This window comes from Sander vitreus, chromosome 1 (genome assembly GCF_031162955.1).
Source record: "Sander vitreus isolate 19-12246 chromosome 1, sanVit1, whole genome shotgun sequence".
Classification (NCBI taxonomy): Eukaryota; Metazoa; Chordata; class Actinopteri; order Perciformes; family Percidae; genus Sander; species Sander vitreus.
The window spans coordinates 24,020,513-24,081,460 of record NC_135855.1 but is presented as its reverse complement, the minus strand read 5'-3'; the positions used below and the strand labels follow the sequence as shown (position 1 = coordinate 24,081,460).

Below are 60,948 nucleotides of genomic sequence, written 5' to 3'. Positions count from 1 at the left end.
TTTTTAAAACAACGTAGTAGCACTTAATCCACTCTTCCAGGAGGAGGGAAAACTCAGGAAAAAAATTAATTTGTGTAACAGGTCTTGTAAGATCCAAGTAGACTGTGGTAACAGTCTTTAATAAAGACTAATAAGGAAATCCTTAGCTTTTATAAACTAAAGTGAATTCAGGAAACTGAAATATGAATCTCAAATGCGAGATTTTGTGTTTTGTTAGAAAATTTTATTTGATGTGAAGAGAAAGCTTTCATAACATGTAGCCAAACCCATCCACACAGCACTGACAGGTGTAGCATTTCTAGTGTACCCTTGAGCATGGTACTTCAGCTCACTTATCACAGCTTAATTCAATTGCTCCAATAAAACAATCCAGCTGCATAAACATGTTACAGAATGTGTGAAATCTAAAACAGAGTGCATCTTTAACGCTCCCTGGATAACGCTGTCTGCTACAGGGGCCAATAAATAATTTCACTCTGTAATATAATGATTTAAGAGCTCACTATTTGTCACATTGTGGCGCCATGCTGGGCCAAGGTGTCGCTTTCTTAAGTGTCCATTACTGTGAAAGTCAACTCTCCCAAATGGCAGAATGGGAGGCCCCATTTGGGGTGACTGGTTGAAGATGTGACAGCATGAATCTGTGCTAAAGGCCTGGGCTTTTACACCTGTGTGTGACACAGGGGAGGTTCAGCAGTGAGTGAGAGAGTCGGCCAGCTGTGCTCTCTTGTGGTAGCTCCAGGGATAGCCTGGAAAACGTCAAATGTAAAATTCCTTTCTGTAAGCCACTAAAGTCACTCTATCTGTTCATAATTCTCTAAACTGAAAAAAACACTTTACAACTTCTGAAACACATGTTGTGGTGACTCAGTGGTCCTGATTTAGCTGCGTTTGGGCTTTTCTTTTAATGTAACTGCAGATGTACGATCAGTTTTGAGCGCTTGCACTTAACATGCAAAACTTTACTTCTGGAGATGAGGTCACAAGATGAAAACTCCAGGCAGTAGTTATTTTGGTGGGGGGGGGGGCTCATTGCTTCGTTCTGTGCTGCGAGATGTAATTGCTCACTAAATAACCATCTCTCAGGGGTGGCCAGCCTGCCATTCAGCACAGGTCTGCACAGTGTCCTCTCCCACTCTGAGGCCAGTCCAACACGTACAGTGGCTTTCCTCTGTCTCCCAGGACAGCCCCACCAACCGTTTCATCAAGGCTGATTGCTGGAGACATTCCTCTTCCAGCGATATATTCACCTGATGTGAAGCAGGCCTGTGTCCTGAACACTATCTGATGCAGGGAAACAAGAGGAGTCTCCCTGTTGCACAAACTGGAAGGTCCAATTTGGCGAAACACCATGGTGAAAGAGCTTGACAATAACTGATAACTACATACTTGAACCTACAATTGCACACTATGAATTTACAGATTTACTGAACCATGGTGGCACATCAGTCTTGTGGGCCTCAGTTGAACTAATTCTTTACTTTGTCACTGTGAAGTGCTACAAGCATCCCTGCCAGCCAAGCTATACTTCAAGCAAACACAACACTTATTTTTCTTTACAATGAAAATGATTATTTTTGGTTCTTATGAATAACATTTGACCCCAGAGAGAAGCCTCTTCTTGTTTACCCAACACCTAAAGTCACTGTAGTGTTATTTATACAGAAATCATTTCATCAGAGAAAATAAAAAATCTTTATTTATGACCCCAACAATGACACAAGAATAGGTTCAAGCCCTTCTCCATCTGTTTGCAATCCCAGTGTAATGCTATCATCACCTGTTTCCATGGTCCCGGTCACATCTGGCTTACATTACAGAAAAAGGAAAAAAAAATCACACAAGGTGCATTTTTCTTCCCTCTTTGTGTGTGCTTTACTTCAGTATTTGGCTTATATTTCTAAAATAGGCTACAACAACAAATTAAGATCTGAGACATGGAGAAAAAACACTTATATCGAGCAGCAATTTGCTTTAAATTTCAGAACCAGACTCCCTGGGGGTCTGAACATATTAAATGCAGGAGTTTAAGTGCTCTGCAAGGTTTATTGCAATGTAAAGCTAGTTTACTAAGATAACAGAGGGTTCCATTCTCAAAGCTGGCAAGGAATGACTCCAATTTGTTTGTAGTTAAATCCATTGGCTTGTAAATAAGGCGGAATACCTTCCAATGTGTGTCTAATTTAAAGGTAGAGCTGTTCAAATAGCAGTCCCAATATATTCATGTGGACATTTGATGGTCTTATATAGTTGCATGTCTGTGGTTTAAGAGGGGGTAACATTTGCCATAAGATACCATAATCATGAGGACACACACTTCAGGGTAGTGTACTGTAAGAGACATCTTGTCCAAGGAAATGTATTTCCCTGCCTCATAACAGTCTGGAATTTGTGTATCCGTTCAGTCTCTCCCATGGACACCAGCTGTGCAGCTGGTGCTCGCTGGAAACTGCAGTTAGGCCTGTAGTCGAGAGGGATTTTTAACACAATTCTCCCATGTGCATTCAAGGAAGCAGTAATGTCATGCAATCGGGGCCATGTTATCATTGTGTGAATCCTGGAGAGTGATGTCAGAGGAAAAAGGAAACTAGCTAACTCCCAAACCAAAAGAGCAAAGGTTGGAGGCAGGTTGGCAGAGACCCAGACTGGCTTAAAGACTTTCCTTATTCTCTTTCCCTTTCTCTTTCCTTAAAAGCACAGTCACGTCGTCCAAATGGCTTGCACGGACAGGATGCTGCTTCCTGCTAACCTTATCTGGTTATGAGCTGTGATTTATCATAATGGAGTAATAGTTGTCATTTTGGGGTTAAAGATAACAGCTTTTTTAAATGGAACATCCTGTGAGATTGCTCTGCATTGATGGAATACACTGTTGTAAATGGATGAAACCGAGACAAATGGATGGATGGACAAACTAATCCATTCGCTGCATTAACACAAGCTTTTCATCATCTGTAATGAAAAATCAACACCAGCTAATTTGTTATGTGAAAGATCGTTTTGTGTCTCTCGGATGTTCTTATCACTCTTCTGGAGGGAAGGATCAGATCAGACTTTTCAGAAATCTCAGTCTTGTGGAAGGAGTGAAAGAGTTCTCTACAATAAAATGTGACATATGTCTACAGTGCAGCTTAGAACAGAAACTCTTTGGTCGCTGGAAAAACCAGGCATGAAGTGTCAAACCATGAATTTTCTTTTTTTCTGTATGATGACTCTGCCCTGCTTCTAAACGGTGACAGATAGCCATTTATGTTGTAATAAATTTTTTGGCGCACCTACATTGTACCAAGTTCAGACAAGCACTTATTATGGGAATATGAAGTAATGGTCTTATGAGAAGAAACATTTCAGTGATTAAAGAGTGTGTGTTGTAACTCTATCTGATGCACCCACCGCTAGCCTCTCTTAGCACAGATGCTGGACAGGAAAATGTTGGTGTTATTTTGTCACTTATTGGGAGCAGTAGGCTAGATGGAGCCGGTTACCTCCAGCATCTGTGCTAAGCGAGGCTAGCGGTGGCTGCGTCAGACAGAGTTACGACACTCACGGAGATGAGATCGGTATGTATGGACTTATCTAACTCTGGGAGATACGGTGAATAAGCTAAAGTCCCAATAAGTCGGCGTGGCCAGTGTTGACTTCCAGACGGCAGCATCTGTATTTTCAGTTTTGTATCACACATCAGAATCCACGTTTCCCTCCCTTGAGGTTCACCAAATATCCCCTGAGGTTAACAAAATGTACACTTTTATATTTAGGAACTGTGATAACAACATGATGAATTTCGGCAAACAAGCCTTCATCAGAGCAATAGTTTAATATTCTGCTCCTTTTATTGAGAATAAGCAATCATCGCCATCTGTGAAGGTTAGGTAATTACTTATGTTATCATAATGAACAGTAATTTATGATAGAGAAAGATATCATACATATAGATGGATAGGTTTGTTTGTGGAAATATGTCAGCATAAGAAATAAAATGCTAAATTGAGACCCTATCGTGAGATTTTAGGTAATGAGTTGTTGTCATTCACTCAGAGGAAGTACACCTGTATAGCATTGGATGTACACTGATACTTTAAGAACCAAGACTGGTTTACCGATGGTTCCAGATAGCCCCAGGTTAGCCACATGTCTGTCAGTTTGGGTAATTTGATTAAATGCTAATTTGTTTGGAAAATGTGATATCAACTTAAACGATAGGAGCCTTCCAGCAGTGATATTCTGGCAGAGGGCTAATGTTTGGTTCTTGGCGACTTGCAGGCAGAATATACTGTAATTTGGGCATGTTCTTATCTGAGTCTTCTACCATAAAAGGCCTCAGATGCCGTGCAAACAAGTTCTGATTAAGTATATTCACAGTGTACAGACTAGAAGATAGCAGTAGTGGTAGAGAAGAAGGGGTAATGGGAGCTCTGGAGCAGATATAATGTACTTTAACTCATTTCAGGCCCTGCAGAGACTTGATACCATAGATTTGAATGACTTCCTGCAACTGCCCTGTATCAATGTTGTAAACTTATGTCATTAAAAGGACATTTTAATAAAGCATGTTTTTTGTGAAAACTGCTGCTTTGTTTTGCTGATTACAAAAGTAAGCAGATAATGCTGATGGATGCTCTGCACTCAGCTGGACTTCCCTTATTTGGTTTTGATGGCTCACAGCTTGCACTGTCCTGTCTGCAAAGGGAGAAAGGATGTAAAAGAAAACAACATTATTGTGCTATTGTATTGAACTGTTACTTAACACCAAGACTGCTGTTGGGACAATATCTTACATAATTCAACATTTCCTTTTCTTTATTGAGCAGAGAGTGCATCACCACACCAGAAAAATATCCAATTGAATTTAAAAGAACAACATGATTTAGCAGATCTTTTTTTTGGTGCTTTTCAAACCAGCATCAGTTGAATTTCCAAATGGTTTCTGTTAGTCTATATGTAAAATCATTCCTGGTTTTATAATGCACTCCGGTAGCACTGTATTATGAATAGAAACAAATAGTTCTGTGTACAATAAAAGCTCCACTGGAGATCGGCTCCTATGTGCTGCCTGTTGCAACATCCAAACATGTAAACAACACAAATTTGTTGTAAACATTCAGAGGTTTCCGTAAGAGTTCAGTGTTTGTGCACTTTTGTTTGCAGAGTTATTCTTTAGTTTTAGAGGAAATATTTATTTCTTTTCACTTTGCTTTTTCTGGGCTGTTTGAAAACTGCCATAAACATGTTCTTCTACAGTTTGTATATAATGTGGGAGCACACGTTTCCAGAACAATGAAGCTGGTAGAGAAAGTATTCATAAAACAGAGTTTATTGGTTGAGGGAGACTACAGGATATATGAACATCCTTTGTTTAAGACAGTGTAAATGCCAGGACCGATACTGCTGTACTTAACAATTAAAGTGTATGTATTATATGTGTGGATTGGGTTGGCAGCTTGGGACATAATTTTCTGCTTATTGGTAATAGAAATAAACTTTACATGATGATATATTGGCCACATCTTTAAAAACACTGAATAGACCTGACGTAGACTATTTGTAACACTACAGGCTATGTTATGCTGTTTAACATCTAGTGCAGTGTCCCCCCCTTCCCCACAGTTTGGGAACCAATGATCTTATGTGTGTATGTGTGTGTGTGTGTGTGTGTGTGTGTGTGTGTGTGTGTGTGTGTGTGTGTGTGTGTGTGTGTGAGAGAGAGAGAGAGAGAGAGAGAGAGAGAGAGAGAGAGAGAGAGAGAGAGAGAACAGACAGACAAACTGGTAAAACCAGGTATCAGTGCCACTGATATAGCAATGAAATAAGTCATTGTATCATTACATATTACATTTACTTTGCGAAATTAGATTATATAGGGGCGGCCACTAGCTCACCCAGTAAGAGCGTTAGCCCCATGTTGGCTGAGTCCTGCAGCGGCGCAGGTTTGAATCTGACCTGCTGCCCTTTGCTGCGTGTCATCCCCCATCTCTCTCCCCCCTCCTGTCTACCCACTGTCACTGAACAATAAAGGGAAAAGCCCCCAAAAAAGAATCCTTAAAAGAAATTAGATTATATGGCGTACTCATCAATATGATGTTTCTTGGGAACAACACATTCATTCTGTACTACTTGTATCCTCAGGTACTGTAGGTAGGTACCAATACAACCTTCACACTGCAATTTGCAGGCTGTAATTGAAAGCATTACAGAGAGAGGAAGAAAAGATGAGTAGCTTACATCACATCCATATGTCCTTCTTCGACTCATACTTGGTCGTATAGACATGTGGAAACAATTTCGACATCATTAGTGACTGTAAGCATTATGATCATTACACTTACATCACTCTGGACGCAGGCTTGTAGTTATTTTTGGATATCCTTTGTGAACAAATTGACACCCCTCCCAACTTTTAGAAATAGTTCCTGATGATGTAAAATATAATGTATGTGATGTATTTGCGCCTGTGTTATTCTCCAATTGGTAATAACCAATTGGAGAATTTGTTATATTTCCAAGCCAGCTAAGCCTGCACAATTAGGTGTCTCCACCTTGAGTAGGAAAGTATTGAAACCTCCCTTCTTTGGGTCAGTCTGATTGGCGTCATTGTCTACCTCTCTGCCCTCATTGTATTGAAGAAAGCACTACTCAAGCTTGGCAATAGACATGTCAAGCACAAATTTGATGATGACATTCAAAGCCGCAATGTCACCATCTCATTTATGTCCTTAGGGTACAAATGAGTAATTTCATTAGTCCCAGAATGAATTTGGCACACCATGGAAAACCAATAGATCACTTCAGTAATTCTCTTCTTAAGGAAGTTATATCTCAAGGGTTGAATCTAGGAACTGTTCTGCCAAATTGAACCTTTGAGGCTATTGAGCAGATGGAGAGATTAGCATGCAAATGGCTCTCATATGTCATCTTTCTGAGCATAGGGTAATGGCTGGTGAATGATACTTATCAGGCTCCATAAGTGCTCCTTCCAATAAATACATAGTCCAGGTCATTTGTATTGGGATCCAAGTGTTGATGGATATGGGATTACCACTTAACCTTGGAGTAATTCCAAGACGCCGCATAAATCATTCAATACATTATCTATCCCATAACGGTTTGACCAGTCTTTAAGGATATCACGTCCTAATGCAAAATATGTTTTATGTGATAAATTAAAGTGGAGGTGTTAGTGACCTATTAATCACATAGACATATATGTGACAGGGCATCACTATCCTTTTACTTTCAAAAGGGTTGTATGTATCGTTTATGTATAACAATGGTCCAGTGATTATTATTATTTTATCTTAGGTGCATTGCACACAGGATATGAGGCAATATGGAAACTTTATGTTGTTTCTCAAGGAAGCACAATTAATTTAATACACAAAACCAGCTTCTCAAAAAACATTTAATCTTTTTCAGGTTAAGCAGGTTTGACTCTGCCTCCTAACAAAGCAGGACACTGATATATGAAAGTTGATAATTATCTTGTGCTTCTTGTTGGAGACCCAGCTCTCATTTCCTAACCAACACTTGACCCTGACCCTGCCCACCACAATTATATTTGAAGGTTTTCATTCCAAAACACTGTATAACCATTTTGATTGAAAAAATAAAGTTTGGTTACACATATGATCTCTCAGAAATGTAACTGCTTTTTATGTGAACAACTAAAGCTGTATTTTTACTTGAATGCTCACTGTTGACTAAAGGTAGATTTTCATTTTTTTAAGTTAGCATGTGAGTATTGTATTGAGATACCACTGTACTCTTTTATGTTGAGAGAGTTAATGTGCTAAATATATAATAGTAGTGCTACATTTCCTGTTTGTTACATCCCTCACTGTATCCCTCTGGAGCTCGGAGAAATAATGTCCTTGAAAACACAAACATGGAATTCTACAGCCAAGCTAGCAGCTTAGTGAGGCTGTCTACTTACAGTAGGCACAGTAGTGTGTTTAGCAAAATGATAACATCAGCATGATAACATGCTCACAATGACAATGCTAACATGCTGATATGATGCTGCTCTTTAGCGGGTATCATGTTTACCATGGTCGCATAGTCTTAGTTTACAGTAACATGTTAGCATGCTAATATTTAGCTTTTCAGGTATTTGGTCATAAACCAAAGTGTACGAATTTTGATCGGATGATGGTGCTACATGAATTTTCATGGAAATCCATCCAATAGTTATCTAAATATTTAAATAAAAACCACACCTCATGGCCTTAAAGGAAAAGTTAGGAAAGTGTAAGCTATGTCCTCTGGGGACAAGAATGTCTGCACAAAATGTTGTTGAGATATTCCAGTCTGGACCAAAGTGCTGGACCAACTGATCGACCGTGAGACCAACCTTGCCAGAGTCATGCCATCAGCTGGAAGATGCACTTATTGTCGTATTTTGCTTGGCTGAACTTGTAATGCATTTCTGCACAGAACAAGGACTATGTATGTTTCTCCCTATTCTTGATAGGCTATTGGCCTAAACACATGTCTGTAGATTCATTGATTTAGAAAGCTGTTCTTTTATGTAATGTTAAACAGTCTTGTCATCTTCACTCTCATGCAGACATTTTTTTGTCACAGCATCACTGTGTTGAGGAGTCTCTGCTCTCCATCTGTTCACCAAGTGCTTCTTGACTCACACTACACTGGAATGAGAAGCATGTACAGAGACACTGCGTTTCAGTGAAAAGAATCAGACCTCTCCAGCAAGCGCTCGCACATGCGCACACACACACACACACACACACACACACACACACACACACACACACACACACACACACACACATATGTCTGTTTGGTCAGTTAACTTGTGTGAGAAAATATGAAAGAACAGATAATAGGAAAAGCAGCGCAATATTTCTGGAATATTACTGAAGCTATAAACATGGCTTTTGAAGGATAAGGGTCCATCTGGACAAAGGGTGAATGTCCCTGTCAGTGTGTGGTCTGTTTCCAAGCTGATGTCCTTAACTGCGGGGTTATGCTTGTACACACTAAGAAAATAAGGCTTTCTAAAAGGCTTTTCACTAAGGAGATGTGGATCTGCTTGGATCAATATTTCTCAAAATGCTTGCAGGCAAATGGGTTATTTTTCCTTTTACTGTAAAAGTCTACTGTTTCAATGTAGACTCAAGAAAGATTTTCAACAGCACTTTTCCACTCAGTACTGAAACATTTATTCAGAAAGGTTCACTAAAATGTTCTGATAATCTATTCTTAAATTTGTCTTTTACATATCATTCCAATGATTTTAAATCACTTCTAATGTGAAGTGTTGCAGTTTCTGTGATGTGCTTATCATAAATTAGTTGTGGAAAAAAAGGTAAGGAAGCTGTTTTACGGTAGATTAAGAAGTTAAAGCAGCTGAAAAGTTGGGACAGCAAGGATTACCTAAAATAGATATATTTGAATAAAGAGGGGATACAATTTTCTTGTGTGAGACCCAGTGCAGCCTTATTATTTATCTTGCTAGAAGACACATAAAGGTTCATGGCTGCACTTTCAACTTGAGAGTGTGTGATCATAGTCTGCGCTGACATTCCCTGTTGTGCTGCAATAAGGAGATCACTTTTTCATCTTCTCTTTGGAAAGAATGCAGATACCAACTGGGAAGGGAATTGTGGGAAAATGTACCCTGATAATTTAAAAGCTGATTGCCAAAGACAGGCTCCAGTGCAGTGTCTTTATATCTGTTCATCTCCAACAAGAACACCAACCTGACTCATATTTCTGTTGTTTTAGCCCCTCTCAATGGGCACATGTCCACTCCACTCTCTTTTACATAATATAGCAAAGCTGGCACTGTGTGTGTGTGTGTGTGTGTGTGTGTGTGTGTGTGTGTGTGTGTGTGTGTGTGTGTGTGTGAGCCCCAAATCAGTGCTGATGTCCTAAATGATCTTTTTAAACACCATATTTAAGAAAAGTGATTTGACTTAAACTGATGTTATTTTCTCTGTATTTAACAGTTTATTGACTCTGTAGTTTAATTTCAACAGCATAAGCCATACTTACTTTTTTACTCTTTAAATTAACATGTTTGAAACTTTAAAAAACAAAGGAAATCGTTGTTTTTCACAGATGGCATTTGGAGACAGCAGTAGGAAAACCACAGGTGTAAATAATAATAATGATGGCAGAATTCCATTTAGCTGCTTCAGTTTCAGGGTCCTGGTATTGTGCATGCTGGCTCAGTCACATTTACTGGGATACCTGAATACAATAGAGCATTGTGTAATGTTGTTTTAACAATGGTTAATGTTTTAAGTTACACCCGTGCTTTTACGATGACATAACCAAATCTCCTTAGAGAATGACCTGTAAGGTTGACCTGTTTTGAGGAGACAAAAATATCTGTATTTTCATTTTACAATATTTGATGACATTACTCAGTGCCTCTGACAAAGTCTAAATTTAGACATGTAACTACTGTAGGTTTTGGGTCATGCAAGTAAAAGTTGTTATTACAGTAAGCAACTCCTGGCCTTGGAAGATGCTCATCCCACCTTCCTGCCCCTCTGTTGGTCATTAACCTCCACAACACTTAAGTCAGATGAGGTGGAAACTATTTGAATGAACCCCATAGACACTGAAGAACCAACCAATCATCATTTAGAAAACGGCCATGGTTCTGAAAGAATCTTAACTGCTTAATGCAGCTGCTTCAATGTTTAGCTTTGTTATGGGTCTCTTAAATATTTAGATTTTTGGTGTTGCTGTTTTGAGCTCTTGTTAATTGCAGTTTGATAGTAGGAAAAGCACAGGTGTTACTAATAAAATTAACGATACCAGGACCCTGATACCAAAGCAAATAAATGGAATTCAGCCACCACAAATTGTATTATTTGTATCAACAATTTTCCTACTGTTACATGTCAAAATGGCTTCTGTAAAAAAGGTATATCACCTTGGTGTCATGAGTCTACCTGCCCAGTAGGTGGAGCCAAATACTGTCTGAGAATTTATAACCACTTATTTTTTTAAATATGTATTTTAGTACTACTTCAGAAATTAAAATGTAATGTAAAATAATATGCTCAATATTAATATTAGACTAATATTTCAATTAAATAATTTCTTTGGGTCAGTTTGTTTCCAAACGAGATGCATCAATACAAGCATTTTCAAAAACAGCTAATTAAATAATTGATGTGTTTGACCCAGGTCTGTAAGGTTCAGCAGCACACTTTTTTCTTTTTTCTTTTTTTTTGTTATCTCCCAACTGATTAATGTAAGATGTGTAGAATAAGATCTCGGTCCTGAATGAAACTTTAAATTGTGTGACCTCTTGAGCAGCAGAGAAAGCTGGCCATGACTGTGGGAGTGAGAGAGTTCTAATAATGTAGTAAACAAAAATCTATTTTCCAGTAAAAAAGCTTTTACTGAAAAAAAAAGAACTATGGTAATTTTATAATTTTATAGCATATGATAGTATAAACATAAACATAGATGGACATCAATGAAAATCAGTTACATAATGTTGAAAATACATCTACTCCTCTTTTAGCAGGTGAGAGTAAAATGCTTTTAAGAGGTTAAAATCTTCATGTTTACATCAGTCAAAGGTTGACATACAGTGTTAAGTCATACAAGCTAAAATATAAACAAAGACAATTAGAAATCCATTTTAATTCTGAATAAACATTTCATCCATTCATATCTGAGGCTGACAAGATCAGTGTTCTTGAATGAGCTGACATGCTTGCATAAATTCTACCAAGAAAATGAAACATGAGGTTTTTTGACGATCATACCGCACAGTACAAAGAATAACTGCCTCCCAACACATGACAAGTTGCTAGTAAAGGGTTGATTGCAAGTGCGGGCGACTGAGTCTCTGAGCATCCAGCATCTGGGGGGGGAGGGGGGAATGGGGTGAGGATCAGGGTATAGCAACTGGGAGGGGGAGTTGTTATTGGGGTTTGCAGTCAGAACAGCCTCCCCATCGTCTCTGTGAGTGCTTTAGTGTAGTTAGTGGAGGAGGTATACATTAGGGAGTAGTTCAGTGGTACTCAGTTAAACTGGAGAGAGTCCACAAACTCAAGGCAGGTGGAGATAGCTGGACAGGGATTAGCTGACTGTCCGTTGCGAGCATTGCAGAGTTGATGGAGGAACTGGGAGGGCAGCGAGTGGTCACACACAGCCTGTAGTTACCGTGGAGATAACTAGTTTTGATAGTAATTGTCGTTTGCCACTGTGGACGGACTGACAAGAGGCGGGTCAGTGATGAGGAAGACGCTACCTCCTCCCCAAGAAAGTGTGGCTGCCTTAAGAGTTCTTGGCGACCATCTTCATCGTGATGGTCTTCACTTCTGAGTACTCCTTCAAGCCGCTTTCTCCCCTGAAAACAGAAAACAGGAAATTACAACGCTGCCCATTTTGTTTAAACTATTACGCTGACAGCAGCATTGAAATATAGTGTAAACACTGCTTGAGGCAAAAATATTGCAATATCCTCTTAGATCAAGTTATGGAATGTTAAGCAATTTTGGAAAATAGGTTTTCAAAACACAAAGTCAATATAAGTAATATTGTGGTTAATTTATATTCAAGGGGCAGGCAGTCAAGTCATACTTACAATTCACGTCCATTGCCAGACATTTTATATCCTCCAAATGGACACTGTGTGCTGAGAGCGTTGAAGCAGTTTATCCTGGGAAATACACAAAACATCGATCACTCTTGTGTCGTTGACTCCTGTGTTTTGATATTGTAAAATGCTGCTTAATTTTGTCCCAAAGTATTAAAGCTGCATTCAGTAAGGCTGATTCATTGTCATCATTGTTGCTATTCTTGAAACCCTCTGGATTTAACAACATAATTCCATTTTTGTTAAGCAAACACAGCTGAAAGGTTGTATATTTGTGAATTTACTAGCTGCAGCAGCCTGGGAAGGAAAGAGTAAATGGATGCTAAGACGATTGAAGCTGAGGTAGAGTAGAAGTGGGACAATGTTGGGATCGAAGGAATTGGAAAGGTGCAGAAGATTTTTCAGTCTGAAAAAATGAGAGGAACAAAGATTCTAACTAAGTAAATGTAGATTTTTGAGGTCAGGTCATTAAAGGAATTGTTCGACATATGTGTAGTAAGTGTAAATACAACACATTGCTGTGTTACAGGGAGTTAAGTGCCGGACTATTTCTTGGCTGGGACTAGTAACTTCCTGGAGTCTTGTCATCACCATGAGGTTGCCATCAACAGACTACATGGAAGTCATATCTATAAGATCAGGAGACAACTCCTGGTAGTCTGAAGTCAACGCCAAATATCTTTACATTACTGTGGTCAGTATCAGCTGTGAGGGAATCATAATTTCCTCTTGTCTAGGAAGAAAAAGATAGTGAAAAAAGAGGTTTGGTCCTTCTCAAAGTACCAAACAAAACCCTCAACAGAGGAAGAGAAGTGGGGTGGTGATTCAAAAATGAAGGACAAGGTAGAGAAATGTTTCTTCAGCTAGCAGAGGATTGCAGTCAAGTATGACAAGTGGTGAAACATTCTTGGCAGATGCTGTATGTTAGCTATAACTCTATTCCTACTCATAGCCATCTGCAGATAATTACAAAAGAAACAAAACAAGTTTAGGTGAACTCAAGAACTAACATTTAACGATCATTTCATTTATACAAATTATAAAATTAGGGTGTCAGTTTACATTTACAATTTACATTTTGCGCTGTTGTCTTGCACTGGCATGTTACTTTCGGTATTTTTATATCTCAAATGTCTGAGCTGAGGGAAATAAGTGGAAAAAAGGAAGGAAAACATGTCTTTGTGGCTTGTGTAATGATAGTGAAGTGGCACATTGCCAGGTTACAGTTTCTGGATGCCAGAGTCTGAAATGGTTGATACGTCCCACATGAAAAATTATTGATTGCAGCTAAAGAAACACAGCACAAAACTTACCAGACAGTGCCAGCCTGCACGGCTGTGGATATGGTCATGGCTTTGTTGATGTCGTTGGTGAATACAGCAGCAACCAAACCATAATCTGTGTTGTTGGCCCTTTCTATCACTTCCTCGATAGTTTTGAACTTCATGATCTGCTGGACTGGACCGAAAATCTGTAAACAGACAGGAATATGCAGGTTAATTAATTTACTTTATTTGTATATATATTATTTTTCTATATTACTGGTCACTAGGGTTGGGTACCGAAATGCGGTGCCAATAGGGCACCGGTTCCGACGTAAACGGTAGTAACAAGACCAAATAAGAACGAAAATTCCGGTGCCTCATTTCGGTGCCTGACTTTTTTTTACCGCCCCCTGGTGTTCCGGCGTCAACTTGCGTGACGTCAATGCCGCTACTCAGCACACTTGTTGATCAGAACTGATAGTGAGAGGATCAATGAAGATGCCGAAGGCAAAATGCTCCAAGGTTTGGCTGCATTTCACGTCTAAGGATGCAGACTCTGCAACATGCAACAGATGCCTTAAACCAATGTCATGCAAGGGAGGTAACATGTTGAAGTTGATGAAACATCTGGCGTCACATGGAGTTTATTTAAAAGCCGAACAATGCACCGCATTTGATAACTTACGTGACGTAAGGCCAAGCACAGCAGCAGCCAGTGTCGGCCTCGCCAGACAAATTAAAGAGAGTCCCAGCCATACCAGTGTGGTGGTGGACATCACAGATGATGATGATGACAGCAGCCATTCCTCTTCGGGTAAAACAAGTAATTTAATGCCAACCGCAAATCTTGCATATAAAGTAGGCAAGCAAACACTGTTGCCATTCATTTTGTTTTTTTAAGTACCGGTTCGGGAACCGTTTAAGCACCGGAACTTTTTAAAAAATACAGAGTGTTCACCGGTATCGGATGAAACCCAACCGATACCCAACCCTACTGGTCACATATAAAGAGGTGTGAAGGGTTAAAGATAGGGTAATCTCGCATAGCCAGACCTATCTCGGTAGCGCTGTGTCAGCGCTGCAGCATGGTCTGACTCTATTCTGGGATTGGTGAGAAAAGCTCTGGCTTGTTTGTATTTCTTTAAACCAATCACAGCCATCGTGGGTGGTTTGGGATTAATAAAGTCCATCCATCTATCTATCTATCTATCTATCTATCTAAGCTCTGATAGATCCGATAGATTCGATAGCTCTGATAACGAGAGGGACATCCGTCACGTGGGAGATTACGCGTGGGAGATAGCAATTCCATGCTACTTCTTACTTCACAAACATTTCAGAGGGAATTACTGTACATTTTCACATTTATTTGACAGCTTTAGTTACTAGTTACCCTGCAGGTCCAGATTATACAATACATAAGATCAACAAATAAATGATGATGCATTTTTATAGTTTAAGTATAATTTGCTGATAATACTTTAAGTTTTAAATGCAGGATGTTGACTTGAATGGAGTATTTTTATATTATGGTATTAATACTTTTACTTGAGTACTTCTTCCACCACTGCTTTTCACACAGGCATTAGTTATCAAAATCCCTGTTCTTTTATTATAATCATACCTCCTCTCTGGCGATGCGCATGTCATCCCTCACGTTAGAGAAAACAGTGGGCTCAATGTAGAACCCTTTCAAGCCCAGAGCTTTGCCTCCACACTCCATCTTGGCTCCTTCACTGATACCACTCTGGATAAATTCCAACACACGATTCTGCTGCTCCCGACTGATCTGTGGAGGTGGAAGACAGATATTATATGAGAGGCCAGGACAGAGAAGACAAATAAAAAACATAGAGACATTTTGAAAGTAAAAGAAAAAGGGGGGGTACAGCTATAGATCTGTTGACCTCACCTGTGGACCCTGCTCAGTGGTGGGATCAAAGGGGCTGCCAACTATCCTCCTCTTGGCTCGCTCCACACTCCTCCGAACAAACTCATCATATATGGGCTCTTCCACAAAGATGCGAGAGCCTGCCGTGCAGCACTGGCCTGCGTTGAAAAACACGCCCTGATGGGCCTGTTCTACAGCTAGATCCACTGGGGAAAAGAGATTTTAGTAAATCAATAGTTAGATAAAATTGTTTTTAAAGGTTAATTATTAAATAACAAATATTAACTTTTTCTTAAAAATGAAATGAGTCAGAATTGAGTATCAACGGAAATTATCACATCTACATGCAAAAACTTCATTTTGTAAAAAAAATGTGTGTGTAGTATATTCTTACAAAATTTGTCCCAATATTTATTGGAGCTATCCTGTGCAAAACTGATACCTGACACCTGAGAGACAGGACCCTGCTGTTGCGCACGAAGGGTTAACGGACCCCTGTGATTTATGGGTCTCGGTTGAAGCACCCGACTGAGTCAGGGTCCATTCTCCTGATTTACAGGCCTTTAGGAGCCCCTCTCATGGCTGCTGAAAGCATTTGAAAGCCTCGGTACCCCCCGTTTGGTGAGCCACTTAGAATTCATATGAAACCCATCCATCCACAGGTTTTCATAGCACTACAAAGCTTCTAAGCATTTTAAGAATCTCAGTCCATGTGTGTTTATCCACAGACTGGAGGTCCTCAGAATGGGACACATGGATAAACAAAACATTGATAGTGTTGGACAACCTAGTGAGGGTGATGGGTAAATGGAGCACTGAATAAAACATTAGGCTACTTGAAAACTTACAATCAGCATCTGCAAAGATGATGTTGGGGTTCTTTCCTCCCAGCTCCAGCGTCACTCTCTTTAGGTTACTCTTCCCAGCTGCTTCTTGGATCAGCTTGCCGACCTAGTGAAGGAAACAGATCTGGGGTTTACTCACAGAAATGCAGACCTGCGGCCAGATCAGTAAATCAGCTGGAGCCCTTAAATAGCTTAAAGAGGTTGGTTAGCTCCAAACAGGGAATGCATCGGTGGGCCAGCTGAAACATGAGTTCTGCAAACACACAGAATGAATATCTATTACAGGTTTTGGAGACAGCAACAGGCAAAAAATGATGTTTCAGCCGGGAACAGCATCTGATGTCTAATGAAGGGCAGGAAGAAGCAACCACAAGGTGTGTGGGTGGGGATGTAACTATCTGATGGCGGTATGAAATCCGGTCCGGTGTGTCAATATGGAAGACGAAATGGGATTTTCTGTGGTTTTTCTTATCATCCCTATTTCTACTTAATATGACGTAAACAAATGAAGACAAATAAATAAAACATTTAAGAACAGCATTGCTTGATAAGGTCACTAAAGGGAATCACAACTCATCTTAAAGGACCATACCAGCATTTTTGCAAGTTTTAACTCCTTTACTATAAATCAAGTATACTTTACATTTTTGCTGACCATTTTCAAACACATGCTATAATGTTTCATATTTCTTTTAGGTATTTTTTCTACTGTTCCTGGTAGCCTTTGATTTTCATTATTTTTCTTATGGTATGAAAATAAATTAGCTGACTTGTTTATATTGTGCAATCAATCCTAGTGAACATCACATCTGCATTAATTTTTTCTACATTACAATGTTATGACATTGTCATGATAATGAGGCAGTTTAAGAACAGAAAAGCAGTATTTTGTTTCCACACAATGTAAATGTCTTACAATGTTGAAGTAACAGTAACAAAAGTGAATGCAGACGTGAGGTTCACTGTGATTAATAATACAACTCAACAATGTTTTAGGAGTCAAATAGATTTCCCAAAATGCAGAATTTTTACTTTAAAATTGATAGAATATGGTAGTCTTGGTAATGATGTGATCATTATAAGTCCACCCTTATACATCATTCATCGTAATTTGCATTCATTCAAGATATTTTCTCTGATATTTTCTCTAAAATGTTCTCATGAGTCTCTACTGCGTCTCAACAGTGGAACGAATCAGCTGCTTTAACTGATATTTTTTCATATTGTGAAATATTGTATTAACTCAAAAGATAACAAGCCTGAGAAATCTTACACACCTCCCTCTTAACCCTACACCCTAAACAAAGTGTTCATCTTCCTGTTCCTATTCCTATTTTCCGAGAGAACTGACAAGCCAAAGTGGAAAAATACCCTCTCAGTGTTCAACCCGAAAATCCCCCACCTCCAACATGGAAAAGACTCATCTTCCATCTTATCTTGAGTCTAAGTCAGAACAGAATCAAATGCTGTGCTCTGACTGGTACTGAGGGATGTAACATAGTGGGAAGCTGAATGAAAACAACACAATACTTGGCTTCAACGTTGCTTGATGTGTTTTGTCTGTCTTTGATGAGAAACACAAAGCGGTTGACTAAGGGGAGGTTAGCATGTGTTTATTCATGGGTAAAGGAAACACGCTGGGCTGCGAGACTCCTCCATGTGGAGTCACAGCCACATGTGAGTAAGTTCGAGAATGAGTTGTGGTCCTAAAATCCACCTGTAGCTACACCACCACCTTCCACCCTGTGAGGAGATATTGTGGTGACTAGTATTCCCCCACCACTGCTACTACAGTGTGGTGACTCACTGTCTGGGCATCAGAAGTCTCTTACAGCACTGGCTCATTCTCTCAGTAATTGACTCCAGATCACATGAAACAACAGGAAAACTAGTAAAAAAAAAAACTGGGCCACTCACAAAGGAAATGATCAATCAAGACGAGATGATAAAACAAAGAAGATGTTTGTGTTAGAAGGTGCATTTATGCAAGCTCGCATGCTCACACTGATTGGGTGTGTCTGTGTGTGTGTGAGAGATTGGAATAGGAAAATGTATGTTTTAGGTTATACTGTGCTGGAAAATCATAAAGACATAATGTTAGTGCCATTCATACACAGGATAAATATATATTCCTAATCATGCTGTCTAATTTTGCTTTTGTTACTGTGTCTGTTTGGCTCATCAGGGACAGTAATCTGTGATGTCTATACCTGTGTGGGCTTATCGGAGGTTGCTCACAACATATACACACTGCCTCTCCAACACACCAGAGACAAAACAGACATCTCCATAAACCACAAGGCTAATCCGAACATTACATAAACCTGGCTCATTTACCAAAGATACATGTGAAATATAGGCTGGTCACATCGAAACATAAATTCTACATTAGGATTAATGTAAATAGTTTAAGCAAAGGGGTTAGCTTGCAGTTAGAAATAAAAGATGTTTATAAATGATCTGCAGTAAAAACTAATCTGCTGTCACTCTGGCTGTTCCCTCTGGCCTGAGGAATGTTTTCAGACCGCAACACCTCTGAGCGCTCAACACCTAACATGGTAGGTTCCTGATGCTTTAGCTTTCCTTTAACGGCTCCCCTGTTCTGCAAAGTTACAAGGGTTTATCCTGGTAGTAAGTTCAATGACAGGCTGAGGAGGTGCATTAATACAGCAAAGATAGCAGAAGGAAAACGAGGCAGTGTTTTCAAAGAGATGTGTTTTTTTTACTCTTGACAGCGCAAATATGTGCATGTGTGCCAGATAAAATCAGAGCCCCCTGTCATGAGAAGTAATGACAGGGCACACAGTTTATGTAAGACCCCATTTGTTTGTCATTTAGACTTCAATACAGGCACACAACGTCCCTTAATTACCCAGTCTGCTCTTATGCTCTGCACATGTTGGTCACTGTGTCACTGTGTTAGCTGACAAAAGCAAAGCAAGAGCAGTAGGCAGCTGTTGATCTGAGCCACGCTATTAGAGAAAAGTACCTCGGTTGATCCTGTGAAAGCCACTTTGTCTATGCCCATGTGCGAAGCAATCGCAGCTCCTGCTGTTGGCCCGAATCCTGGCAAAATATTGATGACTCCCGGTGGAAACCCGGCCTGTCAAAACAATATGAGAGGAAACCAGCTTTAGTGGAGATGACAGCAGAGCCAAGCAAAACCACAGGCAGTGTGGGGGAATCCAGACCCAACCCAACATCCCTACCAGCAGAGAACGGAGAGAACATCAAAAAGATGAAGGCGACGGACAGATAGTCTCCAGAAAGAGGCGAGGACAGAGAGGGCAGTGGGGAGACAGGGAGGATGTGTAGACTGAGATTTGCACAGCGTGATTAGTTTATTTTTTACATTAACATGTGATGCTGCATTGTTCCTATATTGTTTAACTTACTCATGTGTTTACCCGTATTTTACACAACTCGCTAACCCTCATGCTACTGACATTGACAATGCACTGCTACAGAACCCCCATTCTGGATTTGAATCTACTCCATACTTGAATTAGGGTTGGGCAATCGTTTCTATTTTCATATTGTCTAATCATGCTTACTGTAGGCGATTTGAGATCATGATAGGCGATCCAATCGCCGGGGGGGGCGTCTGACGGAGCTTTGAAATAATCAAACCTTTAAGCTACCTAAAGTCGTATTTCATGTGGACATGACTGTCTTATATGACAGTTATGTTTCGTCCTGGGCTTTGTGTGTCATTACTCCTTTGAAATGTGTAAGCAGTGATATTTATCTTCCTATTGACTTTAAACTTTGCTGATTCCAAATGTTTCGTTTGGTCCAGTTAAAGATTCTAAGTCACTGACTAAGTAGCTTGTTCACTTTTTGTTTTCACATCACCATTCAACTCATTCAGACTGTCCTCAGTTCAGTAGTCTGTGCCTGGTTTAAAGTGTTCAGTTTGGCACTAAACCAGACCCATATAAGCACTATTTTAGGATTATATTATGATTAAGCTTTATAAGGTGTTAGAAATTGTGCTAACTTTTAGCTACTTTTTGTGTTATGTATTTGTAGCAGCTGGTTGAAACTAGATATTAAACAAAGACTGTATAGCCCCAATAAAATTATCTGAATTGACTGAATTAGTTTTAATATAAGATTTGAACTGACCCTTTAACTATTATAAATGTGTTGTCTGTAGGGCTATCAAAATTAACACGATAATGATGAGTTAACCAAATTCCTTTCAAGGCCACTATTGTTTTTGACACGCAATTAATGCATGTACGTTTTGGGATTTGGGCCTCTGGCCATAGTGGCCACAGTAAACACTGTGTTCTTGGCAAACTGAAGCCTAAAATTGATTCAGATTCGGTTATTTGGGCTATAAACTTTGGACTGCCCAAACAAAATGTTGGCATACTGCCTCGTGAACACATGCGTGGTTGGCAAAGAGATTCTGTAATTTACCTCCTTGATGAGAGCTGCTATGTAGAGGCAGGTGAGCGGTGTCTGCTCAGCAGGTTTAAGGACAACAGTGTTTCCACATGCAATTGCTGGACCCAGCTTCCATGCTGTCATCATCAGAGGGAAGTTCCACTGTGCGTGACACACACACACACACACACACACACACACACACACACACACACACACACACACACACACACACACAGGAAAAAGACATCATGCATCTGACTGACACACTGGGTGGTCACAAGTCAAGCTCAATAACTCATCACTCTTAAGTCACTTACTCTCATTTTTACTCTGTCTAAACATAGTCAAGTGAGAAAATGTTCTCGGCACTTGTACAGTATTTTCTCTTCCCACAGTATTCTGAGAAAGCCGGGAAATTGCAACACATGTGCAATAGACCCATATCACTGTACAAAACACAGGCCTGTGTTATTTCTGCTTTACACAGGAGCCCATGGGGCTCAACGCAGAACCACACGCTTTCTGCACTCTTGCACAATCAACAGTGTCTCTTTCTCCTTGATCTTTTCCTCTATTCTCACCATTCTCTTTTCCTCAAACCCACTATGTTAAATCCCTCAGCTCACTCTTCTGTATCTCACTTCTTGTTTAGTCAATCTCACTGGCATCGTCATTTTGGGGGCTTACCAGCAGGATTCGCACATATAAACAGTGACTGTTAGGAAATTACTGGAAAATCCAGATTGTAATTCTGCAAACAGGCCAGACTAACAACCAGTGACATCTCTTTTAAACTCAGCCAATTAACTGTTATCTGTTTTTCTTGTTGTTGTTTTTTCTCTCCAAGCTTTTATGTCCACTTGTATCCATCATGCATGTCACATGTAGGAAGGGTTATACTCACAGGGATAATTTGTCCACAAACACCAATGGGCTCATATCTGGTAAATGTCAGATACTCTCCATCTGTGGAAGAACACACGTACAGCGCGCACACACACACACACAAAAAGAGAAAATAGGGTCTTTTATTTCTGGCTTTAGTAGTTTAAAGCTTGTAAAACGCCTGAAACACACAGATGAAAAATGTTACCACCTGATACCAGCGGTGTTGTTGACTCAACATGTTAATTTGTAAATGAATCCACACGCAACATTCCTGGTGCTTTACCCCGGTGAGAGATTACATTTCGTTTCAAGCCTCCTACAGCACAGGCATGTGTGTAACTGTTTTGGGTCATAGAGATGGGTGTTATGCTGGAAATGTTTGCTCATTCCTCTTGCGTTACTTAAGTAAAAGGAGGTACTTAGTGAGGGTGTGCCATGCTTTTTCATTCTCCACAAAAACAATTGATATTGAGAAATGTGTATATAGATTTGTTACAACAGTCGTCAGCTGCTGAAACATTGCTTCATGTTGCATTTGGACTGAAATGACCAATGGTAGATGACAAGCCAAGATAATAATTTCAATGGGATGCAGCAGAAGTATGACAATGGATGCAAAACTGCAGTACAGATTCTCATATGTCAACCTTTTTCCTTAATTCCAAAGTGGATGTTGGGTCTTTCAAAACTGTTATTGTTTGGAGAATGAAACTATAAACCTATTAGACATAAGATTTTCAGGAGGAGCTCAAGTATCTGCAAGGTTTGTTTGAAAGCAAGATGACTTATATTTCAATTTGGAACCAGCAGTGTAAACTATACCAAACTGTGTAGCCAATGGTGCTCCACATAATGTCACTCCCCATTCATTTCACACTGTCTGTGATCCAAATTTAACACAATAATATAAGCATAACGTGCAAGACGGGTAGATGCTGAGGGGCTGTTGATGATAAATATCCTGCACTTCATCCTGACAGGTGAACCAACACGTTCACTCACAGACAGCCTACAGGCTACAGGAATACCCTTGTTTATTTCCTCTGAAAGTCTACTAGAGCAATAAAGCTTAAACCAAAGCCCTGGCAAAATGCACACTGCGGTTGGTTTGGCAGCAGTGTACAAGAGAAGCTTTAAGAGGGACAATACGGTGGTATCAGGAGGTTTTCCATGTCCTCTCTCTTATTGTGATTTTTTGTGCTTCCTGTTGAAACAGGCAGCCAACTTTCCCCTCTTCCTCCCTCCCAAATTCAACTGCCTTAGTGAGGCGACACTGGTGGCAGCCTCCTCAGGACAATAATGGTTAGTGTTTGGATTGATCACCAATTTTATACTTTACTTTGCTGACTAAAGTGTGGTTTTCTTTTTCATTCAACTAAATATGCCAGACAGACACAGTTAGTAACTAGCTGGTGATAGTGGAGCATTTAGCAGCTAAAGAGTCAGATTTTCAGCTCAGAAGTTGATGGAGACCAAAACAGGTCAAAAGAGAGTGAATACTGGACTCACATTCTTTAGGTGGACAGAAACACAACTCCAAATACTAATGATGCTCCATAACTGCTGCATGTGTTAATAAGCAACTGTTTGCTACCAAGTTGGCATATCAACGTAAAAGGGGATGATATGTCAGTCCTCACAGCTTGTTTACACTGCCCCTAAGAGGCAAAACAGTTATACAGGTCTGAAATGCTGTGAAATCTATTTTTGTCTAATGCTGCATTCATGTGGTGCCAGAATAATTGCAAAAATTTGTTCCCAACTGGAAAGATATCCGTGAACGCCCCTGAAGCCGCAACATCAATTTGGAAAGTTGGCGAAAATGTTGGTACACAATTTTCCGAGTTGACGTAATTTTACGTAGTAAAAAAGTAAATGTTAGGTTGATGGAAGAAACTTTTTATTAAATCACGTGCTATTGCTTATTAATTTTTTGCTCACATGTAATTTGTGATATAGTATTAGGCTGTAACCATTAGTTGCTGTCCACATAGAGTGACCTAGATTAGTTAGAAAAGTTATTTATTAGCATTAAACATGATAACAAGTCAGGTAAAGCAACTGGCACACTGGGGCAAATTACCTATATAAAGCTTCAAACAGGAAATAAATACTGGAAACAGCTATCAACGTGTTGTTTAAACGCTCTGAGCAACAAAATACAACACAACCACTTTTTAGCGTCCATGTTGTTTCCGCATTACAACTTAAAGCTTATGAACACACCAAAGTCGGAAGAACAACTTCCCAACTTGGGAAATGGGACCATCCCAGGAGCATGTTAATGCACAATTATAACCAACTCTTGTACAAGAAATGTGTCTGTGAAAAATTAACGAAACTATGATTTAAATCAAGGCACATGATCGTCATAATCTGACCAAGAAACTAACTTTTGGTACTATCATTTTTAATACTTAGTGAAGACACAATTCAGTCGATTCTCAAAGTATTTTGTTTTGATACCCAGCCCAACTAATAACAAGCTAGGGATCCCACCACCACTCTGCCTTTTGTCCATTTCACTTAAACTCTGCTGTCTCAAACTCTCAAAGAGGGATCTTACCCATTGGAATGGAAGTGCCGTGGATCTTGTCTGCATATCCAGCAAAGTATCTCAGTGTCTTTATGGTTCCTTGGAGGTCCACAAACAGGGTGGGCAGGAAAGGCTTCCCACTGTTCAGTGACTCAATAGTCTGAAGAGAGACGGGGGAGACGTTTAAAAAATATGTGATATAACCTTGTGATCCTCACATAATTCCATACTGTTCCACTCTTTACACTCTCCCGTGGGTGAAATTTGACACTAAGATAACACTAAACTACAAATACAGCCCCTAAGTTACAGTTATATGTTCTCTTTAAGGCAAATATATGGGGCCATTAATGTAGCAAAACTATTTGCAAATGTGTGTGGAGAGTTGTGTAACTGTATCTCAACCCGTGTGTGCGTAAAAAATCTCAAAATCTGTATTCAGATTTGCATGTGTATTGAGATTTGTAAATGTGTAAATCAATCTGTAAATGTGTAGACAAAACTGAGTACGCACTTACAGATTGAGATATAGTTACACAACTCTACACACAATTTGCAAATAGTTTTGCTACAATAATTGCCCCACACAAAGCAAGTTTATGAGTATTTTCAAAAACAGGGGCAAGTGGTGTAAAATGAAATAAAGAGACAAAGGAATAATTGTTATACTACAGTTTATCTGCAGTTACAGTGCTGTTAAAAATAATTACAAATAGGGTAACAATCAAGTGGATAAGAGGACTTTTTGTTATTATACCCAAATAATAACTGAGTCCCTCTATACTAAAAAAGTTATTTACATTGACTAATTAATTCAGAGACATAGCAATATAACTTACTGCTAGATTGACACTGTCTCTCTCCACCAGGTCAGCCAGTTTGGACAGAAGACGCCCCCTCTCAGATGCGTCCATCCTTCGCCATACGGAGCCCAAAGAAAAGGCGAGGCGAGCCGCCTGCACCGCTTTATCAACATCAGCCTATGAAAAAAAGAAACATATTAATTATCTAACCTGATCCAGATGCCAGTAGCATATCTGAATATTTTATACAATGTTTTTTTTTTTTAATAACTTTTAGCCTACTTTTACATTATCAAACTATCTAGGGGTGGAAAGTAAGTGCATTTGCTCAATCAGTGAATACTTAGTACAATTAAGATTATCTTCTACTTCTACTCCACTATATTTCAGAGGGAGATGTACTTTTTATCTCACTACATTTATTTACTTGCACACAAAACATATAATCAGTTTACAAACTATGATGCATTGTTATTGATTAAACTACTCAGCAGTATATGAAGTAGTTGTGCTCCATGTTTACCTTAACGTTAAAGTACTGCTTACATGTTAATGTCTCAATAATAATGATCCAATAATAAAATAATGTAACACTTATAGGGGGAATTCTGCATAACAAGTACTTATTTTTGATATTTTAAGTACAGAGTTTGTTACTAATACTTCTACTTGAGTAAAATTTTAAAAGCAAAGCAAGACTTTTAACTGGCGTATTTATATAGTGTTGTATTGATACTTATACATGAGATAACCCTGTTTTCATTGAAAAAGACGGACCAAAGATGCCATGCTGTCGAGTATTTACCTTCTCTGCTTCCTGGACCTCACAGATCTGCTCTCCAGTAGCTGGGTTGTAGGCAGGAAAGACCTTCCCACTAACAGAGTCATGCCACTCATTGTTGATGAAAATCTGCAGGAAAAAAAAATGCAGTTTTTTATATTTTAGTAAACAGATGCAATAAAAGATCTGAATATAAAGTTAAAAATTATAATTTCCTTTGTATGAATGTACAAATTGATTATTAAAACCTTATGCAAATGAACTTAATTTGACTGCAAAGATACAATTTGCAAACAAGCTTGAGTGGGATGTGAGTGAGAGAATGACTAACTTTTTTGTTTTTTAAATATTTATGTTATGTTAAGTAATCATTTCATCACATGCTTGTAGTTGAGGCTGTGAAAGACTAACAGTCCCAGCTCTTCCAGGCTCTTGGTGTAAGGTATATGGGAGAATCTCTGGAAATCTGGACAGAGATTCCAGCCTGTCCTGCATTGCTCTCTGGGGAGTGCTCCACCATCCAGACAAAGGGGTGGGGGGTGCAGATAAATCCCTATCAGACACCAGACCCCCACCAACCCACCCCCAAGCGCACAGACACACGTTTCACAACATCACTGCTCGTTTACAAGATCATAAAACACGTGCCGTGCTTGGTTTCTGTGATGCGTTAAAGCAAGTCTTCCGTTAAACAACCGCCTGGGATTCCAAACAGGACATATTCAACATCTATTAAGACCAAAAGAAAAGTAAATGTTTACAGAGTCACAAAGCTGACAATTATGTCGCAAACAAATAAAAGCAAACCCTTTATATGCTGGTAAGCAAGGTGTGATTTGAAATTGGCAAATATATCTTACACAAGTTAAGTCATAAGAAAAAGCTGACATGTTTAGATCCATTAGGAAGACTACTCACACACTGTTTTTAATGGCTGTCAGTATGCCTGATAGATAGAGTGGAAAGAGAACATCTGCTGGCACAAATCCCTCTGTGTATACATATGCTCTTACCGTCTTTCTACTTTAGAGGAGTTCAGATGCACTGAGAGCAAACCTGAGAGCAGGGTTCAAGTATCCCACTGGCCTAAGCTTCCCTAAACTCTCCAACATGTTTAACTCCATAAATGCTGGGCTTTAAGCACTATTTAATTGGCTGTAAACTGTTACTCGTGTTTACTTTTGGGTTGGTATAAAATGCCAGGGAGTCTGAAAACTGTTGGACTCGCAGCAAACACATCACTCTACCTCCAGCCTCCTCTTCATTCCCACGGCTCGGAGGCTCATGATGTGGTCTCTGTGTATGAATAACTCACATGCAGACATTTAAGGTGTTCAGTATCTGTGTGTACCACCCCACAGAACCATACGTTACAGACTCATTCCTCTACGTTTCCTTTGTACTGGTCACACCCCCCCCCCCCCCCCAACACACACACACACACACACACACACACACACACACACACACACACATACACACACACACACACACACAAACACACAGATAGACAAGGCCATAGTGGCTTCTCTCTCCCCGCACAGTGTTCTTAGGCGCCTTCCATCAGAGGCCACCTTTAATCTGACGCTCATTAAGAGCACTTCATAAAATTGTCAGTAACGATAAGGAGCAGAGGGCCAGCTACAAAAACAGAAAGTCCTGTAGAGCACTGAATTAGTTTTTAAATTTATAGGGGCCACTGAACTGGGGCACCCTAAATCACAGGAGCCCCCTGACAGCCTCAACAGTCCGAGCAAGAATGCAGACCATGGGTAGCTTTATGCATGGCGTAACCCCTCTCACAAGACGCTGCTAAAGGAGAACGGATGAAGCACGAGAACAGTGGAGCAGGCCGCCATCTAAATCACGGCCAGAAAAGGACAACTGTCAGCCGCCGTTTGGCTCGGTCCTCTCTCTGGGCTCGGACTGGTGTTAGACTTTTGTCTCGTTCCTTTGAGAGACTTGATTAAGATGACAGTGCTGAGTCGTAAATCAACTCTTGAGGTTTCTTAAAATTGCTTTTAGGATCATTTGGATGAGGGGCAAAGAACACAAGAATGAAAAAGCAAGTGCAAGGGTGCACATTTTACAATGACAAATCGTGTTTCCCATTCCCATTCCCTGCGGGGTCGTCACTATCACTTCACATGTTTATTTCATGTTTATTACAATCTGCACTGCCAATGAGCACTTAGAATTAACTTGGTGTCCTCAAACTGCAAATGATGACAACATGTTCCAAATAAACTATTTTCTGCTCTTGCAATTAAACCATTTAAAGTATAACTTTTAAAAGTTTTAAACATGTGCTGCTGCATTAATTAAAAAATGCATTGGAATGGACAAAAAGCTGTGATCTGTGATGCCTGACGCATAACGAGGAGGCCTGATGTGGATTAGAGCTAAGCAGTAAGCATATAGGTCAAGACTGCATGGGCCACAGGGCAGCTGCAAACATTTAGCAACTCCCAGGCTTTTCTGCAAAAGCTGTCAATCACATCATCCAGAGAGAGCCTGACCATGGGCATAATAAAAATATGAAACATGATATACACAAACGATTTAACGTTTTTTTTGTTTGTTTGCTAATTTGGCCATTTGACGCAGGTGTCTTAATCATCGTCATCCGTTACAAAAATGATGATTTGTAAACCTTGCACTGAGATTTTATAGTCTATAGAGAGTTTATGTCCTTTATATTTTTCATGTTAAAAAAACTTTGCGTGATTTTTTTGGGATAATTCATTTTTAGGAGTGTACTGTAACAGGAAGAAAGAAATGCCAAAATACTTTCTGCAGCCAACAAAACATCTGTTTGGCTCTTTGCTTCTTCTCACAGCTCAAATGCTAACGGCTGAAGGAATATGTAATGCTACTCAGTTCTTTCGGGGGGGGTTGTGTGAGAATGAGAGTTGGGTTGAGTTGGTATGAGAGGGGTTTTAGGGGGAGTATAAGGGTTTATTTATGTGTGTGTGTGTGTGTGTGTGTGTGTGTGTGTGTGTGTGTGTGTGTGTGTGTGTGTGTGTGTGTGTGTGTGTGTGTGTGTGTGTGTGTGCCAAGATTCCACAGCTAGACAAACCCTACCCAGGCACCTGCAACACTCGTCTGCGCAGGAAGTTTCATATCCTCCCCTATCACAGGACCTCTATTTCCTCTCTGGATGGGTTTCAAAAGTTTTATAATTACTACTGTTACAAGTGAGTGGAGAGCATGTGAAAGTGGAGACCAGCTGGGTTTTTTCTCCTACTCCTCTCCACATGTCTGACACCATGGAGCCTTCGTGTTTTTCATTCACATCCCCACAGACAATGCCACCCTGCGCTCCTAGGTTTGGCGAGGGCGACCTCGCTGTCACTGACTGGCAAACGTCTTTGTCTCGTCTGTGTGTGTGGTCAAGTGGTTAAAGTTGTTCATTCTGACTCAGAAGTTATGTGAGAAACATAAATTTAACATAAGGCTGTAATTACAAACAACTTCTTATGCACTTCTTCCAGTAGTCAGAGAGACAGTGCACATCACTGGAGTATCAGACAGTTTGATTAAACCCTTTTCCAGTCCTATATGATGCTACTTTATTAATACATTTTTAAAACCCCAAAGGGGATATTAAATTTCCTCTTTTACAGCTGAATACAACTGTTTGATGTTTTTGAGCAGATTCTTATCCATAAAGGCATATTTTACGTCAGTAGTCAGTAACTTATCCAATCGGCGTCCATCAATCCCAAAACCTCCATTTTCAAATATCTGAGCAAAATGCCAGAAAACAATCTTATCATTCATCAAAAACATATCACCTTTCAGCTTTAATGTAAATGTAATTTAGTACACAAATATATCAGAACCTAATCTACAATCTTGATGAAATGTCTAAATTGCTAAGAGACAACAGTGATACACAGTTTGATTTTCATGAATCAACAATAAAAAATGGACTTCCTCTCTCTACTGGGTTTTTTTCTCCCTTGGAACATCTGAGGTTTGAAAGTTTCCTTTGTACGTATTATCTCTAAATCTCAGGTCAAGGAAATGTTTAAAGAACAGTTGTTTTACTCATGGGATCAGTGTACAAAAAGGAAGTCTTCTTTTTTAAATGTGACGCTTTTCCACAGACAAATAAACATCTAGAAAAGCACTTCTGTCTCTGCTATGTTTTGTGCTCGCTGGTGAAAAGAGCCTATACTCCAACAGATTTATGAAGCCAAGTGTTTTTCATAATGACACCGTAAGGATTTACACGTTCCTTGTCAAGAGGGCCACAGACTGAAGGTATGGGAAGTTAACAGGATAACCTCGCTGTCACTGCTCTTCCTTAAACAGTGATTAAGAGACAGGGGACATGATGTTGACGTGTCTGCTAAGATGATAATTTACACTCGCAGCACAAGTAGGCATTTCACACCAATGGACATATTAATGGCAGTGCACACTTACCCTGTCACAATCAAAGAGATGTGTTTTAGAGAGTATGTGGCCATGTATGTGCGAACAGGGAGATTGTGTAAGCAAAGGCAGAGGAGGAGGGGGGAGAGTTCTCGCTGTGCTCGTTGTGATAAATCATTTAGTTGCACAGTATCCCCTAACTTTGGCTCTGTTTGATCTTGATCGCAGTAAGATGGTGGTTTTGAAGTGAAAAACTCCAGAACTGCAGGTCAGGCTCTGGCGAGGCAGGGCCACTAACCCACACAGTGAGACAGGGTCATAATTTACACCCCGGTGGACAGCACCTAGCATCGGGGAGCCCCAAGCCTCCATCTGTGCTATCTCAATCAGTGACAGATTGATGGAGCCTCTTATTCATCCAAACTGAGTGGATGTCTCTGCATAGACTGCTTTACAAAAACGTGGGTCTTCAGCAGATAGGTTCTGCAAAAGTTCCTGTGGTGAAAGTGCAAAGCAACAAAGAAAATGTATAACTGTTGATAAGATTAAGAGATCTGTGACTCAGACAATGCACAAGGCCACTGAATTTGATCCCTCAATCTGGTCTTTGTTAGTTTTGTATATTTGTAACACTATTTTCCACGTTATTACCCTATTAAAGAATATAATTATATTAAAGAACAGTAAAACTAAACTGGAACGACAAACACCATTTTAAAAATGTAGATTTGTTTTTATTACACATTCTTATCAGTCAGCTAAACTGCAATCATTTGTCAATGTGGAAACTTTCAAGGGCAAAACAACGGGCTGTTTTTTTTACTATACAAAAAAAACAATTTACAGACTGCTCCTTCTAAGTAAAACAGCAGAGTTATTTCCATTCCCAGTAAAATGTGTCCCACTAAGTGTCTGGTTTAACAAGTCATTATCACTGAACGGTGTGAAAAACCACAAAGGCCAGAATTATCACCCACTAATAAAGCGCAGGAAAAGTTTCTCTGTTTGCTTTAATTATTCATAAATCAGAGTCTCTCTTCTTCACTTCTACCACAAGTGGAAAACATCAATAAATAGCTATCATGGCTCTCTTAGTTATGGCTTCCTTCGTGGTCCTATCAACCTTTAAACTATTTCTGTCTTGTAAGCCAGCTGTTGGAGCCTTCTAGCGATAGAAATGTGGGGGTAGGGGACAAGACAATCGAGAGACAGCTTTCCTACTCAAGCTTTTAGCTAAAAGAGAATGGGTGTATGAAGACTACCAATTCTGTTTATGTAGATATCAATAGACCAATAAAAGAACTGCAATCTTATACAGATGCACACAAAAGGGAAGATAGCTTTACTGATACTATCAGTGTGTCGTTGACGGTGAGAAGTTCATGACTTGGTGAAAAGGACAAGGAGCAACCCTTGACTGCAATAACCCATTTTTTATGACATGCTCATGTTATAGAAGCAAACCTCTTAAGTAATAATACTGTAACAACCATATCTCTGTCTCCACGGTCGCTCACATGTAATCTTTGCATTGCAAAACAAAGATTTCTATTTTTATTTTTTTTAAATGTAAGTTAGGAAAAGCTTATCATTGCCTTCATGTTGCAGAAAAATAAATATATTAGTGTAAAAACAATATCTGAGGAAAGAATCTGTGTCTGGAAGCTTGCAGCGCCATCCACACACCCTACAGGCCAGTGAACAGTGTTGGTTGTTTCCCCTGCAGTCAGTGGGGTTGGGAACAGGAACAGGGTGTGAGGAGAGCCCACGCCAGGGGTTCCCATAAATCAGGGCCCTTCTGCCCTCTATGTCCACCAAACCAACAGGGACTTGATGAACCAAATTCCTTGAGGTTAATTCACCAAGTCGCTCCCTAAATTTTCCTCTGTCCTTCCTTTAACTAACACTCTGCACTAACACGACAGAGCCTATACAACATGTACTGTCCTCTTTATGGTGCACCAGCAGCGTGTGCCCTTTGCACTTAAAACACTGAGGTATATGTTAACACAGAGCAATTATTATAGCACTGACCAAGGCCGGCGGTAGCCAGGGGTAGGGGTGGGCTTAGCCCATCCAAATGTGCATCTTGCCTACCCAATCAAAAGTTACGAAAATATGTAAATAGCACAGAAAATATTAGTACTGTTTCTAACTTCAAATTGGGTGGGCAGCCTACAGCCCGCCTCCAAAGTCACCCACTGCCCACCCTGTCTTCTCGTCGTGTTCAGGCACAAACACACGGAGCTCTGAAGCAGACCCGTCTATAGCTCTGTGTCTACTGTCTCTGTAAAAATAGAGGTGAGCAGCGCGGCTTCCGTGGTCAGTTTAGCAGCTTCAGTTGATTTTAATGGATGCGCTCTGCTGCGGCAGACCTGTCGCTCCATTTATTTCTGCCGTAGTTTGGGTTTTCCACCCTTGATAAAGAGCAGCATACAGCCGCTTCCCTAAGCTAGTCTCATCCAGAGACCAGAGTCTCAAACGGGGCTCTGTGTCTTTACGTAGGCTAAACAAAGGCATTTCCACTATTAATTAATTGATGTAGAAAAAGACAGAAATTGATGCATACAAATTCAGCAGAATGCAGGAAATTAAGTGTTTTCTGGGGGAGGACCAACAAATCCCCAACTTCATATATATCCCCACCAATGTTGAAACAAAACCTACTATATGCCTTTGGGTTGCCAAGCCAGGTGTCCTTCAGCCAAATTGTTGTGCCATTTCAACAGAGTTTTGAACTGGCAACCTTTGGGTTACTAGTTCCATTTTCTAACCTCTGGGCTACTAACCACCAAAGTTTCCAAAATATAATTTCTATAAGCTGACCCTAATATAGCGGGCTAAAAACTGGCCCTGGCTCTAGCTGAACTTACACCAGGCTATCATCAATCTGACCTCTATGAGATGTGCCCTTTAATCTTGGTAATCATAAAAACACTTGTTCTGCAGCTAAAAGACTCTTTCAGTAGCAACAGAACTGCAGCAGGCTACATCCTGGCTGCTAAGGCTGAAGATGACACCTCAAACCAAAATAAGTCTGTACACATTAGGAACTCCTAACTTATGACTTAAATTTGCTTCGAGGTGTCCCAATGTGTGCATTGTAAAGACATTGCAGAGATGATTAGAGATGAGAGCTATTTTCAACATGTGTGTAACTGTTTCAAGACTTGTGGTGGGTCAAGACTCACATTCCAAGTGAAGGCTCAAACACTCTAATGAGAAATAAGAGCATGTGATTTACTGATTGATGATTGCTTCAATTATATAATAGTATACTGCTATGTTTTTTATTCTGAGAAAATGTTGAAGCATTTAACCAGAATATATGACTTACATACAGTATCATTACCAGATCTGGTCTCTCTGAAAGCATATTTTTTTAGTCATATCTGCAACATGATTTGTTTCATGACTCAAATGAAGTTCTCTGTTTGACTCAAGCTGCTTTCTCCAGCTGTGTTTGCATCCCTTTTCTCCCACCCACACACTTCTGACTAAAGGATGATCTGTATGTGCTCTGATAACACATTTGTTCTGTGAGCATTTTAGTATTAAACCATTTTTTTGCTAAACAAACATGCTGTCATATAATAATGAGACAACACTTGATTTAATGCTGTAATTACTGATGTCAGTGAAAGAAAATACTTCATTAAAAATAAAGAATGAATTTGGGTTGTGTTGTTTATACACAAACTCAGCCTTTGCCACTGATAGGCTACCTAAAATCATTGTGAGCAATCAAAGATTAATTAAATTAAGAACTGCATGACTCTTTACATACCACAATCAAACTGAAGTGAAAGTTACAATCATAATGCAAAAACAATGAAAGAAAGAGAAGGATTTAGTTCCAATCTTGTAATATTCAAATTTGTATAAGTAGCCTTTCCTTTTAATTACTTTTATATCCCTTTGTTAGGCGACTTTAATTGCTTCCCATGCAGTAACCTGAAAGGCTGTTGGTCAGGTGCAATGTGAAAAAATACAACATTTTATAATAATAGTTAAATATAGTTGTCCACTCAGTGTTACATAATTTTAATACACTTTTCCTAAACAAGGTCAAACTATGACACGCCCTTATTAATACGTTATTTCGCCTCCTGATAAAAAACACTATTTTCTATTTTGTGGCAATTATAACTGGCTAAAATTATCTGCAAAATCAATTATCAGTCTTTATCATAATACCAGGTATATGTAAAAATGTAAATGTAAAAATCTCCTTTTTATGAATCAAGTAAAGTGTGACCAAGAAAACAAAAAAAATGAAATTTCTTATGTCCGTTATATACTTCGTTAGTTAAATGATCGTGTCCAGGGGTTATTGAGTATTTCATTCAGAGCTACACTTAGCACGTGGACGCAGAAGAGACTCATCGTGACTTGAATTGTCAGTTTATCAGGTCTGTTAGAAAGTTTAGTCCGGAGAGGTTTATCAGGTCCAACTCTGAGTGAGCTACACGGTCTGTTAGGCTACTTAAGTTCTACTTGGTAACTTCAGTTGCCGACACACGAAAAGTTTAAAAAAGTTTTGGTTAAAGATACAAATGATCAGACATGTACGAGCAGCAGCTGAGTCGTTATACGCTCAAAGCGAGTCGGTCGGCGGCGAGAGTGTGGAGAGAAACAGACCTTGGTGTACTTGATCTCCGGGTTGGGCACCGGTGAAGGCATCAGCTGGAGGGATGCCATGAGAGTAGCGGGGTCGCTCTTCACCTCTCCGGGGATCTCGATCTTACTGGAAGTCATCGCGGCTGTCTCTCCACTCGTCTGCCTGCTGCGCCTCTCGGGGTTTTTTCAACAGATTTCTGATTAGGACTTTGGGTTTCTTCCTGGGTTTATAGCCAGGTGTCAGCCGCGGTTCATTTTCATTGGGCAACGAAAAGGGCTGTCCTTTTGAAAATTAAATTCACGCATTTACATAGGCTAAACGACCTTAGCCATGCGTGTTAAGGAGGAGAAACATATCCACCACCCACCTCACACCCCCGGTACACTTAGTTTTCACTGCTTTCACCCTCCGACAGCCGACTGTTTTCTACAGTAATTCATAGTTTTATAACACAAAAAAACACAGTGCCATGCATTATTAAAAGAGTTTGGAATTGTTAAGTATGTTAATCACAGGTAGGCCTATAATGTTATCTGAACTCAATATAAGGCTTAAGTTTTAAATTAGACCACAGGCTACATTAGACCCATGTTAAGGGTTTATATAGATGGGCCCCTTCGGTGAAACAGACTTTAGTTACACAAACTTACTGCAGCACTAATAAGTCTGCATATTTTTCTGGAAAAACGATCTCACCACAATATTTAGTAGCTGTTCTTGACTTTATTAGGATCTTCATCAGTTCCTGTTCAATGTAATTCAATTCAAATATCCACATCAAGGATTTCTCCTCCATGTTGTATATACGAGTTCATATCGAACTATACCCTAATACATGGTTATCCTACATATTAAAGCAGATTTAGTATTTCCTTTTCTTTACACATTCTTACACCATCATTAAACATTTCCTAAGTGACATAAAGGTGTCAAACTACTTTCTTTGGCTCACTATCACCCTGTGGTCTTTATTTGCCTAACACAACCTCCCCACGGCCGAAGATGTTATGTAAATGTGGACTAGAGGGATTGCTGCTACTTGCCGGGGTGTTGTTGGCAGATATTTGTCCTGCAGGTGATAATTCCTTTTCAGCGCCTCCTTTAAACCTCCCAATAAACATCCACCAATTAGCTGTGAGCGAGCCTGTCTCCGAAAACTAAAGGAATTAAAGCAAATCCACGCATGTATTAACACATCCACAACATCTGCATTTCCTCGCACATTCATGAAGCCACAGGTAACAGTGAGAAGGCAAATCAGAAGTTTATGTGTGGTTTAGACTGTGGATTCAAGATGAATCCAGAGAGAAAGAGTGCTCAGTGAAATAACAATAGTTTTAAAACATGCTCAGGAGTATTCCCCAAGCAGCGGAAGGGCCTTTAAATTTTACATTTCATAATCTAAGCCTCTTGACAGGACAAAGGAGTGTGGAGACAGATGCAAGGCCAATCGTTTGCAAATCCCCGGAGGATGCTGTTTCTCCATCAGCACATAACCCTTTTTTCACAGCATGGGCGACACTCTCAAAGTGTCTGTTTCACATCAAAGAGGACGTGCCTGAAACGGTGACATTGATTAATGCATTCAAAACATCCCATCCTCAGCCTGTCGCCTCACCTTTTTACAAAGCACAGTGAACGGAAGATAAGACATACCGGAGGAGACATTGGGACAACTTTAGAGCCGGCAGTTCAAATGTATTCATGGAGCTCCCTCTGTTGGATGGAGCGGGCCTCGGACACTTCAGAGTCACACTCACATATTTAAAGTTTTAACAGTAGGCTATTTACAAAGAGCGGTTTGATAAGATAAATGGGATGTTAATTTTAACAACAAGGAAGGAGCAGACAAGATCAATATGACTGATACGTGGAACCACAGTAGCTGCATGGAGAAAGGTTAGTGTTAAAACTTTGCAAACTTTCTGATTTGACTAAAAGAAAAAGTGCCAAAGATAAAACGAGCTCTGGGAAGTCTATTTCCCGACAAGATTTAAACAATTCATACAATAATATGAAAAGTAAGAGGATTCCGTGAATGTGAATTTTTTTTGGTTGGAATTTCGTTATAATTAGTTTTTTATCAACAAAAATTCTATAAAGAGATTAGATATCTAAACAACAGATCCAATTTACGCAGATAGGATGTCATGTTAAGGACGTCTTGTAAAGTAGCCTATAACTCAGTTGTTTTCTTTCAGATTTTCTCACATATAGCCTTTAGGCCACACTTAGTTATGTGTTGTAACCTATAAATATAATAGTAATAACTCTCCGGGTGGAACAATAGCCTCATGGCAGACAAAGCGTGTGAAAACTGGCACTCCCTCACATTAAGTCTAAAATATACATCTATGTATTTTCTATAGCCTACATCACTCTTGTAAAATAGTTTTTCTGTTGGCATTCAGCAATACATTTTACCATCATTATTTAAAAATGATCGTGGGACTTTAATTGAAATGTTTTAAATGCCAAAATGAGGCAACTATGCATAATTTCCAATTTATAAATGTATTATCAGCTAAAACTAACAAATAGCTTAACGTTATAATTTGAATTGAGACAATCATATGTGCATATTGAAAACAGTATGGGGCTCAATTATCTGTAATTCATTAAGTTTAATATTATTCACATGAAGATCTGTTAAAAAATACAAAAAAATGTCATTGACCTCAAGTTTTTCACCATTTTTTTTAATTTGCACTGAGCCAAGTTTAGATTCAAAAACTTCTTCATCATCCTAAATTGTTTGTTGAAATTCTAAATGGCCAATGAGAACTTTATCAAAACTAGAACTATAATCAAATATATTTTCACTGCATTGTGTCAATAATAAAGGGAGGATCTAGCAGCTATAGACTTAACATTTAGAACCAAATTGTGTGATTACAAAAGTGACTATTGGTTTGCAATTCTAAAGGCAATATAACTGTTGGTGATAATGGTTACACTTTAGAGCCATCAAACATGACTGTGAGTTTAGTAATTTACTAAATATCCGTCCGGACGAGTAGGCCTATGTTTTTTTATTTTATCTCTCAAAGTGAAGCAGCCTGTTATTTATGAATTTTCCAATTCATTGCGCGATAATGGCATTTTTAAATCTTATATTTAGGCCTATTAGAAATATAGGCCTATTATAAGATTATAAACTGTTATTTTTTGCATCTCAAAAAACGTTCTGTAGGCCTATATGAATACAAACTAAATGAAAACAAATAGGCTACTTTCAGCAACTGTTAGGTCTGGATGCCTGCAGTCTATATTTCTAATAAGAAGTAGACCCCTTGTGGTTATAAAGGGAAATAGATGCAGAAAGCTTAACGCGCCTGTCAGCCTGCACGGTCCGAGCGCACGGAGTGGGAGGCGGCAACCTGCACCGACAATCACACACACTCCCTCGTAGTTGTTAGCTGTTTGTTCTGGTCAGAGGAAGACATCAAGGCGCCGCAGAAAAAAATGGAAAATGAGAGTAAGAGGAAGATGAAGGAGAGATTTGGCCTGAGGCGGGACATCTTTAAGGAGTTCCTGGCGGAATTTCTAGGGATATTTGTCCTGATAGTGAGTACCTCCCTCTGCACCTGTCATCCAGCTTAAACAGCCGCTTTAAAGCTTTGAACCAGTATGCTAATAAGGTGTCAAACTGGGTCTCCAGGGACTCTGGCTGCTGTCTCTCATATGTCTCTATTAACAGATAGTATATTCTGGGAATAACAGACTTCTCTTTGATGTGCTACAGCTGTAATTTGCTCCTGACAATCATAACAAGATGTGACTGATGTGGGACTGTTTTTCTTCCTCACAACTTCTCTAGAAGTGCAATGTAACATAAAATATGAATCATTATAACTGTAATAAGTCATTGTCTCTCAGTTATGAGGTTATGGGAGAAAAAAACCTGGGATTAAATTGATTATGGCAAATGATCAGCTCACTTTGCAGTACAGAGTTGTATCATTGTTTTTTTTGTTTCCTGAGCATTCCTTAAAAGAGTTGCCTGCTTTTCAGTTATTATGTGCTCCTAGTCTGGACTGCCCTTGCCTCCACCTGTCACCCCGCTGAGTCCACTTTAATGCATGTGATGCCACATCAGAGGAGTGATGCAGCTTCCACAACAGTTTTTTTTTGGATGACTGCTCTCCTCCCAACACTTTTTTTGTGGTCTGAATTACTTCTGCATTTCACCTAGTAAGTGGGGGATTCATTATTTTATTTCCAGGCTCCAAGTAGGACAAATTGTCTGTGGCAGTCGGAGGCTGTTGGTGGACAAGAGGGCTAGTGTTAATGGCGGGTATAATTGGAATAATTAAAAACAATGAGTCTCTCTACCTCCACCCTTTGTGTTTTTGTTCTTGTCTGTGTCCCAGCTCTTTGGATGTGGTTCAGTGGCCCAGACGGTGCTGAGTGAAGGGGCTCTCGGGGAGCCCTTAACAATCCATGTTGGTTTCACTCTGGGAGTCATGATGGCTGTCTACATTGCAGGGGGAGTGTCAGGTAAAAGTTGCCCACATGTTGTATGGACACACAGCTCACATTCATTACAATATTAAATCATTAACTTTCTTAACTCCTGCAACTAATGATTATTTCCATTATCAATTATTCTGCAGATTAATTGGACACTAAAATGTCAGAAAATTGTAAAAACAAAAAAATGCCAGTTTCCAAGGCATTGCCAGGTTCTCAGTGAAAGAAAATCAAGGAAATCATAAGTATTTGATATTTGGGCCTGTAAAAAGCCACAAGCTCAGGCTGGTAACAAAGGTCGTCACTCAGTGTTTGTCTGTCACTCAGTGTTTGTCTGTGGTGGAGATGCGATCTTTGGTCATGGATGTCTGGCTGTCTCTTTGCTCTTACAGTATAACAAAGATTGAGAACATTGCCTACTGATCTAGATAAAGTAATGGCCTATGAAGACCAGTGTAGACCTTTATTATGGACTTTCAGTGTTACATAATGGAAAGCATTCAACATATAGTAACCACTTTTCTTGTCTAGAAGGCAAGAATTACTGAAACTAATGGAGTGTGGTTTTTTTGGAGATTAGACTATGTTGTAATTACGGTCTCTAATGGGCTGATTTTCAGTGTAGTATCAGTGTCTTAATGTACAAATGGGACATTGGATACATTCTTCCAGGATTACAGCAAGAAGAGGCCTCTGTGCTTTGCCAGCAATGATAGGGACAGGAAAGAATAGTTAAATGTCACAGTGCTTCTCATGGGCTTGCTGAGCCAAAATGGTGAGTGTGCATTTATCAGCAATGAAGGGATCCATTATGTCGAAGGTTGCGTTGAGCAGGCTTCATGGAGTTAGACAGATAAATAGATAGATAGTTTGACATTTTAGCTTTAAATTACTCTAACAATCGCTAAAAGACGGCGACCTCGCGGCCGTCTGTACCCAGGTCATAGTCACAGTTTGTCGTCTACGGCCGCTGAACAGAAGCAGGGGAAGTATTTGGGCAGGGGGAGATTTTCAGTTCTACTACTTTCCAGACCCTGTTATATATAAAAAATGAAATAAAAATATAGCCTTTCTTCCACATGATTATAATTTTCTTATAATTATACATAAGTTTATGTATAGATGAATAAATATATTTGTTGTTGCATGATCTACAAAATAAGTTACTAAAAGCAGCTTGTTTATACACTGTACATTACACATTATGGTTGCAAGTCAGTTTGTAACAAAGTGGGAATCATCTTACTGTCCAACATATCATAACTGTGAAGCTGGCAATGGTAATGTTAGCGACAATAATATTCCATAACATACCATACATTGCAGAGCGACCATAGACTATGTAAGCTGTGTCCCGCTTCAACAATTTAATAGCATTGTTGTCAGAGAAGACAGTATTTCAACTTAGTATGTTTCCTTAATAGCCTATCTCATGACACATTGGTGTTTTTTTGATTTAATACAGTAAATATATTATATATCGGATTTTTAAGTTACAGCCAGTTGACATTTAGTTTAGCTTAGCATAAAGACTGAAACAGGGGGAAACAGCTACACCTACCAGCACCTCTAAAGCTCATTCATTTATTACCACCAAGAGATGTTTAGAGTAATTTTTGCACTTTGGTTTTTGTAAGGATTAAAAAACAAGATCTAACTTGTTAGTTAGTGAGCTTCAGAGGTGCTGGTAGGTGGATTTTGATACCTTTGGACAGAGACATGCAAGCTGATTCTCCCTGTTTCCAGTCTTTGTACTAAGCTAAGCTAACCAGCTCCTGGCCCAATCTACATATTTACAGACATGAGAGTGGATTCAATCTTCTCATCTAAATCTCTGCAAGAAAACAAATACCTGTATATGCACTTTAAAACCTTAAAAAGTCCATGCCATACAAACTTACAGTTTACAATATACAATATACTAAACAGTTTTGGGATGACAAAAAGTCTTCTGTGCCATATGTTTTAGTCCATCAGTGATTTGGGGGAACTAATATATTTTGTGTATTTAGAGAGATTTAAAATGAATCAGTGAAAATAGAGAGAGAGAGAGAGAGAGAGAGAGAGAGAGAGAGAGAGAGAGAGAGAGAGGAAAAAAGCAGAGTGAAACAGGCTTTTCATCTCTATCTCGTTTAGGATGGCTGTTGTTGTTGGTCATTCTGATAGTGTTACAGTGTTACTTGTGCTACATGTTTAATGAGAAGAGTTGTAGCTTCAGAGGAATAGCAGAAAAGCCTGAGGACAAGGAGGTTAATATATGGAGAGCTTTTGCTGCATGACTGGGCCATTCAGCCCCGGGGTCCACAGCTCAGTGGGAAGCTTCTGTCCAACGACATCTCTGAAGATGATCATAGGTATTGGACTAATGAGCTTTACTGGGGCATGGGTCTCTGGAGAGGAGGGGGTCAGGTGTGACAAGCTTGGCTTACTAGGCTTCCCTGGCAGGGCGGCCCCATAGGAGAAGAAAACACAATTGTTTTCACTTTGTAGTCACAGATTTTAGATGACAGTGTACCGTAAGTGTGACACATCATGGTCACTCTAATGACCTGCAGTCTACGTGTGCCTTAAGCAGATTCAGGCAGATTATGTCAGATGCAATTCAGACAGGCCGGTCTGGCTGGTTGTCTTAGTCAGTGTTTGTGAACAGGATGGGGAGATTAACAATGGGCGCATGGCTGATACCCCCAGTGGTGTTACCACAGAGAGGTCAAAGCCAAGATCCCAGAGTGTTAAATAAATGACCCCACACTGTCATCACAGCCCAGTAACATTTGGCTGGAATGTCAAACACGACCTCTTAAAGACAATGTAGAATATAGTAAAACAGGCCGACTCTGGCGACACACAAACCCAATGCTCTTTGTTTGAAGATATCCTGCAAGTTTTGAAAGAATGAGCTCTAGAGGGTTTGAACACAGGAACTAAATGATCAGACAGCCTGTGTTTCAATCCACTGAACTTAGCTTACTTTATCTCGTAAGAGAAGACACAAGAGACTTTTAAAATGCTTGGCCACAAATGTTTGACATTTGATTTAGAGCTGAAATGATTAGTGAATTAATCAATCCACAGAAAAATAATTGGCAGCTATTTTGATAATCAATTATTAAAAGAAGAACATAAATTTTACACATTAAATTACTGGGGAGTACTACTGCATGTGTGATGTCATTTGAGGCGATTTAATTTAATTCAGTGTCGGTTGCATGTTAGCGACGTTGAGGCTTAAAGGCGCTGACACACCAACGCGATTATCGGCCGTTGGACAGTCTGGCGAGGTCGTTGACTCGAGTCTGTTTGGTGTGTTCCGTGCCGTCGTCAGTCGGAGGAGTCGTCGGCTTTAATTTGGGCCGATTTGACTTGTTGAATCAGCCAGTGGGCAGTCAGACTTAATGACCAATCTGATTGGTGGAGTGCTGGCCCTTGACTAGCGAATCAGTGCACTTATATTAAAACACTTACTGGAAATGACAAGCGGGAAGAGCGTGACGAACACCTTGCAAAATCTGACGAAAATCTTTCAAACTGTCCTTTGGTCGTTCAAAAAAACAGACAGATTTAGCAACTCTATGGCCTTTTTCTTGCTTAAAATGTTTTCAGAAACATGTTTCGGTGAACTATTTTCGTAAAATATGAGATTGTATTCCGAACGAGCCGCCATTATGGTCGGCTTTGAAATTCGGGAGAAGCCAGACCCACGTGACGCGTTCGTCATCTCGGTTTTAATTTTTTGGGCGATAATACAGATTAGCTCCGCCTGCTGTTATGGAGACGTATTACGTCTCACGCACGCACAGAACGTACGCTCAAGACGGCGTCACTTCGGTGTGTTCCGAGGCACTGTTTGGACCGACGGGAGCCGAATGATCAGTTCCACTCTCTTTTCTGCCGACGGTTGGTCGTCGGGTTGGTGTGTCAAAGCCTTAAGACTAGCCTACAACTTTGAGAATGAGGAATTAGAAAGAGGTGAGCCTACAAAACCTCTGTAGTCCGCTCCTCATCTCTGCTTGAGTCTCGGCTTCAGCATAACACATCTGAACAAAGAAGAAAGAAAGATATGTGGAAAAGATCTCTGGATTTTGCAGACTTGTTATCCACTGTGAGTCCAACAGTGTTATAGCAGTCCAATGCTAAATCGTTGGAGTACTCCTATAAATCATTTATCAAGCAAACATTTTCTAAATCTAACTTCTCAAATGTGACAATTCTCTGCGTCCTATGTGATTAAAAAAACTATTAATAAACAGTTTTTGGAACTGTTGGTCAGACAGGGCTTTAGGAAGTTGTGATGAGCTTTTTTCACCACTTTCTGACATTTTATAACAACCTATATCGTTGTATGGTTTGGAGGAGTTGTTGCTTCCATTAGTTGTTGTTGATACTAGATGTTGCTGATCTTTTTTGTTTCATTGTTCCAGGAGCCCACGTGAACCCTGCAGTCTCTCTGGCCATGGTAATCCTGGGGAAGCTTCCTCTGAAGAAGTTTCCTGTGTATGTGGTGGCACAATTCCTGGGGGCTTTTGCTGGATCCTGTGCTGTCTATGGGTTGTATTATGGTGGGTGTAAATGTGTAAATGTCATCACTACCAGAAAACTGTCTCAGAAAGGATTACTAGGTTATCTAGATAACGTTTCGAAGGAAACCTAGAACCCCATCAAGTCTGAAACATTGACTGAAGTGAGATTATCTGGCTAATTTACTAATCCTGCTTCATGAGAGAACCCCCTGTATTTGTTAAAAACAAATATGCCTTTGCAAAGAGTTTTCCCTATTTGATCTGGATACTGTTTTTATGTCTGACTTATTAGCTTGTTAGTGATACTTACCATTGATTATCTTTGTTGTATTTTATTTTCCGCAGATGCTTTGATGGAATATACCAATGGAGAATTTGCTGTTACTGGTGCAAATGCTACAGCCAACATATTTGCATCCTATCCTGCAAAACATCTCTCAGTCCTAAATGGGTTTGTTGATCAGGTGGGGCTTGCAAGTAATTTACCTTGAAAAATATACTATGATATACACATGGATAATAATACTTTAACCAGTTTATACAAACTGCCTGATAATATGTAAGTAAAAGCTTTGGAGGCCGTTTGCCCCCTTTTTATATGGAATTATTGATGTCAATGGGATTTTCCAACATGATTCTATGTATATAGAAGCCACTAGAGCATACAGAGATGCATGTGAGCGTGCAGTGCATTTAGTGCAGTCATGCATAAATAGACATGAGAGTTGTTTGCTGATGTATGAACAATTCTGCTCCGATGCAGAGAATAACTAGCATCTGTTCTGGATGTGTAGGCGAGATGCACGTTTGTTTATGTATTTGTGAAGACATTAAAGGTCTAATCAGTATTTTTTCTCTTTTGATCATACACATTTTAGGTACATTCACATTCATAAGAGATTGTGTTTTAGATGAAAACTTAGTATTGTGTTTCTTAAAGGTAAACTATGCAGGAATTTCCTAAAAACAATATATAGACTAATACAAAAGTAATCCCTCTCAATCATCAATTTTGACCCACTAGAAGTGTGTGTCTGTTTCTGCAGAGCCCCTGCTCTCTGCCTGTATTTTATTATTTTCTTCTTATGTTGCTGTGTTCGGGATGTTTCTGGACATATGGGCGCTAGCACACATCCAGAGGAAGCAATGAAAATGGCGGACTCAGTGCCAAAAAAACACAAATATAGGGAGGCCAAACGGCAAGTGGACAAAGCTCATTCCAAAATGAGAGTGAATCTGAGTTTGGCTTTCACTTTCGCTGCCGTATGTGATGCTGCAGATGGTACACTGGGCTGTGCTCTGGCAACCATCAGGGGACGTGTGCTTCTGACTTTAGCGACAATCCCTGCATAGTATGCCTTTAACCCGTTATATTTCTAAATAAAATCATGATTTACCCCAACGTTTACAATTCATTACTGATGTTAAGAAAGCAGCTACACCATCAGACACTTTATAATTCACTTTCAGTTGTTATGTAGAGATATGACTAGACCTGTCAATGCATTTGAGAGTAACAGCAAATGAATGGTGATATTTGGTAATGGGCATTTGGAATAAAGACCGTTTGTCTTTAAATGGTCAAATCAGTAAAATTATATATATATATATATAAATCTATATATATATATATATATATATATATATATATATATATATATATATATATATAAATATATATATATATATATATATATATAAATATATATATATATATATATATATATATATATAATATATATATATATATATATATATATATATATATTGATAATATGTTTATAATGTGAAATATACAGCCATATGGGGCTGTGAAGTAAAGCTGCCTTAGACAGACAGGAAAGGGGAAGCCCCATAATAAGCTTAGACAAAATCACATAGGACAGACGTCACCACAGCAGACGAAGTAACTCAAAAACAACATAAAGAGTAATATGTTCTTTTATTTTTATCAAAGAACTGTATGTAGTCTTGAATTTTGTGAATATTAATACTAATTGACTGATGCTTTTGTTTTTAAGGTAATTGCAACTGCTGCACTGATCCTGTGTATCCTGGCCATCACTGACAGGAAGAATATTGGTGCTCCAAAAGGCATGGAGCCTCTGTGCATCGGCCTGATCATCATGGCCATCGGAGTGTCTATGGGTCTGAACTGCGGCTATCCAATCAACCCAGCACGAGACCTTGGCCCACGGTTCTTCACGGCTGTGGCCGGGTGGGGGATGGACGTATTCAGGTAATTTCCCTGATAAAGAAACAAAAAGGTGCCTGTCATCACCCATAAAGTACAATATTTGAAAAATGCAAACATGAAGGAGAGAGTTTAAAAGTTTCTAATATCCAGGGCTATGTTGGGATTATTTTCAGAAAGATGGAAGACAGTTTTGTCGCCTGCCTGAGAGAACTAGAAGTCCATTATTTGCTGATGCTCTCACTCTCACCAGTGCCTGAGACGTAGTAGATGTGTTATGTAAGAAACTTTGTGTTTAACCAAGTGGCTGCTCCATCTCTGCTCTCTTGACATTATGAATTCATATTTTAAAGACCATTCGTGGATTTTTGAAAAAGGGCTCTGGGATTTGAGTGAACAGGGAGAGATTCCATGCACATAAATATGAAATATTCATTGCTTCATTACTGAAGTGGCACAGTTGTATGATCCTCGTTCTCTCTTTTGTTCCTTTTATCCTCTATCTCTATTGTGTATACTTACTGATTTAAATGTATCTAACCAGTTATTTAAGTTATTTAGTTTTATATACAGTATAATTTAAGTGTCATGTTTTACTGAGAGACATCCAGATATGCTTGATCACTTCAACCACTGCAAAGTGCAACCGCAATTTAACAAAACAAAAAGCGTTTCATCATCACACAGTGAAGGAGCCATGTCACAAGATGTACATTTCAGATACTGTCTGCATGTTGCAAACACGAGAGGGGACAAGGTGCATCCCTGACTCACTTTCAATTTGGACTTTGTCAAGAATGCAAACAAAGCTGAATGTTACATCAGAGGTGTCAAACATACGGCCCTAAGGCCAGAACCAGCCAATGGGTCCAATCAGGACCATTGGATGACTTTGCGTCACTACCAGTGTTAAAAATTGCAAAGAAGTCATTCATTTAAATTTTTCAATCAAATGCAGTGCTATTCCTATTTGTCAACTCGGGGGTGGCGCTGTCCTAATAAGAGTAGCAGGCCCTATGTTGGATAGGCCTACATTATTCGTGCTATGGGACACAACACCGTCACACGTAAGCTAGGCTACTGTTTTTGCAGGAGCCAACGGTGGACAATGTCTTTGTCAAAAAGGAGAAGCATGGACACAAGTTTCTATTTCTTCACAGAGGTAAATGGGAATCTAGTGCTTGGTATGCTCCACTATCATCATGGCAATGGTTTTACTGTTTTCGCCCACTTGAGATGAAATTGGGCTGTATGTGGCCCATGAACTGAAATGAGTTTGACACCTTTGCATTACATGTATACTTAATGGCTCACAACAGCATACTTTGTATACTTTGCTCCTACAGGATACCTCCTGGAACATTTCCAAAATCTACAAACACATATAGGCTGGATAAGCAAAGGCTAAATGTTGTTGCACTATTTTGTGATGTGGACATAAGTTCTCTCTGAAGTCAAGTCTATTTTCCAGTATCTTGATTTATGCTTTAACCCTCTGAGGACAAAAGACACACCGGCGAGTCCAAGCGATGTTTGACAACAGTCCTACTCAAAAAGCGATAATACAAAATTTCATTTCATTTTTTATTTACTATTTTATTAATATATTAATCTACTTTTGTGAACCCGAAAATTTTGTAAACTCATTTCAAGTACCAAAACAATTGAGTGTAGGTATGATTTCTCAAGAGATTAGAGAAATTTCAAAAAGTGAACCCCAACTTTTCAGCTTTAGGGCCAAAATATCTCTTTACACATTGCTCTGGAACAAATTATGGCCTCGCTTTACAGAAAGCTGAGTTTGTTCTGAACATTTTGGTATGAAACACACGGGGATCAGTTATATGCAAATATCCTTAAAATGTGAATTTAAAAAGAAATGTAAAATGCCCTTAGACCTCAGATGATTAATTATCTGAGGCAAAGTAGTAGTAATGTGAACCTTTGAAAGTTGGAACTCATTCCTGTGGTCGTCTTTATCAGGCTCCACGGATAACAACATCGGTTGGTCGGTGACTCTGTCAGTTGGTCAAACTCTTGTGCCCGACAGACAAATCTCTGTGACACTGACAGGGCAGCCAAAGCTGGTTGCCTTTTAGGAATTGATCTCATCCACCCCTTGCACCTTTCCACAGAGGAGCTTTTTCACTAACCAATGAACTCTGCCAATGAGATACTGTCCCCAGATGAAGTCAATGCTGTCTTTGCTGAGAACATATAGTCCTGTTTTCTGCAGAGATGACGAAAGGTTTACCAGAATGTCTTTGAGGTGCTCAACAGATGTTCTCTGTAGCCTCTCAAACTCTATACTGGGGCTTTCACAGACATACAACCTTAGAAACTGCAACCGTTTTGGCTTGATGATGGGTCTCTGAAGCCTTACAGTCATGTGAAAAAATTAGGACACCCATGCTAAAGTTGACTAAAAAGAGGAATAAAAAAATTATCTTTAGGAAATTGATCTTAAAGCCTTAATTAAAAAAATGAGGAAAAATCCAATCTTTAAGGACACCAATTTAATCCCCTCATCACATCCCCTTCACCATACCTAGAGATTGGCATGGTTTTATTTCAGTTAGCCTAATAGCTGGTTTGATTTGCATTGAGAGATGATTTTATGGAAAGTACCCTATGCCAATCTCTAGGTATGGTGAAGGGTATGTGATGATGTGGGTCTATTTTAATTCCAAAGGCCAAGGGAACTTTATCAGGATGCATAGTATCCTGGATCCATGAAATAACTGGCCTTTCAAAATAAAAGTCTGCCTGCCTCTATGGGAATTTGACATAGGGGTGTACTTACTTATGCCCCCTGTATTTTAAGGAAGAACATTTATTTATTTACGATACATTATTCATTCACAAAGAAAATTGGTGTCCTTAAAGATTGGATTTTTCCTCATTTTTTTAATTAAGGCATTAAGATCAATTTCCTAAAGATTATGTTTTTATTCCTCTTTTTAGTCAACTTTAGCATGGGTGTCCTAATTTGTTCACATGACTGTATTTCTATAGCCTACACTGCCTTATTTGACATTTTTAACTAGTAAATCAAAGCTTTTCTTTCACTCATGTTGTTTGTCTTTGCCGTCAGTGCCCTGTTTGTCACTGGCCCTGCCCTGGTCCTTTGTTTTTAACCCCTGCCCTTATAAGTGTCTGTGCATATCCGTGCTGAAATGCATTAAGAGTGGAGAATATGTGGTCATCAAACTCAGTACAAGCAGTACAGCTTGGATAAGGTACAGCTTGGAGGGTTTTAAAAAAAAGTAGTTCTTGCTTTACCTTATTTGACCATAACATAAAGTGATTGAAGGCAGTCTAAAGGCTTGCTATGGGGCAGATACTGTTTCTCTCTGTCTCTATGCCACAGTTGTAACTATCACCAGATGGCTCATATAACTATAGATATAAAGCAAGATTGTTTTAATGCACATATAAGCCCTTGGTACTATCAGGTTCATTTGATGCATAAAGTGTTCTAAATCTGACATAATCGTTTACATTTATGACATAAATACAGCTTCAAATGCAGTCAGATCCATTAGAGAGCGGCACTTGGCTCCATATAATGTCCACATGGCGTCAATGTGACCCACTGTCTCCTGGCCTTATCATCTTAGCTGTGGTCATAGATTAAAGTCTATAATCCAGCCGTCTCCCACCTATTTCCTGAACGCCTACACAAGAGAGATGACCAGATCAGATGCTTGTTTACTTTCATGCCGGTGCGTTAGCTCTGTTAACTGAACTGTTGGCTCCTAACAGCCACATTGATCAGCAGGACTCTAATCTCCCTCTGGCTCTGTCTGAGGTCGGCCAGAGTGAGAATGAGGACACATGCAGTAGGTCTAACACACAGAGCTCCTTAAGACTTTACTGTAATCTACTACAGTAATCTGTACTACAGTATAACTCGCCTCAGGTAGGATGATACATACAGATTGGAAAGCCAGTGTACATTATTTCATTCAAAAGAGTACTGCTGCAGTATTTCTATAAAATTTAGGAATTTGCGAGAGACAGATTAAAAAAGAATGGTTAAAAGTGAAGCAGAGGTCAAAGTATCCTGACCTTTAGCGTGTAGTATGGGTCAAACGGGATCCTACACTTCCCATAATGCAACTCAATAGTCTTTCATTATTTCATATAAGAGTAACCATAATTACGAGTTTTACATCCAAGTTGTAATTATGATTGGATAATTTATGTGAAAGCGCTGATATACATCTGACCTGGTACTTAATCAATTATAATGTGTCAGCACCATAGACTGTTTAAAGGTCAGTACAAGTGTCTGAAACCAAACCAACATGGATGCCTCAGGTCAGCCAAAATCTACCATTCAAGGTAATTAGGTAAAAGAATAGGGGTCACCATTTTGGGAAATATGCTTATTGCCGAGAGTATGATCAGATTGTGAGAACCTGTGTCAATACCGTAAACAAAGCTAAGGACAGCATCTGATTAGCTTAGCACAAAGAGCAGAGAAGTTACTGTGAGAGACCAAAAAGTAGGTTCCAGAGGCTTCCTACAACTTGTTTCAACACTTCCGTTTTAATCAGAAGACACATTAAGCACAAACAACTAGTCAGCAATATGTGAAATTTATTTTTTATTTTTTTTAAAAACATACAGCGGGGAAAATAAGTATTGAACGCGTCAACATTTTTCTCAGTAAAGATATTTTTGATGGGGCTATCGGCATGACATTTTCACCAGCTGTCAGTAACAACCCAAGTAATCCACACATACAAAGATATCAAAACAAATAAGTCCATAAATTAAGTTGTGTGTAATAAAGTGAAATGACACAGGGAAAAAGTATTCAACACACTTGCTGAAATTTATTTAATACTTGGTAGAAAAGCCTTTGACAGCTGCAAGATGCCTCCTGTATGAAGAAACTAGTCGCACAAATTGCTCAGCTTTGATTTTTGCTGGTTTATTGGCTTCCCATGCATTTTTACACCCCTTTTTCTTCATGTGTTCAATATTTATTCCCATTATCATTCCACTTTATTACACATAACTTTTGTCATGGACATTGTTTTGATTTCTTAACATATGGTGACAATTTCATTCCAATAGCCCCATTGGAAATATATTTACTGGGAAAAATGTTGACGCGTTCAATACTTATTTTCCCCGCTGTACATTTAAATATTTTTCATAACAAAACGTATTTTGATCAAACTTGCCTGGATGGGCCAGTGAGTAAAGTGGGCAGGCCATTGCCGCCCTGGCCCATTACTGACTACACACCTGCTTTGGACAGAGCCAGGCTAGGGGTTTCCCTCGGTCTCCGGTCTATATACAGTCTGTCCAGTCTGTGCTTACCTAAGCTAACTGGAAGCTGGCTTAGCCTTATATTTACCGTGTAGACATGAGAGTTTTATCAATCTTCTCATCTAAATCGCAACAAAAAAGCAAAAAGGTGTATTATCCAAAACGCAAAAATGTAAAAATATTCCTTTAAAGGGGCTGTACTCAAAATACTACAAAAATTTGGGCCGGGATTGCCTCCACACAGTTCTCACAGACCGTCCCCCAAATACCAAGACACCTTGGGGTGCCTTGGTAGCTCACTTAGTTGAGTGTGCACCCCATGTACCAAGGCTCCATCCTTACTGCTCCGGCCCGGTTCAATCCCAATCTGCGGCCCTTTGCTACATGTCGTCCATCCTCTCTTTCCTGTCCACAGCTGTCCTATCAATTAAAGGCAAAAAAAGCCAAAAAAATAAATAAAAAATACCAAGATGCTCTTCGGTATCAGATGCCCTCTGCATCAAGGCACTGACATCACTGGTGAAGTGCCCCAGTATGGCAAAGGTTTAAGATTTTAAAGGTTTAATTCAGGCTGGATGCTGTGTAAATAATAGTAAAACGTTGTTAAATTGTATTTGTCATAGTTATTAATGTCTATGGGTCATCTTTGCAGAGCTGGAGGTTGCTGGTGGTGGATCCCTGTGGCAGGGCCCATGGTGGGCGGAGCAGTAGGAGCGGGCATTTACTTCCTGTTCATTGAGTTGCACCACCACGAGCCTGAAAAACAGGAGGAGAACAACGTCCAGGACAAGTATGAAATGATAACTATGAGTTAAGATTTAGAACAAGGGTTGCAGAGCGAAGCAACAATGCAGCTGATTTTTCACCCTCAGAAGGCAAAAATGAAGCACAGCATGTATCTGACTACACAATTTCATAGTAATTTCTAAAATATGCACAAATGTTTTATGAAGCCTTTAAAGTCTTTTTTGGTAGAAAGTCTGGTCTATTTATAGGTTCTCGGTTTTATCTGCCTAAAATATTAAAATTTCTTGATGAACATATTCTCTTTAGACATAAAGCTTTTCCTTTAATTCCATGAAATCTAGAATGGAGAGTTTCCTCTGCATTGTAGCTATGCAGTACTTTATAGTATCCTATTTCCTAACTGGGATCTTCTCCTCTGGTTGGAAATATTTGCCAAGTTTCTGTACAGCATTTTTTACTACTGTCTACCAAACAAACAGGGGCATTGAGGAAACAGTTGATTTAATGTGGAAATGTAGTAATATATATTACTCTTAGCCAATGTCTTACAGTAATGATGTGTTTGGTAGAGTGACTTCCTTATTCTGTTTCACTTCATCCTTTGCATGTGTGTAAAACAAGTGTGATTGATTGCTTTATCTTGCTTACAGCGTTAGTTTTTATAAGAGGTTTACGTAGAAATCCAGCCTTAAATGATTTTACTGGCTTTGCTTACTTTTTCACTCATCTCCATAATTTCGCGGCATGCGGACTTGTGTTATATTGCTGAATTACAGATTTACACACACCCTTGATATTGAAAAGCCATATGCTTTTGAAGCTTTTGCAAATGTCAATGAAATCCTCGATGAATTGTGTCAGGGCACATGCTGTATCAGGGGCAATATGCAAACACTGACTGTAACTACATTAAAAACTCTTCTGAGCTAAGGTCAAATGTGTAATAAAGCACTTATTTTGGGGTGGTTTAGGTTTGGTTCCAATAACAAAGGAACAATACTGCTTGGAAATGTAAAATGGACTATCCTTTATTAATGGTGTTTTTGTGATTCATAATGCTATGTATCCTGTGAGCACAGAAATGTTAATTTGCAAAGACAAACCCAATGTCAACAGGCCATGTTATAAAATAATATGACTTGTAACCCAGCCTGGAAGACAAAAGGATGCTCATAGACCTATGCTGATGTTATTGTTCTGTCAGTTGAACATTCATTTGTACATACACTAATTGTAAGATTATATTGCACTGCACTAAATGTCATTTTACAACACACGATACTTGTTTGGCAATGTGACAATCACTTAAATCACTTAATGAGTTAATGAGAATTTCTTTTACTTTTGTGAAAAATTGAAGAAAGTCAGAGGCACAACCATCAAAGAGTGATTTTTCTGAGATTGAACATGCATCATTTGGTCCTGACCATGTTAACACTCATGTAGAGTGCCCATTATACTTCAACCCCTGTATGTGGCCTACGTTTGAATCAGAATAATTACAGTATGTATGTTTGAAAAGCAGTTAAAGGTGTCACTGAAATGGTGTATTTTGTCTCTCCCTGTCACACACTGATGTCAGTGCATCGGTCTTGAGTGGCAGCCTGTCAGGAAGTAACATTGTTGTTGTTGCTTATTTGCTTTTTTTAAGGTAGTTTCCTAACATTATTTGTCTTTATCTCTCTGAATCAGATATTTTTCTTATTCAGTCGAGTGTATCTTAATGTTGAATAAAGTTTGTTGAAATGATTTGTTTGTTCATACTTGTTATGTAGATTTAAAAAAACAAAAAAAACATTAAACACACAAAAATGTGATGATATGTATACATCACTATGATGCCTCCCAAAAGGTACCTGTTGCATTTAGAAAACAAAGGGTTAAAAATGAAATATAACCACTACTATTGTAAACAGCCAGAAATGTTTTCTTACTGAAAATGTTTCCTCCTGATTTTCTTAAAAATTAATAACGTGTGCTTGTCCGAGGCCAGAAATTTCAAATGACTTTCTGTGTAATATAACCTAAGGTGTTTGTAGGGAGAATTGTTATCCAATCAAGTTAAGACATTTGCTCTTTACTTTCATGAAAATATTCTCAGTCAGCATTGTTATAATCCAATAAGAGAAATAGGCATTTTCACAGAAGACATTTTGACTTGTCACAGAAGAAAAGCACAGGTGTAAATAATACAATTAAAGGTCCCATGGCATGAAAATTTCACTTTATGAGATTTTTTAACATTAATATGAGTTCCCCCAGCCTGCCTATGGTCCCCCAGTGGCTACAAATGAGTAATAAGTGTAAACCAAGCCCTGGTTATCCTGCTCTGCCTTTGAGAAAATGAAAGCTCAGATGGGCCAATCTGGAATCTCCTCCTTATGACCTCATAAGGGGAAAGGTTACCTCCTCTTTCTCTGCTTTGCCCGCCCAGAGAATTTGGCCCGTCCATGAGAAAGAGAGACATCATGGCTTGCAAACAAGCGAAGCATGGCAGTTGGTCAAGGCCACACCCCCACCCTCCACCTTGCCCCCCACTCTCTCCTCCTCAATAGCATTTAAAGCTACAGACACAGAAAGGAAAGCTCATTATGGGACTGCCTCTAGTGGCTGTAATTCTGCACCAAGACTGAATTTTGGGAAAGAGACTTCAGATACAGTATGAGGAGACCACTAAGGCCTATATAAAAGCATCCAAAAAGCAGCATGTCATAGGACCTTTAATGATGGCTGAATTTAATTTACCTGCTTCAGTTTCAGGGTCCTGGTTATTGTGCATGCTGCACACTGTCACACTTTCTGTCAGGAATCCTGCTTCCTAGGTTCACTTTCTGCCTCAGTTTCTGTTTTCACCTACGGCGCAAGCTTTCGTGGAACTGACATCCACTCCTGTCGGCTCAAGTTATCTCTACTGTTTTGGCACCGGAAGATTCTCTCCATCATCACCATCAGCTCAGATCACCTTGGCTACGAGTCTGTACCAATCCGTCAGCCGACTTACTCCACCCACCGTCACCAGCTGGATTCCCCTGCTTCAACGTACCAAAACCAAATAAATATCACCTTTATTTCACTCCACTTACTCTTTGTTCTTGTCTGCTGGGTTCCTGTCTTAGTGGAAGTGACAGAACGATCCACAAGATGAACCCAGCGACCTGACTGGACTCACATGCCATTACCCAACAGAAAGATGCTGGGTACAGCACAGCAGACAGTTTAAGGAGAAGATGTCACCAGAGTAACCTGTCTTACGATGGAAATGAAGGCTCAACTCGTTTGCAGATAATCCCACCACCTGTTTCTTCATCCATCTGCTGTCTGAGATGTTTGCTCAGGAGCTCAAAATACCAATGATAAAAGAAGAGATCTGGGAAAATATGTTCATTCTCATGGTGGACTGAGCTTTGACTCAGCCAAATTCCTACGCCACAGACAAGGCTAAGATATTTCTGTGATTGAATTGCCATGCAATGCCCTGGAGTGTCACTTTGGTTTACAAGACCTATTGCTTTTGATCAGAGATCACTGCCAGAGATGAGGAAGCTTTGACCACCCCATTCCGAGGTAAGAGACGATCTAGTGACTGTGTTCACTCCGCCAGGGTTTCCCAGCTGATCTGAGCTGGAAACATTGAATCTGACACGGCAGTGAGAGTGGTGGAATGAGAGTCACAGGCAGTATTTTTCTGTTTTTCAACAGGGATTATCTGAACGACTAAGTGATGAATTCATTTCTATCCCCAGCCCGGCGACCTCCTGGATTAAATCGGTAAAAGCTGCCCATCTGGTGATAACCATAACGGGAGAAGTGGCGAGAGAAACGAGATATCTGTCACCATTCACCGGGCTCGTTATCATCCAGAATTGACACTGGATTTCACCGGCCATCAACGCCCATGAGATCTGGCGCGAGATGTTGGCCGCGTCATCTGATCCGTGAACCCATGCAGGTGACGTCACAGGTTGTTCAGAGGAGCGCCAGCAGAGACGAGTCCACAGCGCCGTTCTTACGCGTAAATGGGTCACGCTGGCATCTCCTCATGTCCACAGCGCCCGCTAAAACTCTAGTGCTCAGCGTAAGTGTGGGAGGCTTGCAAAGCGAGCCAACCTCAGTCGGAAGAACCGAGTCAGAGATCGTTTTCCTGCTCGCACTCATAAACACACTAACCTGTCTGTTGAGATAAATGCTCTTGATCGATCCAGGGATGAATGACAGTCTATGGCTCGCGCACCTGGTGGAACAGCCGAGCCTCTTCAAGAGCCACTCCGGAAGTCGCTTGTTTTCGGCTGCACTCATAACGGCAGACTCTCTTGCTGTTGTCCGCAGCACCACTCGGAGATCATGTCTTTTTCATCGGTCTTGGTGAGGTCTTCCCAGCAAGGCAGAAAGGCACTTTTCCTTCCCTCCTCGCCAGACCGTGTGACATGTGCCATAGACCCATCCTCAGGAGCTCACCCATCCTTAAGATGCCTCTGCAGCATCTCTACGACCTGAACGAGGAGGCCATGGAGGACCCATTTGAAGGATTCCTGCTTGCTGCGTGCCTCATTCAAGTCTCCCCTCGTCGCTGGGCGCTCTTTAGCTGGTAGTAGAGATGGATCTTTCGGCCTTGTATTGACTACCGTGGGTTGAGCTGATACATCACCAGTAGAACGACTGGCATACTTTGCCTTTGATGAACTCTGCGTTTGATTCTTCGCGCAGGGTTCAATTGTTTTCATCAGTCTCGACGATGTAATGCATATCATCTCCGCGGATCAGAGAGAGGGCATGAATGGCTCCATGGATCCAATGCACCCATGGGTCATTTTGGCATTTAGTGCGCCTGTGACTGCTCAACAGCTGTTCCATATAAAAGTGTATTACTTGATGTTCTGAAGAGATGTGGTCGGTCAGATTTGTGTTTGTTTGCTCGGATGGATGATTATCGTGATTTTCCTCAGGATCTTTTCACAGCCATGTCCATGTATTGCACCAAGTCCAACGAGCACATGCAGAGCACTTTTACTGTTAAAGTGGTGGCTGAGAATGTGATCTCAAAATGTCACACACTTCACTTCCCTACGGGTACCATCATCCTAGAGATGCTGTAGATGGATCAAGAGAAGGTTAGGAGAGGTGATTGGTGGCTCATGGTGCCATGCCACTGCTGCAAACGTCGAGATCATGATCGGCCAACTCTACTCACGATCATGCCAGGACTGCAGTCGGATGCCGCTCCATTAACTGTCTGAGCTTTCAGCCAAACAGATGCATTTGCTGGACTCCTGAGGCGGACAAGGCTTTTGTGGATCTTAAGCAGCGCTTCACCAGCTGCTCCCATCCTCGCTCAGCCTGATACCTCTCGTCAGTTTGTTGTGAAGTTGATGCTTCAGATGTTGGGGTTGAGCCATTTTGTCCCAGCGTAGTTCCTCTGATAATAAACTTCATCCCTGTGCTTTCTATTCTCGTCGACTTTCTCAGCAGAAAGAAACTATGATGTGGGGAGTCAGGAGCTGCTCGCTGTCAAGCTCGCCTTGGAGGAGTGGCACCACTGGCTGGAGGGCTGTTCACCCGTTTGTTGTTTGGGCGGACCATAAGAATCTTGCATACGTGCAATCCGCCAGACGTCTCAACTCCCGTCAAGCCAGGTGGGCGTTGTTTTTAGACGTTTTAACCTTTTTCTCTTACCTTTCGACCAGGCTCTGAAAGAATGGCAAGGCAGACGCTCTGTCCCGGATGTTTTTCTAAGATGGAGAAAACTGTACCAGATCTGAGACCATATCTTCCTCGGGAACTTGTCGTGGAGCTGTCTCTTGGGAAGATTGAGGAGGAGGTTATGACAGCCCTTCAGACGCGAGACGGATCCAGGGAGCAGGCCGCCCGTCGTCTGTTTGTGCCTGAGTCGGGTCCGCTCTGCCGTACTCCAGTGGGCACACGCCACCAAGATGACGTGCCACCCAGGTGTGGCTCGGACTATGGCGTTACTTCGTAGACGGTTTTGGTGGCCTGCCATGGGAGAGGAGACCCAAAGTTTTGTTGCTGCCTGTCCTGTCTGTGCGCAGAATAAGGGATCCAATCGACCCAGCTCTGGACTGCTTCACCCCCTGCCCATTCCCCGGCGACCATGGTCGCATCTGGCCCTGGACTTTGTTACCGGTTTTCCCTCTTCTGAGGGGAACACAGTTATTCTGACTGTTGTGGACAGGTTCAGCAAGTTTGCTCACTTTCTGCCCCTTCCGAAGCTTCCCTCTGCCACTAAGACAGCCGAAATCCTTGTCAAGGAGATTTTTAGAATCCACGGTCTACCCTGTGACATTGTTTCCGACCGTGGTCCTCAGTTCACCTCAGCTGTCTGGAAGGCCTTTTGCTTGGCCATTGGAGCCACAGTCAGTCTCACGTCTGGATTCCACCCCTAATCTAATGGTCAAGCCGAGAGGGCCAACCAGAAGATGGAGTCCGCGCTTCGCTGCCTGGTCTCTTCCAATCCTACCTCCTGGTCATCTCAGCTGCCATGGGTCGAGTATGCCCATAACACACTTCCAACATCCGCCACTGGGATGTCCCCCTTTCAGTGTCTGTACGGTTACCAGCCGCCTCTGTTCCTATCCCAGGAAAAGGACCTTTCAGTTCCCTCCGTCCAAGCTCACATTCGTCGTTGCCACCGGACCTGGCATCGTGCCAGGGAAGCCCTTCTGAGAGTTTCTGACCGGTATCAGCTCCAAGCCAACCGGCGCTGTATTCCGGCGCCCGCTTATGCTGTTGGGGATAAGGTCTGGTTGGCAACCCGAGACCTTCCTTTACGGACGGAGTCAAAGAAACAACCCGAAACATTTGTTTGCATAAGAAGCAGGAAATAATCTTCAACTGGCTTTTTGTTTTTCATTTTAAATTTAGTTGAAGATATCACAAAGGCCATTGCTACACTCTTATAAATTATGTTAGTTTGATGTCTTACTCTCAAACAGACATTTGAGGTGAGGGCTGGCCAACATGTCCTCCCCTCAAATGATGTCCTCACTCTAAATTGGACAACAAATTGCTCTTCACAAAGATAGATGTACAAGAGCACTTAAACACACACATTTACACAGAGCACTCAATGACCCAGGTAAATATATGATCATCAATCATCAATACGAGTACAGACGAAAAACATTAAAATTTAAAAGAAGACAACTGGAAAAGCTTACATAACTTCATTGAGAATGGATGAAGAGTGTGTTTTTACAGTTCAATGGTTTCAGAGCTCTTCCCCAGAGTGCATCTTCTCTTTGACTTGAATACAGTAATAAGAGCTTTACATAATAATGGACCACACTAGCTACTGTACATGACCCCTTGGCTCATATGAAACTATTCCTTCAATTTTTTTGTCCTTTTTGTCTCTAAAAAAGAGTTGTGTTTTTTGTACCCTTTTAGCAGCCTTGATTCATTCTCATTCTTTATAGTGGCCTATTAGTATTTTTTTGTCTGAACTGGATAAAGTGTTGTATTTGTGTATATTTGTTCATATACACATAATCAAACACACACATATACACACAGTACTTGGAAAAGAAATGTTCCTTATGTTTGCTTTTCCAAACTGTTCCTCTACAGATGCAACATCACACATTAGACACACTGACTTTAACTCTTTTGCTGCTGGACTGAAATTAGGCTAGAACATGTTTACAGTTTGAAATGTTATTCTGTTCTTGCTTAATGTAGCAAACAGAGGACATTCACTGAGCAGAAACTATATGTGTGTGTGTGTGTGTGTGTGTGTGTGTGTGTGTGTGTGTGTGTGTGTGTGTGTGTGTGTGTGTGTGTGTGTGTGTGTGTGTGTTCTTGTTTAACTATATTCGTGGGGTCCAAAAACCAGGAATACAGTATACTTGTGGGTCCGGACAACTTTGTGGGGCCAAAATGCAAGACCCCACAACTTTAAAGGGCTGTTTGAGGGTTAAGACTTGGTTGTAGGATTATGGATAGAATTAGGTTATGGTTAGGGTTAGGGTAAGGGTTAAGGTTAGGGTAAGGGGCTAGGGAATGCATTATGTAATAGTAATTCAAAACCCTTTCGGATTAAAAAAATAAATGTTGTTGGTGTAAATGCATTTATAGCCGCTGGATAACAAATATTACCTTTATCATAGAAGCTGATATAAGAACTCATAAGCATGCTGTTAAATGGAACAGCCTGAGTTAATAGTGACGCCACATGAAGTCAGTGACTGTATTTAAATATTGAGTCTCAGAAACTTTTGATTGGGACAAACCGATTTAAACAGCATGAGTTATGAATCTAATAATCTGAGATTAGTGTCAATGGGACATTTGAGACTGTCTTCCCTGAAAAACGACCCCATCAGTCGTTTAATGCAGCAATCACGACCAATTTACATTTATAGTGACGGCACCTTCTAGTGGACATTGTTATGACCGGCGCAAAGCAGGAAGTAAGCTGACGAAGTGAGTGTAATGGCGCTTTTCCATTACATGGTACCTGCTCGACTCGCCTTGACTCTACTCGCCTTTTTTGGTTTTCCATTACGAAAAAAAGTACCTGGTACCTGCTAACAGGTACTTTTTTTAGTACCACCTCAGTCGAGGTTCCAAGCCGATACCAAAAGGTGACGTGAAAGCGATAGACGGGGGTGTCCTGAACAAACCCGCCATTTTTAAATAGTTTAGCCAGCTGTGTTTTTTTTTTTGCTGATTCCAGCTTCATTTGAAACAAAATGTGTCTTCTGGCTGTGGCAAC

At 40.1% G+C, this 60,948-nt stretch overlaps 2 protein-coding genes across 2 annotated transcripts; one reads left to right on the top strand and one right to left on the bottom strand.

Annotated features, from left to right (window-relative positions):
• Window positions 1–11,380: 11,380 nt before the first annotated feature.
• Window positions 11,381–35,231, bottom strand: aldh1a2 (aldehyde dehydrogenase 1 family, member A2). The gene is made up of 13 exons (XM_078249101.1): window positions 35,021–35,231; window positions 26,021–26,125; window positions 25,252–25,392; window positions 24,443–24,572; window positions 21,893–21,954; window positions 21,019–21,147; window positions 19,580–19,693; window positions 16,594–16,696; window positions 15,767–15,951; window positions 15,479–15,643; window positions 13,903–14,060; window positions 12,578–12,652; window positions 11,381–12,340 (listed from the first exon to the last, which is right to left on the bottom strand). The coding sequence occupies exons 1-13, from the start codon at window positions 35,135–35,137 to the stop codon at window positions 12,268–12,270; spliced, it is 1,557 nt and encodes a 518-aa protein (XP_078105227.1). The 5' UTR covers window positions 35,138–35,231; the 3' UTR covers window positions 11,381–12,267.
• A 3,234-nt stretch (window positions 35,232–38,465) lies between these two features.
• On the top strand, window positions 38,466–52,288 carry aqp9b (aquaporin 9b). Its single transcript, XM_078257596.1, has 6 exons — window positions 38,466–38,567; window positions 39,374–39,500; window positions 43,895–44,032; window positions 44,339–44,457; window positions 46,015–46,232; window positions 52,126–52,288. The coding sequence occupies exons 1-6, from the start codon at window positions 38,466–38,468 to the stop codon at window positions 52,286–52,288; spliced, it is 867 nt and encodes a 288-aa protein (XP_078113722.1).
• The last annotated feature ends 8,660 nt before the right edge of the window (window positions 52,289–60,948 follow it).

Excerpts from the sequence above, each read along its gene's own strand:
- aldh1a2 (XM_078249101.1), bottom strand. The coding sequence starts at position 35,137 with ATGACTTCCAGTAAGATCGAGATCCCCGGAGAGGTGAAGAGCGACCCC. Across the intron at positions 21,148-21,892 it reads TTTGTGGACAAATTATCCCT|TGGAACTTCCCTCTGATGAT; the intron begins GTGAGTATAACC and ends TGTCACGCACAG. Across the intron at positions 15,644-15,766 it reads CCACTGAGCAGGGTCCACAG|ATCAGTCGGGAGCAGCAGAA; the intron begins GTGAGGTCAACA and ends CCACCTCCACAG.
- aqp9b (XM_078257596.1), top strand. The coding sequence starts at position 38,466 with ATGGAAAATGAGAGTAAGAGGAAGATGAAGGAGAGATTTGGCCTGAGG. Across the intron at positions 44,033-44,338 it reads TGTCTATGGGTTGTATTATG|ATGCTTTGATGGAATATACC; the intron begins GTGGGTGTAAAT and ends TATTTTCCGCAG. Across the intron at positions 46,233-52,125 it reads TGGGGGATGGACGTATTCAG|AGCTGGAGGTTGCTGGTGGT; the intron begins GTAATTTCCCTG and ends TCATCTTTGCAG.